The sequence below is a fragment of the Camellia sinensis genome, chromosome 5, assembly GCF_055761805.1.
Source record: "Camellia sinensis isolate YWXY chromosome 5, ASM5576180v1, whole genome shotgun sequence".
Classification (NCBI taxonomy): domain Eukaryota; kingdom Viridiplantae; phylum Streptophyta; class Magnoliopsida; order Ericales; family Theaceae; genus Camellia; species Camellia sinensis.
Window position 1 is genome coordinate 160,124,731 of NC_138965.1, and position 72,089 is coordinate 160,196,819.

At 34.4% G+C, this 72,089-nt stretch overlaps 3 protein-coding genes across 3 annotated transcripts; 2 read left to right on the top strand and 1 right to left on the bottom strand.

Annotated features, from left to right (window-relative positions):
* The first annotated feature begins 28,969 nt into the window (after positions 1 to 28,969).
* LOC114301958 (ethylene-responsive transcription factor WIN1) lies at positions 28,970 to 31,234 on the top strand. The gene is made up of 2 exons (XM_028246919.2): positions 28,970 to 29,199; positions 30,224 to 31,234. The coding sequence occupies exons 1-2, from the start codon at positions 29,012 to 29,014 to the stop codon at positions 30,711 to 30,713; spliced, it is 678 nt and encodes a 225-aa protein (XP_028102720.2). The 5' UTR covers positions 28,970 to 29,011; the 3' UTR covers positions 30,714 to 31,234.
* Positions 31,235 to 49,462: 18,228 nt separating this feature from the next.
* On the bottom strand, positions 49,463 to 49,936 carry LOC145791821 (uncharacterized). Its single transcript, XM_082872264.1, has one exon. It carries the CDS (start codon positions 49,934 to 49,936, stop codon positions 49,463 to 49,465), a length of 474 nt encoding a protein of 157 aa, XP_082728390.1.
* An 8,315-nt stretch (positions 49,937 to 58,251) lies between these two features.
* On the top strand, positions 58,252 to 60,665 carry LOC145791822 (uncharacterized). The gene is made up of 4 exons (XM_082872265.1): positions 58,252 to 59,362; positions 59,531 to 59,744; positions 59,865 to 59,927; positions 60,023 to 60,665. Exons 1-4 carry the CDS (start codon positions 58,252 to 58,254, stop codon positions 60,663 to 60,665), a joined length of 2,031 nt encoding a protein of 676 aa, XP_082728391.1.
* Positions 60,666 to 72,089: the final 11,424 nt, after the last annotated feature.

The following is a 72,089-nucleotide window of genomic DNA, read 5'->3' on the forward strand; positions in this document are numbered from 1 at the left end:
GAAATTATTTGTAATGATGAATGGATATTTTCATTTTGTTAATTCGTAAATGTGTTGATGACAGGTTAGGTTAAGTTGTGAATGGAATTGTTGTATTCAACAAGTTTCAACATGAACAGGGTTATATTTGTTCAACTAAAATTCAGATTTTGATAAAAATATGTATATAATGTGGGAAAAAATATTATGAAATTAGTGACAAAATTTTCCATCCCTAAAGAAGGTTTTTTCGTCTTTTATTTGTCTTAGGTGGAAAATTAATTTTGTCATGAATTCTTTATTTCGTCGTTAAATGAATTTGTCATGACGAAAAATATTGTCACATTTTGTCACTATTACTCTGAATGTGTGACGATTTTTTTTTTTGTTGACATTGTTTCATCATTTTTAATGATGAATTTGTTTTTGTCTCTATTGGTAGCTTATTTGACAAAAAAATTTCGTCTTCGTTTATATTAAACGTGATAAAATTATTTCGTCGCTAATTTCTTTCTTTAATGACAAAATATTTTGTCGCTAATTACTTACAAGTATGTTCCCAACAGAGTGTATTGGAGATAAAAAAAATTCATCACAAATTTATCATTTTTAATGATGAATTTGTTTTTTTCTCTATTGGTAGCTTCTTTGACAAAACTTTTTCGTCTTCGTTTACATTAAATGTGACAAAAATTATTTCGTCTCTATTTCTTATATTTATGACAAAATACTTTTATCTCTAATTTCTTCTTTTAATGACAAAATATTTTGTCGCTAATTACTTACAAGTATGTTCCCAACAGAGTGTATTGGAGACAAAAAAATTCGTCATAAATTTATCATTTTTAATGACGAATTTGTTTTTTCGTCTCTAAGACCCTTTAACGACGACGCTTTGGAGACAAAACGGGTGATGAAAAATTTTCGTCGTAATTAGTTTGAGTGACGAAATATACACATTTTGGGAAAAATTTGTTTCGTCTTTAAATCCCAAATTTGTTGTAGTGTCGACAAAACCTCATGTTTGGGCTTCACATTCAATTTGGTATGATGGTACATCTTTGTTTTAGTTGGGGATGCCATCAGCTCGCCGCCATATACCTGGAGTTAGAAACATTATGTTAGTTACATAGTTCCTTGTCTCACTATGTGAATGAACACATCATTTTTTATTGTACTTTTACCTCATTTAAACCAAGCTTTGTTAAAGATATGAACTTCATGTTGGTATGTAAGGCTGTGAGGTCTTACTTCACACACCGTGGAATGGCATTAGGTTTCCAGGGTTGTAAGATGGTTGTGTGCTCACACAATCAGTACTAAAACAAATAACAAACATTAGTAATGCGAATGTTCACATTAATAAACACTGATGTGAATGTTTACACTAGTGTCTACTAATGTGTGTTTTTCCATTATTGAACAGTAATGTGAATGTTCACATCATTGATGTCAACTGCTACACCATTGCCTAGAAATGTGTGTTCCACATTTGTTTTGGTGCTATCATGATGTAAAACACTGGTGTCAATGTTTACATCAATACACATTGATGTGAACAACAACATAATATGACTAATTGAGAAATTAACAGTAATGTAAACATTCACATTATTATACACTGATGTGAATGTTTACACTAGTGTCTACTAATGTGAGTTTATCCATTAATGAACAGTAATGTGAATATTCATATCATTGATGTCAATTTCTACACCATTGCCTAGTAATGTGTGTTCCATATTTGTTTTGGTGCTAACATGAGAAAAACACTGGTGTCAATATTTATATCAATACATATGGATGTGAATGTTCATAACATTCTACACTGTCGTGAACATTCACATCAGTGTGTACTTATGCCAACCTTGTCACTAGTACGTACCGATGTGTAAGTCATATTTGTTTTGTTGACAACATGAGTGGACAGACCCCGTGAATGTTCATATTAAATATAGAATAAGATTTATGAGATTTATCATTAACAACATAACACATCCAGTGACTCGTCCTGGTTTTTCCCAGTTTTGGCCCACTGACCCCATCAAGGTTGTCCAGATGCTCTCAGCCCAGTCATATTCGATCATATTGTCTAATGGGTCCATGTATGAATAGAATGCCCATTCAATTATTTCTCCGGACGTGGAAAAGAATAGTTTGACGCATGTATACATGTGCCCTTTAATGCTTCGTTCAGAATTTCACGTATTTTTGCTGCACTTAACCAACTGACATCCTTGCACATTCGGTGTATGATGTTGGTTGTTGGTTTTGCGCCATAAGAGAGGTCCATTGGCTTGGTGCTTCAGTCCATCCCAAAAATAAGTGGTACATCACTTTTAAAAATCTGAATGCTCTTGTCCCCGATGTAAAACCTCCCACTGGATGGCTTGAATGTCTGCATTATACGTACAATGACATCATCATATTTCACGTAATGGTTGAAGTCAACTTCATAACTAATTAAACAATCAAATAAGGGCCAAAATGGTGTTTTCCTAAGGCATTTCAATTGACCATTTATAAATTTTATAGCCTTCAATAGTTTCACCAATCTAGTGATATTTGACCGGTAGTTAACCTTTTTCATGTTCACTTGTTCGAAACTAGCTATTTGATCGGGTTTGCCTTTGGCACGCGATTCCTCTCTCTTTTCTTCGCCATCAAATCTATGAGAAAGACCTGTTTGTTCAAATACAAACAAATTTAATATTACTGTTCACAAATGAAAAGTGATAATAAGTGTAAATTATTATATGCCATGTGAATAATGGGATGGTGATGGTGAAATAGTATGTGAATAGCTGGTGCAAATGTTCACGTGAAGAGGTAATAGCACATGACAAACCAACATTCACATGAAGAGGTGAGAACAGTCACACATTACAACTATTAAACTAACACGAAATATATACGATGTTAATCTTCACATCATTACACTTATATGTTTGATTGTGAATGTTCACAACCAAATATATGGTGTGAATATTCAATGTGAATGTGACAATGTGAATATTAACATTATATTCACAATGTGAACATTAAAATTATGTTTAGAATGTTACAATGTGAATATTAACATTATGTTTAAAATATAATTATTGACATTATGGTCAGAATGTGCATATTGACATTGATGTTAATCAATAACAAGTGAAACAATATGATGTTATTATTTATAACATGCCTACAAGAGTTCACATGTAACCAAAACAGGGTTGGCAACCATCCATAATTTAAATTGTAATTATTTCATGACCATCAACAACCAGTAACACCAACAAGTCTGACATTGATGTCACAATTTAAATATTTACTCACTAACTGATCTAATGTGTATTTATCCATTATTAAACAGTAATGTGAATGTTCACATCATTGATGTCAACTTCCACCCCATTGCCTAGTAATGTGTGTTTTACATTTGTTTTGGTGCTAACATGAGCAAAACACTGGTGTCAATGTTTACGTTGATACACATTGATGTGAACAACAACATAATATGACTGATTGAGAAACTAACAGTAATGTGAACATTCACATTATTATACACTAATGTGAATGTTCACATCAGTGTCTACTAATGTGAGTTTATCCATTAATGAACAGTAATATGAATGTTCACATCATTGATGTTTACAAAATCAAATCCAAAAACAACAATAGTAATAGGGCAATGTGAATATATACATCGGTGATCACATTATGTTATCATTGATTGAAAAATAGAGGGTAAAACCAACAACACCCAACAACACCAACAAGTCTGACATTGATGTCACAATGTGAATATTTATATCATATTCCATCACATTTTTGGGTGAAGATTAGGGATTCTATGGACATCAACAATCAATAATACCAACATTGATAGTAATGTGAACATTCACATTATTATACATTGATGTCAATATTTACACCAGTGTGTACTAATGTGAGTTTATCAATTAATGAACAGTAATGTGAATGTTCACATCATTGATGTTTACAAAATCAAATCCAAAAACAACAATAATAATACGACAATGTAAATATATACATCGATGATCACATTATGACTGAAAAACAGAACGTGGAATGATGTTGTTTACTTTTGTTCCTCATTGTGGGTAGGTACGGAAATCGATGGACCAAACTCAGTCGACTGACGAAAAACACGGAACAACGAACCACCGTTATTCTGATATAAACCTTCGCAGAGGTGAGATGAAGTGGAATAGCAGTGGCCGACGACAGTGAACGGTGGACGACGACGGTGGTGAGGCGATGTGAATCTAGGGTTATGGTTTGAGAGTTTTTTAGGTTGACGATAAGATTTTCTTTGGGAAATCAATGTTTTGTGGATTGAATAGATGGAATGAGAATGGTTTGTTTTCAAAATGGAGTAGACGCGAGAGAAGTGGAGGAAGGGTAATTTCGTCCTATTACAATGAATGGACCTAATGGAATAATCAAAAACGATTTGGGTTTTATGGAATAAAACTGTTAGGAATAGGATTTATGAAAAAAAGAGCCTTAATGATAAGTATAAAAAGTTTTTCTTAAAAAGTCTAACACATATCATTATTACGAAAATATTAAACTTTAAAATAATATAATTTTCGATCTAAATACCAGTTTTTAATAAAATAGTATTTTTAGAATCCTCTTATTAAGATCAATCAAATAAAATTTATGTTGACTATTAAATTCTTAAAAAAAAAATTATTATTATTGAAATTGATGTAAATAGTAACATGTTACTGAATTTGACAATAACATGTTACTTTAGTTCATAATAACATATTATTTTGATTCACAGTAACATATTAATCTGACAATATTATCAAAAAAAAAAACAAAAAAAGAGAGAGAGAATATCTTACTTTAATCTTACTCAATTATGTGCCTCATCCTTAGAGGATTTATGAACCAAAATAAATTGAGTTATCCTTTTCACCAAATAAGGATCCAATGGAAGGGGTTTTGGCTAAATTTTCCCAAGAAAAAGGGAAACACTATAAAGGTGTGCACCATATGTACCCTATAACTAAAAAGAAAAATGACATAACTTCAATTTTTGGAGTCATAACTTAAAAAAAAATGTCATGACTAAACCTAATAAGGAAAATTAGTTTAAGGTCCCTCTCCCATTTTTGGTAATGGAAGAGATCCACAATATTTTTTTATGATGTTTAAGATTTCTTCCCATATATCATAGAGAAATTTAACTCTCTCTTATTTCTCTCTCTATACCTTCTCTATTTCATCTCTTTCTCTATCTCTAAATCCAAACCTCACTTCACTCCCTTATAGTCTGGCACATCAGCAAGGAAGACAGAATCTACGGCCTCCCTCGCCGCCACTTCACCGGCCACTCTCACTTCATCGAAGACGTTGTCCTTTCTTCCGATGGCCAGTTTTCTCTCTCTAGCAGTCGGGACTTTGAGGCGCTGTTTGGGATCGAAAGAAGAGCAGAGAAGAGCCTAAGTCCCCAACGCAGCGAGGGAGTCATCGAGGAGGAAGAAAAGGAACACAACAGCGAAGAAGGCGGCGGAGACTATATTTAGGAGGCACCACTGCCTAGGGTTGCGCTTTGATGAGGGGAGATTCAGGTGTCCTGCCATCTCTAGTTTTGAATGAATTCCCAATATTTGATGTTGATGATCATATAGATATAGATGGGTTGGGGGTCTCAACCAGGCTTTGTTGCTTCAGAGTTTTGGAAATGGTGGGTCTTTCTCTAGAGAAAAGGGAAATTTCTCTTGATTTTTGTGAATTTTTGTGAATTTCTCTCTGAGTTGGAAGGGAATTTTCTCTGAGTTTTTGTGAATTTCTCTAGATTAGAAGGGAATTTTTTTTGGATTTTTGTGAATTTCTCTGAGTTAAAAGTGAATTTTCTCTAGGTTTTTGTGAATTGCTCTAGGGTTAAAGTGAATTTCTTTAGACTGAGAGAATTTCTTTGGGTTAAAGTAAGTCTAGAGAAATTTTGGTAAGATTTCTCTGTGAAGTCAAATTTTCTCTAAATCAATTTTAGGGACCTTAGACATTATTAAAATATTGAATGTCCTTTATGCTATAAAGTCGTAATATCAAGGACCCTAAAAAAAAAGCCAACATAATATGAGACATAATTAAAGAATTCATGAGTTATAACTAAAGAAAAAAATGGCATAACTAATAGTGTATATGATACACCCTTTTTAGGTAGGGGTGAGTAGCAGATATTCCGATCTGGCCAAACAAACCGAACCGAACCGATCTACCGCATTTTGGACGGATGCATAATGATGAGCAGACAGTTGCGGATTGATTTTTTCCCAATTTGCCTAGTTTTGGACGAATAGCAGATTTGAGATTCCCTTGGCAACAACCGAACCGTTAAACCACTAGCACCCTTAGTAATTTGTAAGATTTTGTGTTTTTAATTTATTTAGCTATTCTATTTGTGTTTTCAATTGAAAAATAGTTTAGATATTCTTTTGTTTTTTTCATTTGAAATCCTTTTATCAAATGGTAAGTATTGATATTTGGTATTTTTGTGTGGAAAATATAAGGCTTAATTTTGTCATTTTTTTAAAAATCAAATTAAATAGTTTTTTAATAAAAAAAAAGTAATGAAATAGTTTTGATAATACATGGCTTCTTATATGTATTTATTATTAGTATTTGACAATTTACTTGATAATCTTTGGTTATGTTGAGTTGGATTGTTATAAAAAAAAAAAAAAAAATGTTGACAAGTTGTTACATTATATTCAAAATTTATAAAAGTTTAAACCGCTAAACCAATTCGCATCCATCCGCCAATTCTTTCAATCAGGTGGATGAATGCGGATTGATTTTTTTCAATCCACCAATCCGACGAACGGACGACAAATTAGAAATTTTCCGACCGCAACTGAACCACGAACACCCCTAATATTAGGATTTCCCTAAGAAAAAATGTTTAATTTTAACCGATTTCAATTATGCTCAAATATTAAAAACAAAATCTTAATTTTTCTTTTATTTATTTTCTTACCAGATTGACTAAAACAACCAGATTGACTGAACAAAAAGGTGAGGTTGGGGATTTTCTGAATACACTCACTTCGATTCTCTTTACACCCACCGTATGTTTTGTAAATATATTGTGTACTTTAAAGACAAACATCTCTACATATGGGTGTACAAAAACTTTGATGGGTGTATGCTCCCCTAGACTGGCCTCAAATGATAAACAATAAGTCTAGATTACTCCAAAATCATATTTTTACATACTTCTCTTTTTCCGAGCACAACAAAGTCAAAATAGAAATTTTACTTAAAACTTGAAAATACATTATATATGTATATATATAATAGAGTAAACTAATTCATTCTCATATACCTACCTAGTGTTGCACCTATCTTTATACTGTATTTGGTTGAAAAATTTGAGAAGAGATTTGAAAAGAGAAATGAAAAAGTTAGATAAAATATGAATAAAATATACCTACATTTCACCTAATTTCACATATATTTTCCCTTTTCTTTTTCAAATTTTTTTCCAAATTCTCCAACTAAACACAAGGGTAGGGTATGGTCACTTTGGACTCGCCCTACAAAACATAACCATGCACCTTCACTTTGAATCCACAAGTCATTGGCATCAAACAAGCCAGACAGTCATCAACAAGAGTCGAACATAAGACTTCCAAATTTACAATTAGTCTCAGTGATAACTTTTAAACCATTGAACTCTGTCTAAATAGGTTAAAAATATATGAATTATGTGTTGCTACCATTTCATGATCCTCATAACACAACCATGCACCTTGAAAACACTTTAACAATATCTTAGATCATGCCATTGTCTAAATGAAAGCAAAGGTTCAATGCACGTTCAATGCAAAGCAACTGCATGAATAGGAGTTAATGACCACATGGGAAGTGTTTCACTTGAATGGGAACATATTGCAGAACCTTGTCATTTAAAAACTTATGCCGTTAAAATTAACAATACTATATATTCAAAAAAATTATTTAAAATAATTTTTAAAAAACACATTTATAAACCATAGTCAATCATTCTAAATGTAACTTACATAACACTAACCTTAAATTTACACTATACACCTCATATTTAAAGTAGTTTTTAAAATAAAAATTAATGGTAGATAGAATTTTTCATTTAAGATCCATTGGTGTTCTCATCAAAGATATTTTACCATTAGAAGAGGGGAGGGGGGGGGGGGGGGGGGATAACAATTCAGTGGTATTTTCAGAAAATAATTAAAGAATCATGGAAAAATTTAAGACTTTATTTATTAATGTCTGTAAAGTTTATCACTAATCTCTAATAAAAAATGCTAGAGATTCAAAAAATTCTACCAAAATTTTTATCAAAGATCTCACATGGGTGTGAAACCTACACGATGTGGGTCCCACACTCGTATAAGACATTTAGTAGAATTTGTGAAATATCTAGTATTACTCATCTCTAATTTAAAACTAAAAAAATAAAATAAAAAAACTTACATTGAATTAATATTTTTCTATAATAAAAAGAGCAAATAACAAATCAGTGTATGATAAAAAATAATAATAAAGATTATACATATTTATAATTAAAATCATAATTTTTTTTATTAATGTGTAATAATTTTTAAACATTACCACTTAAGGATAATTTTCCCTAATAACAAAAGGTGTTTGTGTCCCTATTTGTTTCTTCACGCCCTTCATTTTTAACTTCATTAAGATGCTTGATTTTAACCATAGCTACTGTTAGATTCCCTTGAAACCATGTGCATGTCTCTTTCTTTGTTCTTTTTATTTATGTTTTTAGTACAAGTAGAAATATGGATTGTCATAGTGTACTATTGAACATGAAAGAAAAAGAAAAAATTGAACCAGACGAAAACTAGATCCACGAGACAATTCAACAATTAGGTTTGGTAGGATGTTAAAATTTTAGAGACAATTTATTAAAAAAATAACAATTAAAAATGAGTAAAGAAGTCTCAAGTTTCTCAATGGCTTCTTCAGCATTTCTTTGTTGGATTTTTTTTTTTTAATTTTATTTATTTAAAAAAAAACTTTAGATTTAAATTCTACTAGAGTAGGCGGACTTGAAAAATAATAAATAAATTTAAATGAAATCCAATAAAGATAAAAAAAGAAAAATCAATTTTTTTTATTCTTAAAAAATTAAGATTTTTTTTTTTTTTTTGTAAACTTTTTATATCATTTTTGACTATGTAGACCTAAAATGTAAAATATTTTAACACAAATCTTTACAAAAATACGTAAAAAAAATTTAAAATGTGACCTTTTAAACTAATCCCAAAGGCAAAGAGAGCATAAATTTAAATCAATTTGGGAATAGTTTCAAGTCTGCAACACAAAACCGCACAACTCCCCCCAACATGATGAATTGTTAGAAAATATCTCTTAGTTGATAATATTATTATTATGTGTGTATCTATATCTGTATTGTTAGAAATTCGGAGACTTCTAACTCAAATTCAATTGACAAAAGATAAATAAATTTGGAATGAAGACTTCTCTACTTGCCAAGACTACTCAGGATTTAATTATGATATTATGTTAAAATTTTTAAAACATGCCACACAAAGCCAATGGGTATTACATGGAGGATTTGGGCTGGCTGTTGTGTAGCTCGCACAACAGCTACTGTTGTGCAGCGAAATGGCTATTTCGGAGTCCATTTTGATAATTCAAACCGTTCACATTTTAGAATACAGTAAGTAGAACATGTTTGCAAAAAATCAAATTAATTGAATATCGTTTATCCATTCATCCACTCATATTTGTATCTACAAAAATAAATAATAATTGTAATTTAAAGTTTTTAATGAATATAAATGTGAGTGGATGAATGGGTAAACGATATCCGATTAACTTGACTTTTTTCAATCATATTTTAATTGATGTATTCTAAAATGTGAACGGCTCGAATTATCGAAATGGATCCCGAAATAAACCCATTTCACTGCACACCCCAAATTACAGTGGGAAAGGGCTTTAAGATTATACAATTAAATATGTGTGTTTTGCTAAGAAAATTGGATTCCTGATAGTCTACTCAAACACGGCATCCCCCATAATATGCAGAAAAAATTGACACCTTGTTTGGCAACTTAATTTTTTGATTGGAACAGTAAAAAAAAATCATTAAAAAAAAAAATTGGAGAGCCACTAAAAAAAAAATTCAAACATCTCAGTAGTTCATGGTTTTCAATAGAAACAGATTAGTAGACATCTCAGCAATAGGTAAACATAGACAACTACTTTACTAATATATATATATGTGGCATAACTTTTTTTTTATTTCTAATCATATAATCATGATCCAAAATTTTTATATTTCAAAAAAATTATCATATTAGGCTAATAAAACACACATTAAGAACAAAAAAAAAAAAAAAAACATAAATTTTAAAAACAAAAATCTGTATCGTGTGTATATGTCTACTACTGCAAGTAGTTGCAAACAGTACTAATAGAGAAATTTTTATATGGTAATAGGATTTTACGTAACACTATTTTTTACTAATCATAAATATATATCTATTATTTTTTAAACACCAAATATAAATGTTGTGAGCCTTACAATCAAAATTAATAATAATAAGAAGTATCACATGTTATATAATCCTAACTAATAATAATAATAAGAAGTATCACATGTTATATAATCCTATCTGCATATAAAAATTACTCAGACTAATGGGCGAATGGCTTTGTGGATCATTAATTTTGTATCTGCAATCATTAAGATGACGGAGGGTGTGTGATATTATTTGTGTCCATAAATTAAAGTAGCGTTCGATAAAATGTTTTTTAAAAAAATCAAGGAATGTATCAAACAAAATAGGTTTTTTAGTATTAATTTTTATAAGTTTATTTTTAGAGAAAATATCATTCTAACCTCCAAAATCACTCAAAAATCAATTTAACTCATATTCTTTTAATAATATCAATTTTATGTCTAAATTATTTTAATTGCATCAATTTTATCCAACTGACAATTGTCGTCTATAATCAAATAGAAGTTGCCAATGTAGGCCCCAAATTTCATTTGAAATTTCATTTTAGTCTCAAACTATTATCAAAATATCAATTAGACCTGAATAAAATGAAGTTTGAGAGTTTAATTGATATTTTAGAAATAGTTTAAGGGATAATTTCAAACGAAATTTTAGTATCAATTTAGGCCTCGTTTGGGAACTCTCTCTTTTAGCCAAAAAGTCAAAAAGTTACTAAGCCAAAAAGCCAACAACCCATACCCAAAAGTCAAAGATTCTCTTTTCTCTCTACTTTTTGCACATCTTTTCGTAAAAAGTCAAAAAGTTATCCCAAACACACTAGTTTTTTTTAGCTCATATTTTAGTCTAATAGCCAAAAAGTTACTAAATTAGCCTTTTTTCTCTAGTAACTTCCGTTTGATTATAAATGGAAGATTACAGTAGGGGCAAAATTAATCAAAAATCAAATAATTTATGTATAAAATTGATATTATTAAAAGAATAGGAATTTAATTGATTTTTGAGTGATAATTTTAGAAACAAAATGATATTTCTTCTTATATTTTATTTAATTTAATTAATTTTTTTTTTTGGCTGACTCTCAAGGAAGTCTTGGTCATGTTCCATTGTCTCCTAGCCGGATTTACTCCTCCTGTAACTATTGTGGTCAAATTCTACATTTTAATGAATTTTTGGACTTTAACCAATCGACGGAATGGCACGGGCCAAGCCTTTCTAAAAAATTAAAATCACATCCCACTCATAAATCCAAATGTTACGGATCAAAATCAACCCGAACCGGGCTACACATTTTTTCATTACACTTATATTATTAAGTTCTATACTTTTTTCATTCACATATATTTTTGATATTTTCATTAGTTATTTTTCATGTTTACCTTTCAACAAAATTTATGTATTTTGATTTTTTTTAAATTTTTTTTGACCTTTTTACATCTCATACAATTAAAAAACAGTCAAGTAAATATAATACCTACAAGTAGAGGGGGAAAAAATGGAAAGAAAAAAATAATAAAAACTTTAAACATAAGAAGAAAAAAAAAAAAAAACTAAACATTAGACAAAAAAATAATCAAACTAAATATTAGACAAAAAAAAAATAATCAAACTAAATATTAGATTTATCTATGCAGCTCTAACAAGCCAGATTTAAGGGCGAGCTCATATTACAAACCTTTTTCCAAAGTCCTAAATCATCTTTTATGGATTAGGACGAACGAATTAGGTTGGGTAATATAGGTTGGGTAATGTCGAATTTTTTATCCATGGGCCATTTGAGGATCCCTAATCTCACTAAATGGGAATAAGAGGTGAGGGGAGCAACTTGGCCCTACTTCAAAAATATATGTTATTTGATTGCGAGAGGACGAGGCATAAAAAGTAAGGGACAATTAAGTGTCCTTTTCAGAATTGATTATTTTAGTTGATTTTTTAATTTTTTGTAAAAAAAAGTGTAAAAATTTAAAAAAGTGATATAATAATTTACAGTGAGTTTTTAATTTTTTGACAACTTTATAATGATTTTATAATGGATTGGGCTTCTTTCTAATTCTTAATTGGACTAGAGAGGTGCTATTGGGCATATTGGGCCCACTTTTGGAGTACGTTTCAATAATCCGAATAGTTCACATTTTAAGATTTATTGAGTACATTATCCTGCAAAAAACCAAGTCGATTGGATAATAGAAACTATGTGTTTGAATTAATTTTATATGAACTATTTATTTTTAAACTGTTCATTTTTTTTATACAAAACTGATCTAAACATGTTTCCGTTATCTAATCGACTTAATTTTTTATAGGGATGATATACTCATGAATCCTAAAATATGAACAATTCGAATTATCGAAACGAAATCCAAAAATAAGCCCAATAAACCTAATAATACTTTCCTTGTCCGTTTTGGGACCAGAGAAAAGCGCATTCATTTTATAATAATGTTGTTCCTCATTAGTGTTTAGGAGGTGGATTGACTTCTCCAAATATATTTGTGAAGAATTTTTTTAAAAAAAGTCATCAAATACAAAAAAAAAATTAGTATATCTTGTATTTTTTGTATTTATAGAAATATTTTTATTTTTTAAGTTTATTTAGATGGAATTTTTTATTTAAGATCCCTAGTAATATTTTTTAGAAGGATAAGGACAATATAATTTTTATATTAGTATAGGTCTTCCAAAATACATGGTGACAAAAATAACACCACTGCACTGCTTCAGGTAGCACCCATTATTTTATTTTTTTTAATTTGAAAATTTGAAATTTCTATAATTGTTGGTCTAGATCTCTATTTTTTATCAAATTTTTATTTTTAGAATTGTTTTATCAAGATCTGTAAAACAAGATCTATGATGAATATAAAATTCTAAAAAAAAAATTGATGAAATTTTACTAACCTAAGACAGGTTAGTGAAATTTCGATTAGTCAGTAAAATTTGGACATCTAAGTCAGTGAAATTTTGATGACCAAGTCAATAAGTCAATGAAATTTCGATTGATCAATGAAATTTCGATGATCAAGTTAGTGAAAGTCAGTAAAATTTCATTAATTTTTTGTTTCAAAATTTCATATTACTCATGAATATTATTTGAAAGATCTTGTCAATAAAATTTTAAAATATAAATTTTACAAAAAAATTGAGATATAAATCAAAAGTTATTAAATTTTAAACTTTTGAAATCACTTAAATAATGTAAAATGTCACAACAGAGAGAAACGTCGTTATGAGAGAAACAATAAGAAATTTAGAGTTTTTAAGATTATGACCATATATGTTAAAGCTTGTCCTTATTATTTTAAGATTTTAAATTTCACAGACTTTAACTAGCTAACAAATTGTTGGTGTTATTAAACTTACACAAACTTGTAAAGGGATGTCTCCCTAATTTCTCTTATGTGGATTAGGTAAATTTTAAAAACTAAAAAATATTTTTATTAAAGACGGAAAAAATTAAATATTTAAAATATTTTTCAAAGTATTTAGTATTAATATGGACTTTTTTGTTTTTTGTTTTTATGTTTTGTTAATGTAGGGTCACAAGCATATTGTCACAGGATACCTAAAACCAACTACATTTGACCCCCCACTACACCTAACCCCATGTCTTTTTCAGGACTTGAACTCTCAATGGTGGTGATGTAAGGTCTATAAGATCCTCAATTTTGGACTAATTAAGGAACAGTAATTATTATTATTATTTTTTGGGGAAGAAATATCAAACTTTTTGGATATGTTTATTATTTTTGAATGGATTGAATATTAAAAAAAATTATTTATAGGATTGTGGATGATAAATTATCCTATAGAAATAAATGGAATGAAGAATTATATATATGATATAATTATGGAGAATTAGTTATGCTACATATAAATGTTTGAATAGAAGGAATGGATTATTATATTTGTAGGATGAGATAAAAAAAATAAATATTTTTATTGTTGAATGAAAGATAGAAATAATCCTAAGGCTTAATTTCCTTAATACCACAATTTCTATTGTATTACTTAATTCTGGATTTTTCACATTTAATCTTCTATACCAATATTAGAAAGAATCATAGGAATTAGTAATCGTTTATATGATTTTCTATATTTATTTATTTTATTTTTTTTGGGGATGAAAACAATTTTTTCAAATTATTATTATTATTAAGAAAAATTAGTGAAACATTACTCTCCAACTTTGTGTAGTAGGAGAGATCCAAGATATTTTTTTTATTAGCTAAGGTTCCTTGACATTTTTACAGAGAAATTCGACTCAGGAAAATTTTTCCAGCTTAGAGAAATTTCACCTGACTTAGAGAAATTTCGGCCCTGACTCAGAGAAATTTTGAAATTTTTCTAAGTCGAATTTTCTCTGTAGAAATGTTGAAGAACCTTAACTATTATAAAAATATTATATATCTTTTATTTTATAAAATTTTAATAAGAGATGGGATTGGAGTAATAATAAGCTGAGTCCCACTATGACTTTTTTGATAGCTTCCTTATTGAGGGGTATTGCTACTCCACTGTCACTCCCACCCTCCAATAGGATTAAGTTTTCCTCATATTAGCTGGGATTGAAAAAACAATGAGAGGATTAGGGTGCGCTTTTTAAAACCTAAGTACAACTTGTTATTTGTAATAAAAAAAATATATATATATATATATATATTTGTTTTAGATTTTTGGGTGAAGCATCAATAAATTTCAAAATACGATCTTGTGAAATGTTTAGTCCTCTCTTTTCTCTTATGAACCTAAAAGTCTCATTAAAAATGAAATTACACAAAAAAATAGTTACTTACATATTTGGCTTTAATTTTTAAGGGATAAAAGTGGATTTTTCTAAATGTGAAATTACACATTTAGAGAATCCACACTATAGAGGTTCTGGGTTTTTCCTCTTTTTGGAACAAATCTCACGTTACGAATAAGAATGTAACATTTTAATACAACACTCCAACAACACAACATTCCAATATAATACTAAGAAATTCTTTGGTGTACTTTTTCCATACGTAACAACGCAACACTTCAATTTTTTTTTTCAAATGTAACACTTCAGTGTAACAAAAAAAAAAAATCTTTAGCATACTTTTCCCAAACGTCATATTCTAATCAATGTAATCTCAAAGATAACACTACAATATAACACATATAAAAACACTAAAAAATTACTTAGTGTACTTTTTTCAAACGTAACATTTACAGTTTGAAATTATGTATTTACCCCAAAACTTACTAAGGAATTTGCGTACTCCTTTTGTAATAGTTTGAACAATCCCACACTTTTTTGGAATGATTTGAAGAATCCCACATCTTTTTTTTTGGAGTGTTACATTGAAATATTACGTTTAGAAAAAGTACATTAAAGAATTTTTTTGTGTATTATATTGGAGTGTTACAATAAAGAGTTTTTTTGGAGTATTATATTGAAGTGTTACGTTTAGAAAAAAGTATAATAAGAAGTTTTTTTTGAAGTGTTACATTGGAATGTTACGTTTGAGTGTTACATTGAAGTGTTACGGATTGAAATTATACATTTGCTAAAACTTTACTAAGGATTTTTTTGTACTCCTTTTGAAATATTTAAAAAATTTTACATCCTTTTGAAATGTTTGAATAATCTCATATTTCAAGTTATTCCAAATAAAAAATATTCTCATATAAAAATTCATCTCATCAAATTTGATTCTCATAAATTGTGTACCTTACATTTCTAGCATAAAAGAAATAATAAAAAAAGGGAAGAAAACATAATAGAAATAAAGGTATAACCGTAAATTTAATTTTCAAATAATATATTAAATCTACATTTCCAAAATCAGTGAGACTAATTGGTTTATAAGAAAACTATTGAGATTAATCGGATCATCATTCCTCAATATTGGATTTATAGGTAAATTTTCCTAGATTTATTTATTTATTTTGTATAAAAATAAGGGTAAATTACACTAATAGTCTCTATAGTTTGGGACTTGTGTCATTTTGGTCCCTGACTTTTCAATTGTAACATATTTGGCCCTGAATTTTGAATTTTGTTTCAAATAAGGACAATTCAAGATAGGGATTTTTATTGATAAGTCCAATTTAGAAGTGTTTTAACCCAAGAAATCCATGAAGGAATTTTTTAACCCATTTAGTCCCATGTATGTATAGTTTTATTCCATAAAGTCCATTTTCTTAATTTACACTATTTTCTTAGACATTTATGCCCTTATATTTAATTTTGATACCCTTATAAATATTTTTTCAACGATTAGCAATTTAATGATGTAAATATTCATATTTTAAAATTCACATTTATAGAAATGTAAATGGGCCCGTAGGCGGCCCAAAACCCGCCAGCGAGCCAGGGCGGGCCCGGCCCGTTGACAATGTGAATATTCACATTGACATGTTAAAATTCACATTAATAGGAGTGTGAAATTGGCTCCCGTCCCGTGGCGGCGCGAAACCCACCCGCGGCCCGGAGCGGGCCCGGTCCGGCCCGTTGACGATGTGAATATGCACATTGACATGTTAACATTCACATTGATAAGAGTTTAAAATTGGGCCGCGGCCCATGGGTGGCCAAAAGCCCGCCTGCAGCCCGAGGCGAACCCGGCCCGGCCCGTTGACAATGTGAATATTCACATTGACATGTTAACATTCACATTGATAAGAGTGTAAAATTAGCCCGCGCCTCGTACCTGCCCGAAACCCGCCCACAGCCCGTTGGCGGGCCCGGCCCGGCCTGTTGACAATGTGAATGTTCACACTGACATATTAACATTCACATTGATAAGAGTATAAAACTAGACAGCAGTCCAGGGCGGGCCCGACTCGGCCCGGCCCGGCCCGTTGACAATGTGAATATTCACATTGACATGTTAACATTCACATTAATAGGAGTGTAAAATTGGCGCCCGTCCCGTGGCGGCGCGAAACCCGCCCGTGGCCCATGGGCGGCCCGGGGCGGGACCAGTCCGGCCCGTTAACAATGTGAATATTCACATTGACATGTTAACATTCACATTGATATGAGTATAAAATTGGCCCGCGGCCCATGGACGGCCAAAAGCCCGCCCGTTGCCCGGGGCGGGCCCAGCCCGGTCCGTTGACAATGTGAATATTCACATTGACATGTTAACATTCACATTGATAAGAGTGTAAAATTGGCCCGCAGCCCGTGGGCGGCTCGAAGCCCGACCGCAGCTCGAGGCGGGCTTGGCCCGACCCGTGACAATGTGAATATTCACATTAACATGTTAACATGCACATTGATAGGAGTGTAAAATTAGCCCGGGCCCCGTGGCTGTCCGAAACCCGTCCACAGCCCGTGGGCGGCCCGGGGGCGGGCCCGGCTCGGCCTGTTGACAATGTGAATCTTAACATTGACATATTAACATTCACATTGATAGGAGTGTAAAATTGGCCCGCAGCCCGTGGGCGGCCCGAAGCCCGATCGCAGCCCGAGGCAGGCTTGGCCCGACCTGTGACAATGTGAATATTCACATTGACATGTTAACATTAACATTGATAGGAGTGTAAAACTTGTCCGCTGCCCGAAGCTCGCCCGCGGCCCGGGGTAGGCCCGGACCCAAACCCGGGCCACCCTGGGCCGCCCATGGGACACGAGTCAATTTTACACTCTTATCAATGTGAATGTTAACATGTCAATGTGAATATTCACATTGTCAACAGGCCGGGCCGGGCCGGTCCCGCCTCGGGCTGCCTACGTGCCGTGGGCGTGTTTCGGGCAGCCACGGGGCACGGGCTAATGTTACACTTTTATCAATGTGAATGTTAACATGTCAATGTGAATATTCACGTTGTCAACGGGCCGGGCCCACGTCGGCCTGGGGCCGGGCTTCGGGCTGCCCACGGGTCACGGGCTAATTTTACACTCTTATCAATGTTAATGTTAATATGTCAATGTGAATATTCACATTGTCAACGAGCTGTGCCGGGCCCGCCCTGGGCAGCGGGCGGGCTTCGGGCCGCCCACGGGCCACGGGCCAATTTTACACTCCTATCAATGTGAATGTTAATACGTCAATGTGAATGTTCACATTGTCAACGGGCCGGACCGGGCTCGCCCCGGGCCGCCCATGGGATGCGAGTCAATTTTACATTCTTATCAATGTGAATGTTAATATGTCAATGTGAATATTCACATTGTCAACAGGCCGGGTCGGGCCCGCCCCGGGTCGCCCACGGGCCGTGAGCTAGTTTCGGGCAGCCACGAGGCGCGGGCTAATTTTATACTCTTATCAATGTGAATGTTAACATGTCAATGTGAATATTTGCATTATCAACGGATAAGGCCGGGCCCGCCCAGGGTAGCCCACGAGCCGCAGGCGGGTTTCGGGCCGGCCACAGGCTGCGGGCTAATTTTACACTCCTATCAATGTGAATGTTAACATGTCAACGTGAATATTCACATTGTAAACGGGTCGGGCCGGGCCGGGCCCGCCCCGACCCGGGCCCGGGCTTCCGGCTGCCCACGGGTCATGGGCCAATTTTACACTCTTGTCAATGTTAATGTTAATGTTAATATGTCAATGTAAATATTCATATTATGAGCGGGCCGGCCCGGGCCCGCCCTGGGCGACGGGCTAGTTTCAGGCCGCCCACGGGCCGCAGGCCAATTTTACACTCCTATCAATGTGAATGTTAACTTGTCAATGTGAATATTCATATTATCAACGGGCCGGGTCGGGCCTATTTTTTTGGCTTGTGGGCCGGCCCGGCCTAACTCGAATTTTTCCCGACACCCACGAGGATCGACATGAGCCGGGCCCCTACACATTGACGATATAAACATTTATATTGACGGTGTGAACATTCACATTAAGGGTATTTTGGTAATTATGTCACCCATAAGACTTATTGAAACATAAGAAAATAATGTGAACTAAATGGAACATAAGTAGATGAAAAGGGTATTTTGGTCTTCTTATCTCAAATTGGACCTAATGGAATAGTCAAAAAGAATATGGGTTGGAAGGAATAAAGCTCTTAGAAAATGGATTTATCAAAAAAGCTCCCTTAAAGATATCGTTAGATTTTTCAAGGGTAAAATAGTCAATTTGATAAAATATAAACTAATTTGACAAAAATAAATATCAAACAAATATTTTTGAATTTTTAAAAATTATTTCTACCCACTAAAAATAAAATTATGTAAAATTGATAAATCTTTTAAACATTTATTTTTTTCTACCAAATTAGTTTTTGTTATGTGTTTGGATAATGATCATGTAAAATTAATTTAAAAAAATTAATCATGTAATTTTTATTAATTTTACATACTTTTATCATTGGTGGATAAAAATAAGTTTTAAAAAATTAAAAATATTTTTTTGACATTTATTTTTTCAAATTAGTTTATATTTTATTAAATTGACGATTTTGCCCTTGAAATTAAACAATGTTATCTTCGATTATCCTTATTTGGAATAAGATTCAAAATTCAGGATCAAATGTATCACAATTGAAAAGTCCAGGATCAAAGTGACACAAGTCTCAAACTATAGGGACTATTTGTGTAATTCGCCCTAAAAATAATTTAACAATCCCATCACTAACCATCTCTCACACTATCATCAAAACAAACACACTTTTACTTAATCCCTTTACTAACAATCCTCATATTAACAATCTTTTCACTAACCATTCCTTTACTAACAATTCTATCCAACCTAATCTGCCAAACAAACGCGACCTAAAAGTTTTTTTGCCTCAATGATGAGAATTTTAACAATCATTTAATGCCAATACAAATTACAAATAAAAAGAATGGACATTTACTAATCAGTCATATTAATTAAATTTATTTATTTACAGGTCATGACTAATAAACTTATTTATAAACATAAGAGAGATTAATAAATTTATCAATAAGACTTAGCCCTCATTTGGGATGGGGGCTTCAAGCTAAAATAGTCACAAAAAGACAAAATAGATTAAAAAGTTAATAAGAGAAAATGTCACATCCAAACCATAATTATTTCATTTTTTCTCTCACATAAGTTTAAATTTAAAAAAAAAATCAAAAAACCCAACTCAAAAGAGGATTTTTGGCTCCAGACTAAAATAGTCAAAAAATTAAAAAAAATAAAAAGTCAATCCACTTCTCAAACGAAGCCTTAATAGGTAAATCCTAAAAATAGAGCCTATTGATAATTTACCATAAAAAAGGTCATTCTTTGATAAATTCTCTTTCTATGTGTTTTATTCCATTTAACCTATATTCTTTTTGAGTATTTCATTAAGTCCTGCTTAATGTAATATCACCAAATCATCTTTTCTAATTTTTTGCATATGTTTCTATTTTGAAACTAATAAATAACAATAGTCTCTCATTTTATGGAGAAAATTGCTCATTCATTAAAATAAAATCTTTCACTTATTTCATGGAGAAAATCTCTCCCTTATTCTAATGAGAAAATCTCTTCGCATTCCATGGAGAAAATCTCAAATTATGAAGTTTAAACCTTTTTATAATTTGAAAATTTTAAAAATAACGCAACAAAAAAAATCTAAATGAAAATCAAAATACAATGTGAATGTTCACAGTAAACAACAAACATACAGCTAACTTTTAAAAAAATAAAACACATTTGATTGTTCATAATAAACTACAAACATCCAACTAACCTTTGAAAAAGTAAAATTCATGTCAAAATACAATGTGAATGTTCACAATTCATAATTAACATATAACTAGCCTTAAAAAAAATAACTCATACCAATGTAAACATTTACACTGCAACGTGAAAATATAAAATAAAATTGAAAGTGAAAATCGACTATTTCAATTGTTTCATGATAACAAAAATAATTGTTCAATTAACAAGTATAGTAACAAGAACAAGCATACAATTAACTTTCGAAAAAATAAAACTTATACCAAAATACAATGTAAATATTCACAATTTACAATTAATATACAACTAGTTTTTTTTATAATAATAATAAAAAAAAAAAAAACTCATACCATAATGAACATTCACATTGCAACATAAAAACATAAAATAAAATTTAAAAAAAAGTTAAAATTGACTATTTCAATGATTTAATGGTAACAAAAATGATTGTTTAACCAATAGTTATATTAAAAAGCATAGCAAAATACAATTAACTTTCGAAAAAATTGCCAAAAAAAAAAAAAAAAAAAAAATACAATGTGAATGTTTACAGTTTACAGTTTACAATTCACATACTACTAATCTTAGAAAAACTAAATTTATACAAATGTGAACATTCACACTGCAACATGAAACAAAATTGAAAGAAAAAAAAAAGACTATTTCAATTATTTAATGATAACAAAAAATGATTGTTCAAATAACAAGTATAGTAACAAATAACCAATAATATGTATTCATTCACATCTTGCAAAATATATAATTATGTCCATATCTATATTTCAACACTTATTTTTCAAACTTTCAAACAATGTGAAATGTGAACATTCACACTGATTGACCAAAAAAAAAGAAAGAAATAATGGCAGTAATGAAATTAGAAATTAAAAAAAAAAACTCAATCACTCTAAAAATAAAAAAATATCACCCACATCCACATCCTTATCTTCATCATCATCTTTATTATTATCACTGTCATTAACAATCTATGCAATTTCATCATTTTACCAATCTAATTCAAACTAAACCCGTCTTTGAAAAATATGTTTGTAACAAAATTGACTGGACATAAATAGAGTTTCGACTTACAATAATGGAGAAATATAGAGTTTCGAGCATAGAACAACAATGGACAAACACAGAACTTCGAACACAAAGTGACAATGGAGGAGTACAAAGTTTTACCACAACAATGGAGAAATATAATATTATTTCACCACTACGTGTAAACTAGAGTTTCTAAACCCTACTAAATAGAGAGTTTTGAAACCCTAATACAATGAAATAATATCACAAATGTGAATGGAATTGATCAAAAAGAAAAACGTGAATAATGGTAACTACCAAATAGAGGTAGCAACAAAAAAGAAATGTATATATCATTTTTTTATATAATATATATCAACAATAGACATAAGGATATAATAGTCCAATAAACAATATAAATTAGGAAAAAAAGGACCTCATAAAATAAAAATATAAATATATGGACTAACTAGGTTATAATTTTCTTTGGTGAACTTATTGGATTAGAGCACCTCTAAATGCTCTAAATGAGATTTATCGATAAAAAATGCATAAATAAAAAGATGGAGAAGTAACTAACTATTAACAATGTAGTTGGTAAAAAGAGTTACAATTGAATTGATTGAATGAACCATACAACTACAAGTAAATAAATAAATGAGATATTGCAATGGGTAATATTAAAGATCTCAAAAATTTTATTAAAATTTTTACTAAAGGTCTCACATGGGTGCGGGACCCACACCATATGGGTCACACACGCCATATGAGATGTTTGGTAGAAATTTTAATAAAAATTTTGCGATCTCTACTATTTTTCTATTGCAATTGTCTGGTCTTTGAAACTACCCCTACGACTATAGCAATGAACCAACTCTTACCTCTTGAAAGCTACTTGTAGAAAGTCTATAAGATATAGGTCTGGATTTCTAAATTCTTCTCTTTCAATCGATTTTGTACTAAAGGGGTGTAAATTTGGCTTGGTCTGGCCCGATTCATATCGGGCCTCACAGGCTCTCGCCAAAATTCGGACCAACCAAGGCCACGGGCCAAAAAAATTAGGCACAGCGGGTATTCGAGCCTTGGGCGGGCCAAGCCTAGGTCTAGACTCAAGCTTGGATGAGCCTGAACAATTTTTTTTTTTTTTTTGTATTTATTTTTTCTACAAAAATTTTATTATTTTTCACTAAAAAAATACTAGACCTTGGACGAGCCGAGCCTTAAGTGGGCTGAAGGGCCGGGTTAAGCTCGGGCCCAAGGTCTCAGGTTAGATTTGGGCCTGAGCCTAACCTAAATGGGTCGAGTCCACTCCAGGCCGCGAGCAAATTTTGGACCGCCACGAACCATAGGTCATTTTTACACTCCTAATAAGTACAACTCTTTTTAATTGCTTGACACATGTCTTTCTTTTATCCGATAGGACTAACAAATAAGCTGATAATAACAGGTCTAATTTCGCAATAAAAGAACTTTTTGTTGTCTTTTTTATTTTAAAATTACAGTGTTTTAATGGATGTTAAATGTTTTAAATTATCTTCTAGCCCTATAATTGCCCTTGTGACTATTCTAATTATTGACTTATCGACTTAGTAATGAATTAAACATATTTAAATACACAAAATTCATGTAAATTATCAAAATCTATTTGTCTATATTTTCCTCTGGGTCTCAATTGTTACCTATCATCTAATTATTGGTTAGTTGATAACAAAAAATTTTTGCTGAATCAATCATCTTAGTTTTTATTTAAGTCATTTACCAGGAAATGGATTATTTCTAGTCCATTAATTGGACTGGACAATACTATTTAGGCTCATGGGCTCATCACAGTTCTTGTTTCAATCATTTGAATTGTTCATATTTTATATCATTTTATGTACATCATTTATAAAAAAAAATTAGATCGATTCATATCCATAATTATATTATTTTTCACATTTATTTCCAAAACAATGTACAACCTATTTTCAAAATCATTTTTGTCCTTCAAATTTTTTTTAAAACTAATGTGTTAAAATTATGTAGCTATGAAGATCACATCAATCTTATTTTTTGTGTAAATGATCTACACAAAGTGATCTAAAAAATGAACGGCTCAGATGAACAAAACAGGCCTTGTTTTGGCCCTACAATCTCAAATAGTATTGTCCAGTTCGCTTAATGGACCGGAGACAACTCATTTCCCATTACCAAAAGAGAATATAGATAATGAGAAAATTACAATTCAGTGAAAGTTTGGAAAAAAAAAAAAAATAATGATATACTTTATCAATTTTAATAATTAAAGTCATAAACTTTTCCATTAATTTGTAAATATTTTGAGAAGACATTATTGATTTGCAATTTTCCTATGAATAATTCTATTCATAATAACAATCTTGCTAAAAATACACATGGTTAAATGTAATTGATTATTAAAGAAATAATAATATTTAAATCGTCAATATATTTGAACATGATTACTTTTAATAAGATTGTTAGGTAGCATTGCTCTTTCCCTGTAGACAAATCTAGTAATTAAACAAATTTGGAGGCTGGTCAACTCTCAATGTTTGCTTAATTAAAGAAAGATTATTATGACATGCTTCGTCTGCTGTCCCTTTCCTGTTTTCCTTTTTTTGTGCTAGGCACTAGACCTTTCCTTTTGATATATTAAGAAGGGTAAATTACATTTTGGGCCCTTACATTTTGAATTAAATCTCATTTTAATTCCTATATATGATATCGTAATAGCCAACCCCTTACACATCTGGTCAAATATCACTTTGGTCTCTGCATGTGAAATCGTGACAGCTAACCCCCTGCACTTATGAAATCGTAACACTCAACTCTCTACACTTTTGATCAAGTGTCAATATCCTATTATGGGAACATATTTTTTGGCCGAGGTTGTTAGCCTAGGGTCCACATGGATGGACCAAGTTACCGAGATATGATGTGATCATATCTAAACTCGAGATAATCAAATAGAGGATAAGAGTCCTACATGACGTCAAGCTATCTATTTGGATAGAAATGAGACTCTTGAAGAAGTTCATCTTAATCTAAATAGTATGAGTTGTGATAGATGTTATCCTTGTAAAGGATAGAGTCTTATCAAGTATGACTTCTAGGGGAAGTTGGACACTGATTATTATAAAAGTAAGGCACCCTCGTGGGTTTAATGTATGTTTTTATTTGTGATGCTCTTACTTATGCATTGAGTACTTGTTTAATACCTTTGAGAGATAAGTTGATTGACTTGATCGTTGGAGTACACCCGGGTGGACGAACTACCGCGATATTCTCGTCTTCTTGTTACAGGTTGTTGAGCTTAATCTATTCTGCCGGTGCTCTCCAGCTAAGTTCCCTGTTTGGTTGTATGGTTAAAAATCAACACCCACAATTTGGCACCGTCTGTGGGAACTCAGGCCCGACGTTGAGATTTCTAGGGCCCAAAGCCAATAATCAACTAATAAATTTTTGGGGCCCTTCACATTTTTTTTTTTATTGAATGAAAAAAAAAAAATTGAACGTAAAGGATAAAAGATTTGTGTCAAAATCACAAAAAATATTTATTACATTACAATAACTAATAAGTATCGCTTGATCCTCACTCTTTTGTATTTTTAGAAGCAAATAAATCAATCATACTTGCATAATCTAATTTTTTTGCAAAATCATTTTCAATAAATAATAATGCTAATTATTTTAAATGGACCTTTCATTTTTTTAATAGATTAATTTATTTTAAGTTAATTTGGGCCTTCCTTATTTTTTTTGGGACTTAAAATATACTTAATATATTAGACTAAACTATAATAAGAGTGATCCCTTTTTTGGGTTTATTTGGATAAAAATGCTAATTTTTTTGAATGGCCTTTCAATTTTTTAATGGGTTAATTTATTTTAGGTTACTTTGGATATTTTTTAATTTTTTTAGACTTAAAACCTACCTAATATATTATACTAAATTATAATAGGAGAGGGCCCTTTTTTTGAGTCTATTTTGAGGGGCCCTAGGCCATGGCCTTGTGGCCTATGCCCCAGGGCCGGCCCTACTTAGTAAGAATAGATGGCCAACATCTGGCAATGAGGACGAGAAGGATCATCTTGATTCTTGGTTCTTGGTTTTCGACAAGTGGACATTTAAGTCCTTGTTTCATGAAGCCGACGAGTCATGATCTAGGTCGGAAGAGTATCTCTAGCATATTGTTTAGTTGACGTGTTGGAAAATTAGACGATATATCTTCCATCGTCTCAGGTTGTTGAGATAATAGAACCTAGGGTTAGTTATGGGGACATATTTTTTAGGTTGTCCACGTGGCCGAGGTTGTTAGCCTAGAGTCCTCATGGATGGACCAAGTTGCCGAGATATGATGTGATCATATCTGAACTCGAGATATTCGAATAGATGATAAGAGTTATAGATAACATCAAGCTACCTATTTAGATATAGATGAGACTCTTGAAAAAATTCATCTTAATCTAAATAGTGTGAGTTGTGGTAGATGTTATCCTTCTAAAGGATAGAGTCTCATAAATTATGACTTCTAGGGGAAGTTGGACATTAATCATTATAAAAGTAAGGCACCTTTGTGGGTTTAAAATATGTTTTTATTTGTGATGCTCTTACTTATGCATTGAGTACTTGTTGAATATCTTTAAGAGATAAGTTGACTGACTTGATCGCCGGAGTACTCTCGAGTAGATGAATCAACGCGATATTCTCGTCTTTTTGATACAAGTTATTGGGTTTAATCTACTCTGCCGGTACTTTCCAGCTGAGTTTCCCGTTTGGTTGTGTAGTCAAAAATCAACACCTACACCCAATTTGTTACTCTATCATATAAGTTTTTAATAAAAATCAGTAATGTGACATGCAAACAACTACAAAATGAGGGCAAAAGAGGAAAGTCACCCAAATTTTTCGTCTATACATATTTCGTCCTAAAATTTACATCAAATTTTGTATTCAATTAAAACAAAATGCAAATTGTGGACGATTAAAGAGATGAACTAGGGTTTTGTAAAAATTAGAATCATGAAATTTTATTTTTTTACAGTAATATAGCATTCTGTTTATTCCTCTTCATTTCTCTTTGATTTTTTTGCTGCCTTTTTTTTATTATTATTTTAAAAGCTCTATTTTCTTGTCTCTTCGTCTCAATTTTCAACATATGAACATATATATATATATATATAACTCTCACATACTTATAACATGGGACAAAGTGTATATTGGTGAGAAGTGAGGATGATTTTCCTCTCTTGTCCTTACGTATATAATCACATGTTTGTCATATGACTAGATTCTATTAAAGGCTTGAACACTAAAGTAACAGAAGGGGCAAATTGACACTAGATCAGAAGTGCAGGAGGTTATATGTCACAATTTTGTGTATAGGAACCAAAGTGTAGGGGGTTAACTACCACAATTTCATGTGTAAGGACTAAAGTGAAATTTATTGCAAAGTGTAGGGATGCAAAGTGTAATTGACCCTATTAAGAACATCTTCTTTCATTAGGAAAAGGTAATTTTTCTATATCATCTCCTATGACATAATTATAAGGGTAAATTATCAATGGGTCATAATAATTAGATTTAATTCTCATCAAGTCCTATTGAAAGTAAATCTTAGTAAAATCACTGCTAAAACTAATTTTTTATAACCAATTTTTGCATGTCATTAAAAATTAACAATTAGTGACTTTTTTTGTCACGGTTTTTATAAATTGTCGCTAAAACTTACAACTAATGACGTTTTTCTGTGACACTGTCCGTGAAAATTGAAAATCAGTGATGCTTTTTTTAAATTGTGGCTAAAACATATAATTAGTGACATTATTTGTAGAAACATTTTCAAACAGTCGCTGAAAATTAACAATTAGTAACTTTTTTAATAGTATTTGATGAAAAATGATATTAATTTTCATAAAATCTATTGAACAATAAGTCCACCTAATTACAAGGAGAAATTAGGTGGACTTATTATTCAATATGTCCTGTAAAAATTAATGTCGTTTTTCATCAAACACTATTGAAAAATATCACTGATTGTTAATTTTCAACGACAATTGACTTGATAGAAATTAAATTCAATTATTAGAACCTATTGATAATTTAACGTAATTATAATCATTAGTAATGTAATTTATATAAAACCTATTATTCCTTCAATGGTTATGATTATACCGTATAAAATGATATACCTACAGGGAGGGTTGCATGTTTACATCCTAAATTGGGCTTGTGGAGCTCACTATAGATCTTCATGAAAATTTTCCTTAAACTACACATATAATAAAACACTATATACTAGTTAAATGATGAAAAATTTTCATCAAACATTTTATGATAATTTTTTCATAATTCCTAACATAACTCCCATAAAAAAGATCATGTTAATCAAATATCAATAGTTACTTGATGAAATCATATTTGAGTTAATAATTTATTTTTAAAATTATAGTTACTATTGACACAAATTTAATTTAATCAAGTGATTATCAATATTCAATCAATATGATTTTTGATAAAAATAAAATATTCGACGAGATTAAAATGTTAAACAATTCAAATTATCAATATAAAGTTCGTGATGAGCTTACGAAACCCAACAAAACGTTTTAATCCAATTTCAACCTAGAGAAAAGCCTAAGCCACTGCAAATAGGTTATGCCTTCCAAGGTCAAGTAAAGTTATAGTTTCCACATTCACATTGACTAAGGTTTAAACACTGCATATACGAGCCAAGTACATTAATTTATTGAGAAAGCTGTATCATAGGAAGTTGTAGGTGAAGTTGTTTAATACTCTATGCTGTACAAATTTTAGTTCACCGACAGTTTGTTTATTTATCTCTCTCTCTCTCTAAAAACCCGCCAATTATGGGGTTGCTTCATCATCTGACTTCTCTATCATCTTCTATAGGCTGCTCGTATCTTCATTCTCACTCTTCTCAACCATTCTCTCTCTCTCTCTCTCTCTGTGCAAACATGGTGCAATCAAAGAAGTTCAGAGGTGTCAGGCAGCGTCACTGGGGTTCTTGGGTATCAGAGATTCGCCACCCGTTATTGTAAGTAAGCGCACCAAACTCTATGAGTTTTTGGAAAGAAAATAAAAAGTCAATTTTTAATTTTTTATTTATTTTGAATTATATTACGTTTCATATTTTTTACTTATGAAAAGATAAGATAAATTAAAAAAGTTAAAAAAATTAACTTCTTGCTAATTTTCCAAAACACTCCTATATAACTACAAATGATAAACAAAAAATAAATAAATTAATAAAATAACCATAGCTACGCTACCATGACAAGACATCCTTCACAGGCAATCTATCTCTCTCTCTCTCAACATTTTATGCAACAGTAATGTTGTGTTTGGTTGAGAGATTTGGAGAGGGATTTAGAAAGGAAAATAGAAAAGGTAAGTAAAATGTGAATAAATCATGCATATATTTCACATAAGTTCACAAACTTTTTCTTTTTTCCTTTCCAAATCCTTCCCCAAATCCTCTAACCAAACACAGCATAAGGAAATTAGTGTAGTTTCATCTATTGGTTTTTGAAACTCATAAAAAATTAATTATAGAATTAGATATAATTTTTTATTTTTTATTTTTTATATAGGTGTGGACCTAACTCATTTGAGATTGTATCCAATTCTATGATCAATTTTTATATTATGTTAACTTTTTATTGACTTTAATCATTAGATGAAATGTATATAATTTTAGCCTCTCAATATACATTTTGTATAATGGTGGAAATAAAAATCCAATGTCTATCCATTCATAGTTTATTTATTTTTCCATTCGTGGATGACTCTTTTTTGAGGCCAACAATTTAAAAAATCCACAACTGTATTATTTATTTTCTGTTATGCATTGTTCAATACCCTCCATATTGTTATATTACAACTAATATCGATTCATTTTTTGATATTATTATTTAAAATATTAAAAACAAAACCATGATAGAAAGTTGATACACACATGATGTAGCATTTGGATTAAAAGAAAAAAAAAAAAAGAATAAGGTTGTAATAGATTATGTTTTTTTGGGGGGGATTAATGTTTATGTTGGTGTGTCACACAGAAAGAGGAGGGTATGGCTAGGTACATTTGACACAGCAGAAGAGGCAGCTAAAGCCTATGATCAAGCTTCCATTTTAATGAATGGAAGGAATGCAAAAACCAACTTCCCAATAGCCCAAAATTCAGAAGGAGATTTAATTGATACTACTACTATATCATTCACCGGTTTATCAGAAACCCTACGCGAGAAGCTTCAAAAGAGTAGCAAAGCACCATCCCCATCTCTCACATGTTTGAGGCTTGACACTGAGAACTCCCACATAGGAGTGTGGCAAAAACATGCCGGGGCATGCTCGGATTCGAATTGGGTTATGCGAGTTGAGCTTGATACGAAGAAGAAAGGGAAGACTGTTGAGGGAGGTGCACTGGCATTGCCTACATTGAACTCTTCCCCAACATTGGGAGGGCCAAAATTGAAAGAAGAGATGGATGAGGAAGAGAGGATTGGACTTGAAATGATACAGGAACTTCTTCAAATGCCTTGCATTTAGGTAGCATTTCCCAAATTCTATCCTAATTGTATCTAGATTAATTTGTTTAGGTTGATTGAAATTTGTGTTTTATTTTTCTGGTATATTGGAGGGCATACACTGATATAACGAGTTTTGTCTAGGACAAAACTTGAACCTTCGAGCCTATTGTGTTTGATTGGAAGATTTGATAAAGGATTTGAAAAGGAAAATTGAAAAGAAAACTGAAATGTGAATAAAATATATCAATATATTATCTAGTTTCACACATCTTTTTCATTTCCTTTTTCAAATCTCTTCTTAAATGTCCCAATCAAACACAACGTAAATGATAAAGACGAGAATTCTGATCAACTGAATTAGTCTCAGTTGGTTAGAATTGGGTTCTTTTGATTCATATGATTTTAAAGAAAAAAAAGAGGGAATTAGGTTGGGAAATTTTATAGAATATAGGGGATCAAATGTTGTTGATGTAATAACGGCACATTAATGGACATGTGCTAAGTAATATTCTACTCATTCTATGTTTTTTTTTTTTTTTTTTCATTTGATGTTAAGAAATTATTATTCATACAGACCTTGTAACAAGATTTAGTGGTGGTAGTATTTATGTAATTAAATATTATTAGCCGTTTGGTAACACTTACGTTTTTAATTTTTTGTTTATATTTACAAAAATTTTAAAAACTCAAATAAAAACTTGTTTGGTAAAATTTTTGATTTATAAATTAGTGGTCTCAGTTTATAAATTTGGCCAAAAAATGAAAACACAAAAAATGTATTTTCGTTTTGAGTTTTGAGTTTTTTTTTTTTTTTTTTCCACCCAACACTAGCCACTACCCGCCACCATTTTCCACCACCGTCTTCCGCCACCACCACCCACCCCCCCACCACTTGCCACCACCACCCACCTCTCGCCACCACCACCACCACCGCTACCCGCCACCCACCTGCCATCCACCCGTTACAACCCACTACGCGCTACTACCACCCGCCACCTACTTGCCACCACCACTCGCCACCCACCTGCCACCACCATCCACCACCTGCCACCACCAGCCACCCACCACCACCAACCACTTGCCACCCACTCGCCGCCACCACCACCCACCACCACCACTACCACCACCACCCACCTGCCACCATTACCCACCACTTACCTACCACCACCACCCACCACCCACTCGTTACCACTTACCACCCGCCACCGTCACCCACTCACTCACTTACCACCACCACCACCACCACCACCGGCCACCTACTTGCCACCACCTACCACCACGCGCCATCCGCCACCTACCTGCCGCCACCACCTACCACCCGCCATCAACACTACCACCACTCACCCACTCGCTACCACCTACCACCCGCCACCGTTACCCACTCACCCACCACCACCACCACCCACCACCTACCTCCCACCACCCGCCATCCACCACCCACCTGCCGCCACCACCCACCATCCGCCACCAACACTACCACCACCCACTTGCTACCACCCACCACCCGCGCACCGTCACCCACCCACCCACCATCACCACCCACCCGCCATCCGCCACCCACCTGCCACCTCCACCCACCACCGCCACCCACTCGCTACTACCCACCACCCGTCACCGTCACCCACCCACCCACCACCCGCCATCCGCCACCCACCTGCAGCCACCACCTACCACCCGCTACCAACACTACCACCACTCACCCACTCGCTACCACCTACCACCAACCACCGTCACCCACTCACCCACCACCACCACCACCACCCACCACCTACCTCCCACCACCCGCCATCCGCCACCCACCTGCCGCCACCACCCACCACCCGCCACCAACACTACCACCACCCATTTGCTACTATCCACCACCCGCCACCGTCACCCACCCACCCACCCGCCACCACCCGCCATGTGCCACCCACCTGCCACCGCCACCCACCACCGCCACTCACTCGCTACTACCCACCACCCGCCACCGTCACCCACCCACCTACCACCACCACCCGCCACCACCCACCATCACCCGCCATCCGCCACCCACCTGCCACCACCACCCGCCACCACTGCCCACAACCCGCCACCACCACTACCACCGCCCACTCGCTACCACCCACCACCGTCACCCACCCACCCACCACCACCACCACCCATACGCCACCACCCACCCACCACCCACCGTCAGCACTTTCCATCGCCGTCTTCCGCCGCCACTTGCCATTTTTCACTCTTTTTTATATTTTTAAATTTTTTTAAACATTTTGTCAATTACCAAACGCGTTTGTAGTTTATGTTTTTCTAAAAATAAATAAAAACTAGTTTATAAAATTTTTATAAATATAAACTGAAAACGTAAACGTTACCAAACACACCCTAAATAACACTATATTTTAAAATAATAAGTTTCGATATAATAACATTATGAGCAGTGATTGGTATTACTAATTTTGGAGTACTAACAGCTCTAATAAGCTGAAAAATAATTATAAAAAAAAAGAAAAGAAAGATACAAAGTCAAAACATCCCATCATGTGGGATCCACACCAATATTAGAGCTATTAGAGCTCTTGGATTAATGGTATAGAACATTTTCCTAACATTATTTTATATATCAGTCTTGATAGAGAACTCTAATAGAGCTGTTCTAAAAGTAGCTTTTGTGAGCTGACACTACATCAAAATATATATATATATATATATAAAGAGGAAAAAGACAATTTAATACTCTTTTAGATCTCTTTTTTTAGAGGTTTCAATCATTTTTCTTTATATATAAATTCTATAATAACTTTATTTATTATATATATATATATATATATCTTTTGTATCACTACTCTTTATTTGAACACAAGTTATTTAAATGTTGATATGATGAACAACTATGCTACAAATATAAATAATTTTTACAAAATGAGACATCAATATGAAATAAATGTATGAAACTCATATGAGTGGTTTCACATGTATGATTTACCTATTATTTCACATCTTGATACACTTGTAGATAAATCTTTTAGGCATTTAGATTTGCTTTATGATTGAGTGAATAAAATTGTGTTAAACAATATGTATGTGCATATATATATAAATATATATATTTCTTCTCGTTTTTGTTATTTTCATTTTCAATTCTAGATGGAGACCTGTATTACTCTTTTGCCTGAAAATTAGGTTATCAAAGATATTCACTTCTAGAAACTTTTTTTTGTACTATGTTGTAAAGGATATATATTTTTTTTTTATCGGCAAAAGAAGAAAAGTTTTATTGATAAAAAAACATATAAACATGCAGCGATTACATTAATAAAGGCAAGAAAATGCAAAAGGTATCACAATATAACTAATACGATCCCAACTAAGTTAGTACCAAAGAGCATACCCAATTATTTGCTAGCAAACACATTAAAGTTGGAAAGAAATACTACAACATTTTCTTAGTTTAGTGACATTTGAAAGTGCCACAAAACTATTCTTTTAATGATATTTTTTGGTCTTGTGGCATTTTGAACAAGTGCCACTTCTATCGGTGCCACGGTAGATACGAGTGCCACGGTAGATACTTGCAAGTGCCACTGCATCATCATGGCTGAAAACTTTCAATGACATTTTAATGTCATGGTAGATATTATTTGTGGCACTATCAAGCGCCATTAAAAAAAGAGTTAGTGACACTTGTAAGTGTCATTACACCATCAAGACTAAAACCTTTCAGTGACACTTTAATGTCATGGTAGGCACTATTCGTGACGCTATCAAGTGCCATTTATGACGATAATTCGTTGTAGAACAATTTGATCCGCTCTTGCGGAGACTCGAACCGCCAACCTTCCGCACCATAAACCTTATACACCACACTCTTCCCACTGCACCTCTATACCACCACATGATTATATATGCAACATATATTATTTATATAGTACATACATCCATATTAATATAAAAGTATATGTATAAACATAATTATTTTATTGAACATAATTTATGTAAAATAAACTATTTACTACCAAAATAAAAAAAAAAAGACCACTTTTGGCGGCTAAAAAATATTCTATACTTTGGGCTACTAATTATTTTCTAGTTGTTAAAAAACTTAACTTTTGTCGACTAAAATCGGATTTGGTAGCCGATGATGCACTTTCAGCTACCAAAATTTTGGTCATCAAAAAATGTTATTCCCGCCTTAGGATTTTAGTTCTCCCGCGCTAAAAATGACCACTTTTGGCGACTAAATTTATTTTTTAATCGCTAATTGTAGACTTTTGGCTACTAAAATTTTTTTTGGCACCAAAAAGCTTTACTTTTGGCTACTAAAATTTTTTTAGTCGGTAAAACCCATATAATCAACGACCAAACTTATTTTTAGTCGCCAATTGTAGACTTTTGGCTACTAAATTTTTTTAGTCGCCAAAAAGCTTTACTTTGGGCTACTAAAAATTTTTGTCACTAAAACTCATATAATCAGCGACCAAACTTAGTTTTAGTCGCCAATTGTAGACTTTTGGCTACTAAAATTGTTTGGTTGCCAAAAAGCTTTACTTTTGGCAACTAATGTTGTTTTGGTCACTGAAAGCTATACTTTCAGCAACCAAATTTTTTTGGTCAGGAAATTTAGTCGCCGAATATGCTTTTTCCTGTAGTGTATATTGAGTTTAATTCATTTATTTTTAATCATTTACTGCTTTTTAAAAATTTAGAAAATATATTGGCACTTTTATTTTTTCAAAAATGTCATTGTAAGCTTAGAAAGTTTTTGGCTTAGTAGCATTTATCAAAATGCTATAAAATATTTGTTTATGACACTTTTCACCTAAGTGCCATAAAAAGTAATTTGCACCTACCTAGTGTCCTGACATTTTTTAAAAAATGCCATTGCAACTAAAGTTTAGTGGCATCTGTTGGTAAATGTCACGAACATAATTTTTTGTGTCATTATTTTATAAAATGTCATAAAATTGATGTGACATTTCTTTATTGAAATGCCACTGGAGCCTTATATGTTTTGTGGTTCTATGGCATTTTTCTAAAACATTTAATGCCAATTTTTATTTTTGTGCAATTTTCTAAAAACATGCTACTAGTGTAGTGTCACTAAAGCGTAAATTTGTTGTAGTGACATTTTTGTTGTAGTGAAGTGACACTTTTTTTAATTGAAATGCCACTAGAGTCTTGTATGTTTGTGGCTCTATGACATTTTTCTAAAAAATGTCACCAAATATTCTTTTTGTGACATTTTTTAAGAACATGCCACTAGTATGGTGTCACTAAAATATGTTTTTGTTGTAGTGTTGTGACACTTGTTCATTAAAATGTCACTAGAGCCTTTTATGTTTGTCATTTTGTGGCATTTTTCAAAAACGTGCCACTAAATATCATTTTTGTGGCATTTTCTAAAAATATGCCACTAGTGTAGTGCCACTAAAGTATGTTTTTGTTGTACTTTTGTGACACTTCTTCATTGAAATGTCACTAGAGCCTTTTATGTTTGTCGTTTTGTGGTATTTTTTAAAAACGTGCCACTAAATATCATTTTTTGTGGTATTTTCTAAAAATATGCCACTAGTGTAGTGCCACTAAAGTATGTTTTTGTTGTAGTGAAATCAACAACAAAAGAAGAAAAAACAAAACACAAAAAGACAGCAAAAAATATATGCCTCCAACTGCTGCTTTCCATAATAGTGGCAATGCCCCCCCAGCACCTACAATCCATATGGATATATATATATATATATATAGATATAGATATAAATATATTCACAGTTTAAAAATTATGGATGTGAATTCAATTATAAAACTGTACACAATCTTTTTTATGGGTGAAACCCGTACATTTAGTAGAATCCATTTTATATGAAAAAATTGTATTTGATTTTGTGATTGAATTACGTTTAAAATTTTTAGAACTTGGGTCAAGAGATAGTGATAGTTTATAATTTATGTGAAATTATTCTTATAAAGTTATGAACATGTAGCCTTTCAATAATGTATATCAAACTATTCAGCACTCCACATGCTATCATGTCGACTGTTATTTCTTGCCCATTACTCAATCTAGCCAATGTGATATTCTTCACCACTTTCTCTATTCATTTTCTTTTTCTTTTTCTCTGTTCACCTCATTCTTTTTCTTTCTCTCGTACATTTTCTCACTATGGATTGCACAAAACGGACATGAGGCAATCCTATCCCTCTCCTCTTTCCTCTTTAACCAGATCACATTTAGGCCCGTTTGTTTTGGGTGTAATGGATGGGATGAGATTAGGATGAAGGTCGGGTCATTTAGTATTGTGTTTGTTTGTAGAATTTGGGAAGGGATTAGGATGGAGGAATGGATTAAGATGGAAGTTAGAAGGGGATTAGGATGAAGGAGGTAGAGGTGATAATAGAAAAATAGTGAGGGGATTAGAAATTTTTTTTATTTTGTACATATTGAGAATTTTTTTTTTTTTAACATTAATGTTTAATGTTTTGTATTTTTTATTTGTTTTATTATTTTATATAAAAATAATTTAACAATTTCTACATTAACAACTATCATCAAAACAAACACAATTTTACTTATTCCTCTCACTATCAATCCCCTCGCCAATCCCCTCATTATAAATCCTCTTCATTTTATCTTTGAAAACAAACGGGACCTTAGAGGTAAAGTTTTTAAATACCAAATTAGGATTGAACATTTTTTGACATAAAATTCAATTATAACACAACATGATAACATAATAAATAAATATGTCAAATTAGTATCCAACATATATAATACAAAATTGATAGTATGAATAACCTCTTTAATGAAAAATCAGCTTATCTATTTTAATAGCACCATGACAAGTTAAAATCCCTTTTAAATAAATCCACTAAGAGGTGAAAATAATGTAAGATCCACCACACATCGTGTATACATGATATTTTTGTCCTCTGCATGTTATGTGTCAAAGAAAGAAAAAGAATCCAATTAAAATTATACGGAATAAGACTCATATATAGATAGGAAAATTTGACCTACTAACTTTCTAGTGAGTTGCAAGAGTTTACAAGGTAATCTCATCCATTTTGGAGTTGATTTTAATAATTAGAACCGTTTATTTTTTAAAATTTGTTGAGTAAAATATTATTATAATAAAAATAATAATGTGACAATGATTAATTTTTTTGTATTAAATTTATTTATTATTTGACATGTAAAATATCACGTCAAATGATAAGTAAATTTAATTTAATTTTTATAATTTAATTATCACATCATTATTAAAAAATAATTTTAGTCCAAAGTAGGAGTTATTGGACAAGCGATGTTGTCGGTTATCATCAATATTTCATTTTCATATGATGGGTTTTTTGTCTAAGCTTATTAACCATGAACCATGTAAGTTGTTGGTAACCATCAATATTCTATTTTAGTGCCCAAGCGTCAGAGGTCCCCATTACAAATGGGTCACAAAAATAGGTATAACTAATATTTAATTATATTCGAGACACTACACATCATAGATTATTAAATTTAATGTGCAATTATTCATCATAAAATGATTTTATTTTATTTATTTATTTTTTTTTATTTTTTTTTTATACAACGAAATAACATAGAGGAGAAATTAAATAAGGCTTTCCCTTTGGTGTCATTCATTTTTTTTTCCCCCAAAAAAAACCCTACAATTTTGACAATTTATTGTTTCATTTTATCTCCATTTTTTTTTTCTTTTCAAATCTCCAAATTAAACTTGCTTATATTCATGTGATTTTTATTCCAATTAGTATACCGGAATGTATCAATATAGGAAAAATAAAATCACATTCCAACTGATATACCGAAGCATATCAATATAGAAAAAATAAAAATTTAACACGTATCAATAGATCTAGGAAGCTCTAGATGGATAAGTGGATATCTGTTAGTGAACTAATTGAGATACAAAGTCAATTTCACCCCATTTCATTTGGGGCTTTTTGTTGATTAATGGGTAAATTATAAATATACTCTTTGAAATTTATTTAAAATACAAATTGTCCTCTGTTATTTTAGAAGTTACATTTCGCTTCTTCAAGTTTTTTATTGCATAATAAATGAGCCCTTTTATTAATAAATTATCAATTTAATTAATAGTTTTTAATGATGTCAAAAATATATTTCAATTAACAATTTAAATAATTTTATTGTTGTATAGAAAAGTACTTAGAAATTTTATTTTTTCTGTTAATTCTATTAAATAAAAAATTCTGACAATAACGTATTTGTAATTTTTATAACCAAAGAGGACAATCTGTATTTTAAACAAATCTCAAGCGGTGCATTTGTAATTTACCCTTGATTAATACATCACAATTACAAACAATATTTAAGCACTATTTGACATAAACTAAAAGATATTACCTCTCTATTTTTCTGCACATCTTTTCATAAAAAATCAAAAAGTATATCACCTCCCTATTTGGGTCTTGATCTTTTCAACCGATGCTGAGGTATTCCATTTTTTTTTCCCTTACGCTTTGAGAATTTGAGGAGCTATAGAAGATCAAGACCTAGACAACACATGAAGTTATGACTACGTACAAAAGCATTTTGGGTTAGCATATGATAAAAGATGGAGAGGATCTGTATCGGACAGAGAAATATCATATGTGTGAATACCAGATGACATTGTCATAGAAAAGGACCTCTTTAAGAAGGAAAGAGATGGTGTTGGTTGTATTATCACTTTGCATGGTTTCATTTTTTTCAAAAACACTTTCAGAAAATTTTACTTTCTAGTTTTTCTTTTTTTTCTGAATTTTTAAAAATATTTTAAGTAATTTTTTTTTACTTTTTAGAAATACTTAACATAAATATACTTAAAAAGTAAAAAAATTGTGAATTTTTTTTTTTTAAAATTCACTAAATACCAAAATACAAAAATAAATAAATAAATAAATAAGAGAATTCAATACATTTTTTATATTTTTATGTATTTATTAATTTTTTAAAATATTTTTTCATAATTTTTTTTTATTTTTTAGATACATCTAAGTAAAGTACATCTAAAAATTTTTTTAAAAAAATGTTTAAAATTTTAAAAATTTGCACTAAAAACAAAAAACACGAAAACTAAAAAATTCAATTTTCAAAAACTTTAATCCAAAAAACTTAAACCAAACACACTGATTAGGTTTTTGAGTTTCACTTATCATTGATTTCGACATTCCGCTAATAATTTTGGTAATGTAATTTATTAATTATTTGATAATGATGCAAGGTAGCGTGTAGAGCAAACATGAACTCATTAGCAACAACAAATAATATTCCTCGAATATTTCCTAAAATTGAAAAATGATGAATTTTGAGGACCAAACGAAGGAATTTGCCGAAGACCACCTTAGTTCACAACAAAATAGTGAATTTCACTGGTTGGGCTTCTGATCAAATATGGATCTTTCGGGCCTAATTTGACAAGTTGGGCGGAAGCCATATTTATGGGTCCAATTGTTCTGAATAATTTTATGGAAGCACAAGGCCCAGACCAAAGGTGAGTCTGAAGTCTCTATAAAATGAAAATGAGAAATGTGATCCAAAAATATTATTATAAGCACCAAAAAAATAAATAAATAAATAAATAATTATTATCAAAAAACGGAAGCACTAAAAGATATTTTGTTAAAAAACTTAAACAAAATAATATAAAAGTTGTAGAATGATTTTATGGAAAAATTACTGGTAAATCCCAAATTATGGAATGTTACTCCATTTAAGGTTGGTTTGGTATCTTTCAAAAAAGTTAAAAAGTCAACAAATTAATAAAAAATTAAAAAGTTATCATTATTTACAAAAAAAATATTAAAAAATTAATTTTACACAAAAAAAAGACAACTCACTTCTCATGCGAGTTGTACTTTAGTTGACTTCGGTTGGACAAAGGGAATAGGCGGGTGCACAAATAAGACGGTGTTGTTCAGCCCGTGGGGGCCCATCACGGATCCCGTTTTGATAATCTGAACCGTTTAATGTGTAGAACTCGTCGAGTACTATATGTTTGGAAAAAATCACATTGATCGAATATTGCTAATTACATGATCAAATTAGTTTTGTATAAAAAAATGGATGGTGTTATAGCTAACGGTTGATAAAAAACTAATCCGATCGGATAGTTATCGATATCCGATCAACGTGATTTTTTATAAGTCTATAGTACTCGACAAGTTCTACACATTCAACGGATTCAATTAGTAAAATCGAACCCATGGTGGGCCCCCACGGGCCGAACAACACCGTTCAATTCAATGCCCGAAAAGAAAGCAAGCATCTCCTATACACTACTCTGCACAATGTTGCCATTGTACTGCCTACTCGCCAAAAAGCTTCTCTTATACACTAATTTATACAATTTTTTAATACACATTTTTTTGTAAAAAGACAAAAGGGCAAATTACACAAATAGTCCCTATAGTTTGGGGCTTGTGTCACTTTGGTCCCTGATTTTTCAATTATGACATATTTGATCCTGAATTTTGAATCTTGTTCCAAATAAGGACAATTGAATATATAATTAGACTTTTCAAGGGTAAAATTGTCAATTTGATAAAATATAAACTAATTTGACAAAAATAAATGTCAAACAAATATTTTTGAATTTTTAAAAATTATTTCTACCAATTAAAAATAAAATTATGTAAAATTGATAAATCTTTTAGACATTTATTTTTTTTTTGCCAAATTAATTTTTATTATGTGTTTGGATGGTGATCATGTAAAATTAATTTTAAAAAATTAATCATGTAATTTTTATTAATTTTACATAATTTTATCATTGGTGGATAAAAATAATTTTAAAAAAATTAAAAATATTTTTTTGACATTTATTTTTGTCAAATTAGTTTATATTTTTTCAAATTGACGATTTTACCCTTGAAAAATCTAATGGTATTTTCAATTGTCCTTATTTGAAACAAGATTCAAAATTCATGATCATATGTGTCACAATTGAAAAGTCAGGGACTAAAGTGACACAAGTCTCAAGCTATATGGACTATTAGTGTAATTAACCCAAGACAAAAAGTTATCCCAACCATCCATCTTTTTTTTCTCAACTTTTTAGTTTAAAAAGTCAAAAAGTGCACTTATTTAAGACATCCCAAACAACCTCTAGTGTTGTGTTTTTTCTTATGCACCATTTGGTCTTATTTTGTTAGTAAGGAATATTTTAAATTGGTAAGGTGTGGATAGAGTTTATATTTTTACCCATTGTGGCAGATTTTGGAAGATTTCGTTAAATGATGTTTGGGTATCAAAGTGGAAGGCAAGTTTTAACATTTCCATTTCGTATTGTTGTAGGCTAATTTTGGAGAATTTTGTTAACTGATGTTTGGGTATCAATGTGGAAGGCAATTTTTAACATTTCCATTTGGTATTGTTGACGTTAGGGTTTATGTAAAGTGTGGAATCAGTTGTGCGTTAATAGGAGCTTGTTGGTTACACGTTGATTTTCCGACGTTGGTGTTGCATTGCGCGGTTGTATGTCAAGATATTCTCTTCGTTTTATGGGTTTTTTTTTTTTTTTTTTTGGTTTGTTGAGGTGATGTTATGTATTATTTTTTTATATTTTTTTTATGGGAGGTTGTTATGTATTTTGTTTTTGTTTTGTGGTAGGTGTTTATGCAATTGTTTGATATGTCCTTCTCCTAATTCCAATTCCAGCACAGTGTTTATCACTCCCCTGACATTGGACCGATACATCAACATTGATGGATCAATCACATGTTTTCGCACACTTCCTCCGACTACTTTACTCTTCTTGAACGACAATTGTGACTGTCTCTTCACTGTTATTCTTGTAGACGTCTGCACTGATACGTTTGACCTGGCCTTTCTACCTTCCATTATTACGTTTCTCGGAATGTCGTCCAACACTACCTGCAACATTTGCCACATAAACACATCAGTCCACAAACCACGATAATTTTGCAACAACAATGTACATGCCATCACGCAAATGTCATTACATGAAATGTTATTTTCCACACAAAAAATAGGACCATTTGCGTATTTAGGAGCCAAGTAATAAAATTAGTCCACCAACAATGGCATTACCCATGTCACCTCGTAAAATTTCGTCAATGTTTCATTCCGTGAAACGATGATAACATTATAACAACAAACAATGCCTAGTGGGTTATTATAACTTCACATCCAAAACTAATTCCAACAACGAGTACACAACAATTTCACACACTCACATGACTAAATATCATACTCACATACGCGACGCCTACCAACGTCTTGTCCCAAACGCATTTTTACCACTTACTCACCCCAGACATCAACACACGCACACGCTACCCGACACCATAACAACATTAATAGAGCATCCTACCCAATGGGACCAAAACACACATGTAGCTACTAACACTACACTCATTCACACTACGAGAATTCCATTCACACTTACCAAATTACAAAGTCCAACATTTGCATATTGCACCACTGAAATCAAACAAACCAAATTACAAAACCAACACTTACGGAAGCCCGAACATCTCTGTTTAACTAACGTTTGATGTTACAACTACTTACATTAACATCGACCATAAAGCATGCCATTCAACAACTTACCAACCACAACATACTTCCCATTATCAACACCCCACCCATTGCTTACCCTCAAACCTTTCTCACATTGCACTCAAACAACAAAATACACACACACACACAAAAAAAAAAAAAAAAAAAAAGAGGACAAACCACACATTTTTAATAGAACACAAAATTTATTCAAACCCCCAGCACACAACCACTTCAACATGCTCACGACACACTCCAAGATATTCTACACAACACTAGTTGCACGGTCAAACACTTGCATATTACACTACTGAACTTAGAAAAACAAAATTATAGGAACCAACCCTTATAGAAGCCCAGATACACCTCTGTAACCGACGTATGATGTTACAACCACTTACTTACATTAACATCGACCACAGAGCACGCCAATCAACAACTAATTACCAACCACAACATACTTCCCATTATCAATACCCCACCCATTACTTACCCTCAAACCTTTATCACATTGCACTCGAACACCAACATACACACACACACACACACACAAAAAAAGGGGACACACCACGCATTTTTAATGCAACACAAAATTTATTTAATCCCCCAACACAAAACCACTACAATTTGTTCATGACACACTCCAACATATTCTACACAACACCACCCCCCATTACACCATCATTCAACATTTCGTATACATTACTATATACACAAACTCAAACCCTATCATCATCGTAGACTACCCTACCCAACCTCAACCGAACATCGCAGCCTATCCTATATCAATATCATGCTGCAATCATACATTTCCACTCCAAAATATATGCAAACATAAATGTTTACCCATACTAACAACATCGGCACAGATACTGTACGAGCACGAAATAATGTTCTCGTATAATCCTATTAACCAAGTCTGCGCTCCTCCAAACATCGTCGCTTTACTCCCTGAAAACACAAACGTGAGCTAGCCGGCGGGTGTGTGCCGGATATCTCTCCGATGCCTAAGTCAACAAAATAGACAAATAGACAAAAGCTCTGTGTATTCGAGAATCAAAGTTGTGGTACCTCTACATAGGTGATGTTGTGAGCTTTTATAGGTTCCACATAACACAATCCTAGTAGGACTCTTATTCCTCCATGTAGAGTCCTCCTAGGAATCACACTCCTGAAAGATAATGCTTATCCTTTCATACCCCCCTCACTGCATAAATCAAGTGAGATGGTTCTAGCTCGGTGGTATGACCAAACGACCGAGCTAGTACTGCCACGCTCAAGTGGCAGGTTAGACTGAGCTCTGCCTAGCTCGGGTCTTTCCTTCACCGCTCGTACCTCGGTTGGGCATACTGCAACTGAGCTATTTACTTTAGACTGATCGAACCGTGCCCAGTGACGGCCTTAGCTCGGCGCTACTATGTGCGATGTTTAGCTCGGTCCAACTTCGCCTGGGTCCAACTTGTTAGCTCAAAGACCGAGCTATGTCATCCCTTTACCTCGGCCCATTTATGCGGCCCAACTTACAAAGAGGCCTTTAGCTCGGCCCAATTATAAATTTCTTTCTCAATTGCCCCTTAATTCCATCTGCGCAGCATGATTGAGATTACTCTTCTACCTGCCGAGCTAAAAAGTGGCCTTCAACCGAGCTAAATTCATATCGGGCTAATAATCTGTCCGGTCAAAACGTCTTTTCAGTCACTGTAACTGAATCGCTTTCTATTCCATGGACACGTGGCAGGCCCTTATTGGTTGAGTATAGCTGTCGACGCCGACTTCGTACCTCGCGAATTTTGAACAGTCCTGCATTTTTCACTCTCTTTACACAAAACAAAACCCTATTCTTCAAACAAAACATATCGCTATTCATTATCTCTCTCTCTTCTGCTTGAGCCTCCATTTTTGTAACCTCAGTACTTGCGAAGCTTGCGTTTTCATCACCATTTGCGTGGTTTTAGATCTGCATCCTTCCATCTTCAATCCGTAAGTAGCTTAATCCTCTATTTCTTTTCATTCATTCTGCATTTGTACTGTAATACATAGGATAATATATATGTTTCTCAAAACACTTTGTAGTCTTCATGGAAAATGACCACTTTATTCCAAGAACCATGTAATAGATCCACTGGATTCATAACCAATCTGAAAAAATGACGCTTTTGATCCAAAATAACACTTTAACCGAACTAGGAACCTATTTATACTTAAGGTGTGCACCCAGCCGAACTAGATTAAGTTTCAATAGGTCTAAGGACCTTCTATTTCACTTAGCCGAGCTAGGGAACTATTAGGTGGGCACACTACCGAACTAGGAAGCCTTAGCTAATGACCGGGCTAACACTTAGGACCAAACCAGCTCTTTGACTTAATCAAAACCGAACCAAGAATGCTGTACCCTAGGCTTTTACCAGGTTACGTACCTCTCGTTCCACTTAACCGAGCTAAAGTCCTCCGCTCCAACCGGGCTAAGAACAAATAGTATCCCACGTAGCCGAGCTAAGATTCCATTTATTTTGCCTTTGTTATTTTTAGCACGGCCCAACCATCTGTGCTTAACACTTTTCCTTTTCACTTTGCAAACTGACTTAGGTTGGCCAGGCACACTTTTGCACGCTCAAACGAGATACCGAAGGTCATCTCAAACGCTGAGCTAAATTATACATAATTTAAGGTCACATGGGGAAGTATCGATTTTTAGTGAACTCTCCAGGGGCCATAGCCGAATTCCGAAAGGATTACCAAATTCCTGATGATGTCCACCTCTCACTAGCCGAACTAGACACCATTCCCTGGGGAAAACCAAGCTTCGTCCCTTTCAACGTCATTTCCATTGTAGAGGCTGGCCTTCGTTTTCCCGTTCAGCCTCTGCTTTGTGAATTCCTTCGACAAACAAGACTTTGCCCAACCCAGCTCAGTATCAATTCATACAGAATAATAAATGGCATCGCCGAGCTAAACCGTCGGCTTGGCCTTAATCTCGGTTTAACAGAGTTATTCCACCAATACTCATTAGGCCAAAACGAAGATGGTTGGGTATACTATGTAAGAATAAGACGTCGCCGAGAGAAAATAATGAAGAAGACACCGGACAAAGACATAAATGATGATGACTTTTTCTGGGTCTCAGGCAACTTCGAAGACCAGGAAGCCCAGATCCCGGGCGACCAAATTAACTGGAATAAAGGAGTAGCCAGTATAAATACCTCGACTTAGTTTGTGCTTTCTTTTCTTGACCGAGATAATTTTTGTGTCGTGCTAACCGTTGGCCTTTTTCTTTTATGCAGACTTGAACCATATGAAGTCGCAGTACAGTTACTTCAATCTCGACGCACTCCGTGCAGCGCTTCGATATCGTGATAGAAATTGGGCCGATCTACTCAATTTCGAAGTGACATACAGATACAGCAACACGAGGAAGACCAGGTGACAAATTTCTTTCTAAAGCCATCACTAGAACCTGATCCAACCCTTCCACAAATCAACCTCATTCCATTAACAGAAGAGCAAGAAATGGCCAAGAAGAGGGCAGTTAGAGCACTTATCACCGAAACAAACCAACCCGAGGTATCACAAGCCGGCCAAACACAAGAGGCCATGGTAGCGCTTCCAACTGCCCAGTTATCATCATCTCGGCCCAGCAAGCGCACTCGGACTTCCATAACGAGCCACGCCTTGTTGACGAGGATGAAACTGTGCTTCCGCAAATCACTTCGCCCAGCCCAGTGCCCGAACGTTCCGACCGGGCTAAATCTTCTAATTGGGCCCCAAAACTCACTTTTAAGAACCGAGCTATCAGAGCACTTATCACCGAAACTCACAAAAGAGCAAGAAATGGCCAAGAAGAGGGCAGTTAGAGCACTTATCACCGAAATAAATCAACCCGAGATACCACAAGTCGGCCAAACACAAGAGGCCGTAGTAGCGTTTTTAACTGCCCAGTCGTCATCATCTCGGCCCAGCAAGCGCGCTCGAACTTCCACAACCGAGCCACGCTTTGTTGACGAGGATGAAATCATGCTTCCGCAAATCACTTCGCCAGCCCAGAGCCCGAACGTTCCGACCAGGCTAAATCTTCTGATTGGGCCCCAAAACTCACTTTTAAGAACTAAGCTATACAGAACACAGATTCGGTTGTAGCAGACAAAGATCATACACTTGCCTTTAACCTAGCCAAAAATGTGTGCTTGCTCCTTGACATGGAACATCATGACCATTTGACCGAGCTAAAGGCCATCCGGTCGGCGACGAAGTCAATGGTCCTGGTAAGTAATCCTAATCGTCTTTCATTTTACACTATCTGTTTGCTCGGTTTTTACTCATTCGCTTTCTCTTCTTTCGCAGGCCATGCAGAATTTTCACATTGCGCATAAGCGTGTGCTGGAACTGCACAAGACGACAAGGCTGGCCGTAGCTGAGGCCGATAACAAGATGGCCGAGCTAAACGAAGCTAAGCAAAAAATGACCGAGCTGCAATCAGAGGTCGCCAGACTCACTAGGCTAGTAGATTCGGCGGAGGCGGACAAACAAAAGGCCTTGACCAAGCTGAAGGACCATTATCTGCACGAGCTTGCTAAAGTAGAGAAAAAGAAGAACGCCGAGATAACGGAGCTTGAGAAGAAGATGGAGGACGCAGAAAACCGCGGTTATAAAGAAGGTGAAGCCACCTATATCCTGTAGTGCAAAGCTACTAAGGGTATATTATTCAAATATGGGTGGAAGGCAGCGATCTTGAAGCTCGGTCAAGGGGATGAGACCAAGGTTTTCCAGAATCCCCCTCATTACTTTATCTCGAGCTACATGGTGGAGTATGCTAACGCCATTCAACAAAAATTTCTTCAAGTTGAGAAAGAAGAAGAAGCATCAGAGCCCAACAATGCCCTGGCCGTCGTCAATGATCCCGCTGTTCAGTCAGCTCGAGTGGAGCCTCCAATGGAAGACTTGGTTGAAAATGTGACCGAGCTACCTGCTGAAATCGGGCTTCGAGTTGATTTGGATGCGGATCTTGACGACCTTTTTGCTTGATCCCATATTTTCTTCTTTTTACTTCATTGCAAAGAATATGTAACCGGGCTGAGGCCCCATCTTTTGTACCTTTGATTTTGAATTTTCAATGAAATCTTCTTTTGTTCAACTGTTTGTTCGGTTAACTATATGCTTGTTTCTCTTACCATAAATGCATGAAGTATAACATTTTCTGGCCGAGATACCTATCTCGGTCTTAACCTTGTAATCTGTTTTGCCATTCTAGCCAACCACTCTTTAACCTAGATCCTTATCTCAGCTGAAGAGTACTAAAAGTTGGTTATTCCAGCCAACCACTCTTTAGCCTAGATCCTTATCTCGGCTGAAGAGTACTAAAAGTTGGTTATTCCAACCAACCTCTTCAGCCTGGATCCTAATCTTGGCTGAAGAGAGCTCAAAGTTGGTTATCCCGGCCAACTCTGAGTAAAGTGTTTGGTTTATTCCGGCCAAACCTCCTGCAGCCCAGATCCTTATCTCGGCTTAGAAGAAGTAAGTGTTGGTTTTTCCAGCCAACCTCTTCAGCCTAGATCCTGATCTTGGCTGAAGAGAGCTCAAAGTTGGTTATTCCTGCCAACCTTGAGTAAAGTGTTTGGTTATTCCTGTCAAACGTCCTGCAGCCTAGATCCTTATCTTGGCTTAAGAGAAGTGTTGGTTTTTCCAGCCAACCTCTTCAGCCTAGATTCTGATCTTGGCTGAAGAGAGCTCAAAGTTGGTTATTCCTACCAACCTAGAGCGAAGTGTTTGGTTATTCCGGCCAAACTTCCAGCAGCCCAGATCCTTATCTCGGCTTAGGAGAAGTAAGTGTTAGTTTTTCCAGCCAACGTCTTCAGCCTAGATCCTGATCTTGGCTGAAGAGAGCTCAAAGTTAGTTATTCCTACCAACCTTGAGTGAAGTATTTGGTTATTCATGTCAAACGTCCTGCAGCCCAGATCCTTATCTTAGCTTAGGAGAAGTAACTGTTGGTTTTTCCAGCCAACCTCTTCAGCCTAAATCTTGATCTTGGCTTAAGAGAGCTCAAAGTTGGTTATTCCTGCCAACCTTCTTCAGCGTAGATCCTAATCTCGGCTGTAGAAAAGCTAAATACTGGCCAATCTTGCCAAGCTTCTTGATTGCCCCCTAGTCGGGCAAAGACTTGTTAGAAAGAGTTGGCCAATCCTGTTAACCTTCCTAATTGCCCCCCAGTCGGGCAAAGACTTTTGCACAATCAATTCTACTTGTCAATCGTGTTAACTCAGGCCAAAAACTTTTTGTCTGGTATCACTGTTGTGCCAGACTCTTCCTCGGTGCGCGCCCTATCTTTATCTACCCGGATGTGTTGGTGCACTCTCTTCATTAGGGCTTCTATAGTAAGGGGCCGCGTCATTGTCATTAAATCCCTCAACTTATTGTCAGCTGGCAAACCTCGTTTGTACTGTGCGATAGCTAGGTTTGTAGGGCAATCTCCAATCTGATTAAAAGTCTCCCAATACCAGTTATTATAAGACCTTAATGTTTCTTTCTCGTCCATGTCTATAGAGAGAAGCTGGTCAATCTTCACTGGTGTCTTGGTGTTCGCTCTGAATCTGGTCACAAATGCCTCTGCTAGTTGCGCCCATGAAGCTATGCTATCTTCTGGCAACCTTTCAAACCACGCTAAACCCAGGTCACCAAGGCTGGAAGGAAAGATGATACACATTAGAGCCTCGTTTCGCCAATACACGGCCATAACCTGGTAAAAATGGCTCAAGTGTATGTAGGGGTCCTACTTCCCCTCATAAGTAGTGAATTGGGGCTGGTGGAAATCTAAGGGTAATGGTGCATTCTCTATTGTTGGAATGAACGGTGAGCTCTGCAACCTTGCTACTGCTTTGTCCGTTGGTTCGTAAACAAGGCACGGTATTGGCATTCCTACCTCGACGCTCCCATGCATCCGAGGGGCCAACCGCTGAAGGGCTGAAACTCTGCGCGGGTCGCGTGCCCTGGTATCTTTCTTCCATCGTGCCCTTTCTTCAAGCACAGTTCGCAAGTCAAATGATCTGGGCAACTCTGTGTGCCTAGATGACGTCTGGTGCTTGTGCGAGGGGCAATAGGTGCTTCCCTCAGTATATGACCTCTCTGTTCTCATTCTCTCAGACCTGGAGTAACGAGTCCTGGAAGTCCTTGATTGAGTGTCGCATGTTCTGAGGCTCCTACTCTCTGCTTACGATGGTGCGGTATGCCTACCACGATCTTCCGAGTGGCGAGAGGCGTGTTGCCTTTGCGTCCCTCTCTTGTCGCTACCTATTTTCCTTTTATTTGGCGCTTCATTGACTCCATGTCTGCCGTCATCTTCTTTATTAACTCGTCCTGTTTCTTTATGCGATCCTCCAGGACTTGAGGGTCCAATCTCCGCCTGTATCGTTCAGGACTTTAAGAGCGACGGGGGCTGTTAGCCCGCCTCCCCCTTGCATCCCTCCGGGGGTTCTGTCGTTGGGGCTCTAAATTCGCCATGGAAGGGATAGAGGGCAGACCTTCGCGCCTCCCACCCCCCTTCGGGGTTTGCCCATCAATGGCAGATTGCGGCAAGTCTTCATTGTGCGCTGTTACTTCCAACTAGAGAAGAAAACTCGATCAAGAGGTTTTGTTCTTTTTGGAATTCCCACAGACGGCGCCAATTGTACGAGCACGAAATAATGTTTTCGTATAATCCTGTTGACCAAGTCTGCGCTCCTCCAAACGTTGTCGTTTTACTCCCTGAAAACACAAATGTGAGCTAGCCGGCGAGTGTGTGCCGGATACCTCTCCGATGCTTAAGTTAGCAAAATAGACAAATAGACAAAAGCTCTGTGTATTCGAGAATCAAAGTTGTGATACCTCTACATAAGTGATATTGTGAGCTTTTGTAGGTTCCGCATAGTATAATCCTAGTAGGACTCTTATTCCTCCATGTAGAGTCCTCCTAGGAATTACACTCCTAAAAGATAATGCTTATCCTTTCACACCCCCTCACTGCATAAACCAAGTGAGATGGTTCTAGCTCGGTGGTATGACCAAACGACTAAGCTAGTACTGCCACGCTCAAGTGGCAGGTTAGACCGAGCTCTGCCTAGCTCGGGTCTTTCCTTCACCGCTCGTACCTCGGTTGGGCATACTCCAACTGAGCTATTTACTTCAGACTTATCGAACCGTGCCCAGTGACAGCCTTAGCTCGGTGCTACTATGCGCGATGTTTAGCTCGGTCCAACTTCGCCTGGGTCCAACTCGTTAGCTCAAAGACCGAGCTATGTCATCCCTTTACCCTGGCCCATTTATGCGGCCCAACTTACAAAGAGGCCTTTAGCTTGGCCCAATTACAAATTTCCCTCTCAGATACCATTTACCCCAAAAACACAAATAATAATAATAACACACAGACAAACACATTCTGAAAAAAAAAAAAAAAAAAAATGCCTTGTAAATCAAAAGAACCTCATACCTAATGCCATTACGGAACAAATCCAACGCTGCCTTTCAAACACTGAGGAACTACACTCATCGAAAACCCATCGCCAATGTCAATCAATTCAATTACACCAATTTAATTAAACCAAAACACGATTCGTATTCCTAGGGTTTCAACCACCCATAATGACGAGATAACATTACCAAATCCAACAACATCATAGAAACCCCATTTCTCTGTATTAACATTGGGAATATACTTTTTCCCATATTCATCTCTTCCCTGAAGATCGTAAAAGCTGGAAAACTAAAACAAGCTATAGTAAGGTCTTGGGGTACTAATGTAATTACAGCATTGTTCAATTCCTAAATTACCCACATATTACACATATCACGCTCTAACATCACGGTCAAATATGTAATTTTATATAAAACGAGACTTATTAGTCTACAAGATAAAATATAGGACTAAATAGTGCACAAGTTACTATTTTAAAATTTATTGGCGTATTACCCTAATTTTATCCTCCATTAAAATATTAATGCTACACAAGATGTATTAAAAACTGTGCATTTCTAGGTATATACATTTGGGATTAATTATCCACTAGTCCCATTATGTGAATTTAAATACTTATAATTTTTATGTTGCCCCATTATGTGAATTTAAATACTTATAAGTTTTATATTGATTTTTTAAATGGGCCATGCTACAAAACCCAGTGGGGTGACTCCCATTGACAACTCCCAGTGAGGTGTCACCCCCCATTGGCTGAAAACAAAAAAAAAAAAAGAAAAACAATTTTTGGGCCAATGAAAAACAATCCCCAGTGACCCCCACTGGGGGTGTTAGGCATTTTTCTTTTTAAATACATCAATAAATCTTACAATATTTATATAGGATTACTATTGGTCAAAATCACGACGGGTGACCCTTTTGACAATGGGTTGCTTCTTGTTACCATTTTTGTTTTTTATGTTTTTTTTGTTTTTGCTGCTGCCATTTAAACGGTTGCATTCTTTCCTTTTACAAACCCTTGACAAGGCCAAACTATGTATATATTTAGTGATGATATATACTAGTTTCTTATAACTAAACATTAGTGTGTGCTAATCAATCTCAAATAGTAATTTTATAAATTATTTGGTTTTTTCTTTTTTCTTATAGACTCAAATGTCACATTTTAGTATGAATTACATAAACGATTAAACATAAACGCGTATGTTATGTATTGAGAGATAAATGTAAATTTGTTGAAAACTTCTTAGTATACTTTTTCTAAACGTAGCACTCTAATGTAATGCTCCAATATAACGTACTAAAAAACTTCTTAATATAAAATGTTCGGTGACAAAAAAAAAAAAAATCATCTATACTATCTATCTATACTATTATATTAAGTGAATCTTAAATTTGATCTCTTGAAACTCTTGCCACTTAGAATTTAGGTGATTTACCAACAAAAAAAATAAAATAAAAAAACACACCCACGTTTGCTCATTTTCCTAAACAGCTACTTAATACTCAGCTTCAAGAAGAATTTAAAGAAAAAAAAAAACAAAAAAAACTATCCATTTTCTCACCACGTTCCTACAGTTTCTCTGCCACCCAAGCAACGGAATTTAGGTGATTTACCCTTCCCACCCTCTAAAAAAAAAAAAAAAGCCACTTTTGCTCATTTTCATAAGTAGCTACTTAATACTCAACTTCAAGAAGAATTAAAGAAAAAAAAAAAAAAACCCATTTCCTCACCACGTTCCTACAGTTTCTCTGCCACCCAAGCAATAATCAACCAACCATCTCTCAATCTCTCCATTAGTTTGACAATTTTTAAAAAAAAAACTTTTTGGTTTCTTTCTCTCTACTTTTTAGTTTCTTCTCTCTTTTTATAATTTTCTCTTTCAAAGAAAGTACAAAACAAAATTGTTATCTATGCTATTATGACAAAGAAAATTCAAACAATATTATTATTCCTCTTTGAAAGTAAATGATCTAAAACTCATTAATTTTTATATTCTCAATGATTGAAATTTTGTTTAGTTACTTTTTTTTTTCCATATAAATTCTTTAAGTGTTTAAGAGTCTTTAATTTATAATTATAGTTTAATTTTGTTCATTATTAGTATAAATTTATTTTTTCCAGATTGCTTTGATCTCACACAATGTCTAACATATGCAATCACCTCTAAGTGACTTCAGATTTAACTTACAAAAGACCATAATTGGGTTCAGTCTGTGCCAACACATGTACATCATGCAAAATATCTAAAAGACATGTATTGGGATGACCTGTTGTCGGGCTATTATTTTTTTTTGCAGATTACTTTATAACTTTATACTATTTAGAACTAATAAATTTTTGAAGGGTTGTTTAGCACCATCAACCTTCTTCTACGGTAAGTGTTCTTTGTTTGTTTATTTATTTTTTTAAAGTATAAACTTTGTAATTGTTTAGTAAAAAAAATGGTATTTATTTATTATTTATTATTTATATTATTAAGCAATTTAGAACTTATACTTTCCGAATGGAAAATTCACATTTCCATTTTGTTGATCATGTTGATTAAAAAAAATAACAAATAAAAAATATATATATATATATATAAATGTATGCATTATAATGTGAACTTTAAGCTCATAATTTCATGAATTTTTTTCATTTTTTTCTACCATATAAAAGTTCAATCTAAATTATAAATAATAATAATAAAAAAAAAAATTGTATGCATTATGATGTGGATTTCACGCTCATATTTTTATGATTTTTTTTTTCATTTTTCCCACCATTTAAAAGTTCAATCTAAATTACAAAAAATAAAAAAAAAATAAAAATATGTATACAGTATTGTTTCATTATGATCTGGATTTTAGACCCATATTTTTATGAATTTGCTTTTTCCATTTTCCCCACCATATAAAAGTTCAACCTAAGTGATAATTAATGCCCCATCACCATGTGAGAATTTTGTAGGTCCTATTTTTTTTTGGGGGGGGGGGGATGACTGTTGTCGGATTATTATATTTTTTGTAGGTTGCTTTGCAATTTTGTGCTATTTAAAACTAATAACTTTTCAAGGGATTGTTTAACACCATCAATTTTCTTCTCCTGTAAGTGTTCTATTAGTGTTTCTTTTTTGTTTTTTTGTTTTTTTTTTAAAGTATAAATTTTGTAATTGTTTAGTAAAAAAATTGTATTTATTTATTATTTATTTTTTTATGTTCATTAATTAGCTGTTTAGAACTAATAAAAAACCACATTTCCATTTTGTTGATCTTGTTGATTAAAAAAATAACAAATAAAAAAAAAGAAAAAAAAAAGAAATGTATATAAATTATACATTATAATGTGGATTGTATGCTCATATTTTAATGATTTTTTTCTTCATTTTTTCCACTATATAAAAGTTCAATCTAAATTACAAATAAAACAACAAAAAAATGTATACATTATGATGTGGATTTTACGCTCATATTTTTATTATTTTTTTAAAAAAAAAATCAACCATATAAAAGTTCAATCTAAATTTTAAAAAATAAAACATGTAATATGTTTTGTTTGGGATGACCTAAATAAGTGCACTTTTTGTCTTTTTACGAAAAGATGTGCAGAAAAGTAGAGAGATGATGTGATGGAAAAAAGATAAAAAAATAAAAAGTGTGTACTTATTTAAAATAGCTAAACTTGGCAATGTGGATTTTAGGCTTATATTTTTATGAAAAACTTTTTTCATTTTTCTCACCAAATAAAGTTCAATCTAAATTACAAATAGAATATATATATATATATATACATCATGATGTGGATTTTAGACTCATATTTTTATGGCAAATTTATTTATAAAAACCACCATATGAAAGTTCAATCTAAATTACAAATAATAATAATAATAATAATAATAATAATAATAAAAAACATATATACATTATGATATGGGTTTTAGTCTCATGTTTTTTGAATTTTTTATTTTTTCGACCATATAAAAGTTCAATCTAAGTGATAATTGATGCCCTCATCATCATGTGAGAGGTACAGACTTCTTTTTTGGTTTAGGATTCACAATATTTTTCTTTTATTTTTACCAACCAAACATATTGTAACATAAAAGATTTTTCACTTGATTAACCCCATTATATAAAAAATTAAAATACACTAACGATGCAACCCCACTATGTAAAAATCTTATCGCATATATTATAAAAATAAAAAATAGAAATAGTATCTTTATATAATTGCTTTCATTATGGTTCACTAATTTGTTTTTTTTTTTAATAAATTTTTTATTCTGCCAGTTGCTTTACAATTTTGTATTGTTCAACGCTAATAACTTCTCCAGGGATTATCTAACAACACTACCCTTCTTTTACAATAAATGTTCTATCAGTGATTGTTTGTTTTTCTTTATATAATTGCTTTCTTTATGGTTCACTAATTTGTTTTTTTTTTTAATAAATTTTTTATTTTGCCAGTTGCTTTACAATTTTGTACTGTTCAAAACTAATAACTTCTCCAGGGATTATCTAACAACACTACCCTTCTTTTACTATAAATGTTCTATCAGTGATTGTTTGTTTTTTTAATATAAATTCTATATTTGTTTAGTTAAAAAAATGGTGTTTATTTTTATTTATTTTTTACTATCAAAATACATCTTAGTCTTTTTTTTTTTTTCAAAAAATTTGTAATTTTTGAATAAATTCTGTAATTATGTAAGGAAAAAAGAAAAAGAAAAATTGGTAGCACATGTCATCTGCTTTGATCGTACATGTTTTATAACTGTTTGGTTTACTTTTAACTAGTGGGGCACACGCAATATGTGCACAACTCAAAAAAAATTATAATATAAAAATAATGGTTGCTCCTTAATTATTCAATCCAAATAATATTGTGATAAAGATTATAAAAAATTTAAATAATATCGTTTACATTCATTTTGTTGATTACACTCAATTTATTATTATTTCGGGTATAAATTCTGTAATTCTTGAGAAAATGAAAAATCCTATAATTCCATTTTGTTTCTCATGTTGATTGAAAAAATAACAAACAAAACCAAAAAAAAAAAAAAATGTATACATTATGATCAGGATTTTAGGCTCATATTTTCATGAAAAACTTTTTTATTTTTCCCACCATATAAAAGTTCAATCTAAACTACAAATAATCATTTTTAGCAATTTTTTTGGGTATAAATTCTGTTTTAAAAAAAAATTAGAATTCATAGGTTCATTATTATTATAAAAATAAAAACAATGTCGTAATTAAGCAATTGCTTTCTTTATGGTTAACCAAATTAAATGTCTTAAAATCACAATACTCCAACTAAATCATACAATATTTTATTGTTGTTATTTTTTACAAATTACTTTACAACTTTGTGTTGTTCAGAACTAATAAATTCTCAAAGGGTTGTCTAAAAACACCAACCTTTATTTACTGTAAGTGTAACGACCCCATCACGTATAATAATTAGCATTTAATTAATTAAAGAAATTTGAATTTAATTGCCCATTACTTTGATTTAATCTGGGATTTATGAAAATTATGGAGACTGATTCGTATATGATTCTATTGAGGATTTATTTTGGAATTATAAATTGAAAACCTAAATGGCTCAAGAGAGTATAAATGGTGAATTAAATTATTTTAATTTGGAGTATCGGACCATATGAGAGTTTAATTAAATATTCGATTTAAATTTATAAATTGAGATTTGATTAATTGGGTCTAAATTGGAGTTAATTAAGTTAAGAGGATTGGGAATTAAGATTATTATGAATTAAATTAATTTATGTGGTGCCTAATTTGAATATGTAATTTATTGACAAAATTTTGAGTCTAATCAGAAATTGAAGGCTTAAATTATTTAAGAAACCAAAATTGAGGATATAAATAAGTTTAATTTAATATTTGGAGCCTTTAGGGAGTTCGATTAAAAATCTGATTCAGATTGATAAATTTAAGGGAAATTTATCGGAAAGTCCTTTATGGGTGAATTGTGTTCCAGTTGGTCCTGCTGATTTTTTCTTTGATTGAAAACTCCATATTAGGTGGGATTCCTTACCCATAAGTCCTTTTTTAAATTTTTTTGTCTGGCCTGGACGGATATGGCCTCAGCTAATATATGGGATGTTCTGTTTTTCCATATTGGTATGCGCAATCCCAGCAATTGTGGAACCTGACAGTGGGTCAAAATTCATTTAAGAGGTATTATAATTAGGGTTTACATTCTGGGTTCATGATCGTCTCTGCGCCTTAGAAATTCAGCCGCTTATGTTCACACCGTCATATCATACAGGTTATCTCTTCATTTTCCGTTATGGATCCCTCACTCACCATACCCACACTTCAGTAATCCCCCCCTCACCTATGCATAACTTCGTAGATGTTGTGGAACACACTGGCACGTTAATGTTTACAGATAAACATTAGACTTCACCAACACAATAGCCAATTCCATGTATTCCCGTTCGCTACGCACTTGCAACCACACATTGACAACGATGCACAATTCCCATTGTAGTTGCAATTCTGTCGCAATTTTTTTCATCTTCGAGTTATGGGTCTTTCTCACATACTTAGTCGTGTGTTATTTCTTACTCATACCTGTGCCGTTATGCAGATGGACGCCCTTTTGATGCTTCTTTGTTCTTACCGGTCCACGAATGTCGCATATAATCTGCAATCGTCAAACACATTTGCTGAGATTGTCGATTATGTTTGTTCGAAGTTTTCCGGACTCCTGCCGGGAAATTTCCAGTTGTTCTATAAGATTCCCGGCTATAACAACTTCTCCTTACAGAACGATGTCGACCTGAAGAATATGGTTTGCCTTGCGCGCTCGTTCCAGTTGCAGTTAATTGACGTGGTCATTGAACAGCATCCTCGTCGGGATGATAACATTCCTGCCATTGACCCAATGATAATCCAAGATCAAGGCACAACGGGGGATGCACTACTTAATGATTTCGGAATGGATGATGAAACCGACCTGCTGCAATCATTTTGTCCCCACAAGGAGAAAGTCTTCCTTTCCGCTCCATGGGCAAAAGGTTTTACCCACATTGGACAACATTTCGAAGGTGGGGCTTCTGAATTTCGCAATGTACTACGGAAATACGCCGTTGAATGTGGGTTCCAGATCAAATTTCTGAAGAACGACTCCGTTCGGGTAACGGCTATATGTGCTATGAACGAATCGAAGTCTTGCACGTGGTCTGTGCACGGACGAAAATTGGAGGCAAACGGATTTTTCTACTTACGAAAATGGAACAGTGAACACATTTGTGGCGTGGCTGTGCGTACGTCCACACACCCACTTGTTGGGTCTGATCTTGTGGCCAACATTGTATCTGAACGTGTGCGTGATAGACCTTTAACCCGTCCGACCGAAGTGATATTGGACTTGAAACAAGATTACAGGCTCGATATAAGTTATCGGGTGGCCTGGCTCGGTGTTGAAAAAGCGAGGGGAGAATTGTTCGGTGCACATTCCATTTCGTTTGACCAGTTACGTTGGTATAGCAACGCAGTATTGGAACACAACCCCGGGACCTACATTAACATCGAATACGATGATCACACCCAACAGTTCAGACGCTATTTCATTTCATTCAAAGCATGCATCGACGGGTTCCACCATTGCCGCCCTTTGCTTTTCCTAGACGCCACGTTCCTCAAAGGCCGCTTCAAAGGTTTTCTACTTGCGGCCACTGCAAAAGACGGCAACCAAGGTTAGTTCCTTCAATTTACACAATCACAATACCCCATTCACATGACAACCAACCACACCACCTGTAAACTACATTTTAACGTGGTCATTAACCCCAGGCGCTATGTTTCTGTCACAACCTTTGCATGCAGTACATACTTAGTTCTACAAAAAATTTCCAAATCTACAGGTTTGTTCCCGCTATCATATGCGGTGGTGGATTCCGAAAACACCTCAAACTGGTCTTGGTTTCTTCATCATCTCGCGCAGGTGGTTCATGGTGACAGACCTCTAACATTCGTATCGGATCGGAACCTTGGTTTGCTTGAGGCAATGCCCACCGTATTTCCGAATGCAGAACATGCATTCTGTCTACAACATTTGCAGAGGAACTTAAGGGACAGGTTGCGTTACACAAACAGTATGCATCGGGCAGGTTTGGTTAGCAAATTATGACATTGCGCATACGTACCAACTGTTACCGCTTTTAACCACAGAGTAGAACAATTCCAAAAATCGGGCAGGTCTGTTGCATCTGAATTCCTAGCAAATGCACATCCACAACATTGGGCAAATGCATTTTTCAGGTCCGTTCCACATGTTACTCATAAAAACCACATGCACAACACATTTCCTCATAATGTTCATAATTATTTACCTACATGTTCTACTCATTCTGCAGGGGGCGACGTTATGGCGAAATGTGCTCAAATGCTGCAAAATCATTCAACTCATGGGTCCGTGAGGCCCGTAACCTCCCAATCACAAGAATGGTTGACAGCATACGGACCAAATTGATGCGACAAATGGCGAAACGTAGAGACGCTTCCCAACTGTGGACCGGCACCATATGTCCCAAAATAGAAGATCGTTTAGAAAAAGCATTCAACGAAGGTAGATCATGGAAAGTGAGCCAATCAAACGCTGATGTGCACGAGGTGCACTCTTTCCCATCGGTCACTGTTGACATCGGACGACGAACTTGCTCATGTTTCAAGTCGCAACTCAATGGGTTCCCTTGCGCACATGCGATGGTTGCCGTCCGTAAGAGTGGGCGGGATTTGAACACTTTGGTCGAACCATACTTCCACGTGTCCGAGTTTTGGGCCACTTACGCATCAAGCATTTTCCCAATTCCCACTGTCGAGCAACCACCTTTCAACCCAAATGATTACATCATAAAGCCCCCTGCCGTGAAACGTCCACCCGGTAGACCAAAGAAGAAGAGGATACTGTCAAAGGGGGAACATGTTCAGCAAATAAGATGCGGCAGATGTGGGCGCATGGGGAATCATAACCGGAAGACATGCAACGAACCCATTTAACCACATCCTTCCACCCGGCCACACCAGCACTAAACTATTACTACTATTCAAGTTTTTTCCTCGCCATATTCGATACAATACTTTCTTATTACTGTTCCAGTTTTTTCCTCGATGCAATTTTTTTGTTTCAATTGTTTTTCGATTTCAATAATTGTGTGCGACGCCACACGACAATGTCATAACCAATTTACTATCATTGGCACACTCAGTTATTAATAATAGGTTTCCTTCATTTAATTTCAAACGTGTTATCTCCACAGCAGATAACGTAGTTCCGTCACAAACTTTTACATCCGCGTATTGAACCAATATGTCAGCTTATACCTTCCACAACATTTTTTCACGTGTCTTTACGTGCATCCTGAACTGCAGTATTTTTACAACTACAACAGAACATGCAAATAATCTGCATTCGTGTTTGGTATGACAACATGCAGGGTAACCAACCCAAGCGTGTGGACGTCATGTGGTGAATATCACACCAGCCTTTGCACATCAACAACATATTACTTCCTCTGTCATTAATTCATACAAGCTTAACAGTGCGAACATCACGCCACAAACACACATTTACGATGCAAACATCAACCAAAACTTGCAACTCACACCATCACCACACACCTAAATTCCCAACTCCAACTAACAGTCGCACCCTACCCGAAACGATGCACTTTAAACACCGCCAGCAAGACGAACAGAACAGCAACCAGTAAGTTAGATTTCCATATCGATGCAACTACAGTAAATCAGTATTTCAAACGGGCGTATTGATCACTATAATTCAACACAGTTGCGAAACGGAGTAACATAATAGTTTTTATTTGTTTATAATCTAGGCATAATTTAATTTCAACGTAACCAAAAATATCCACGACAAAACCCACATTATATACCACAAACCAATGCGAAAACCAAAAAACCAACACACAAAAATATCCACTTTAAACACCGCTAGCAAGACGAACAGAACAACAACCAGTAAGTTAGATTTCCATATCGATGCAACTACAGTAAATCAGTATTTCAAACGGGCGTATTGATCACTATAATTCAACACAGTTGCAGAACGGAGTAACGTAATAGGTCTTATTTGTTTATAATCTAGGCATAATTTAATTTCAACGTAACCAAAAATATCCACGACGATACCCACATTATATACCACAAACCAATGCGAAAACCAAAAAACCAACACACAAAATATAAACAGTATGTACTGCAACTGCCAACCAAAAAACTTTTTCCAAATTGTAATCTACGCAGCAAAATATAAAGTACTTCTAGTACGTAGTAACGTAACGGTAATTGAACTTCATTCACCCAACCATTCGGCCCATGTTGCTCATCACCCCACGTATAAGATCTCTAATGAATCTTTTCACCATGTCCGCACGTAACACGCTACAGTTGCCTCCTTCCAACGACCGCCCCACATCAACATGATTCACATACTGTCTCATTACTGCGCAAACAATAATTGCACAGTCCATGCTGCAACAAAACACACATTAGAAACGGTCAGACAACAAAACACATCAGAAATCTTCTACAGGAACAACCTTTTGTTAAGAAGAATAAATAAATAAAAACACGTCGCACTTACGTTTCCGCACGCTGCTGGGGGCATTCCGAAACTGATTCAACCATCATATCAAAGTCCTGCGTACCAACCAGCTGCTCCAATCCATTTGCAGCCATCGCTTGCCGCTGAATGTTCGTTACAATTTTTTTCTGCGCCATAAAAACAAACCCAATGAGAATGTATAACATGTACCTCCAATACACGTAAATTAGTCCAATACTCGTCAACTATATCATTATTCATATCAACACACCAATTTTACAGCCTCCGCATAGTGCACACCGCCTGTACCCGTCCTGCTCCGCATCGAATTGTAGTGCTTCCAGGTTCCGTCCTCAGTATCATAAACCACTAACGTCCAATGACCAAGGTGGCAAACCGGGAAATGGATGTAACGTGCATCCCTACCAGCATGTAAATTGCTCGTCACATACTTGAATTTTGCCTCCACATTGTCACCTTTCATCACGTCCTGCACACATCAAAAACACACGACAAACCAAAAAAACAAGATCAGTCAACACCACCCACAAACAATGACACACAATGGATACCTGAAAAACACTTACCCAGCATATGCTGCTGAAGAAATAGGAGTTCTCCGGAAAATCTTTTCCCGCATTCAACCTTTCCTGCTCATCAGACAGCACCTCTGCGAAGGCGTCAATAACCTGCGACAAATAGTGCCAGAATCCAAATAAAACCAATATTCACAGAGTCACACACTTTCACAAAAGAGTTATTTCGGTAAACTAGTATGACCCATAACGGAATTGGTAACACTTACATTCCCCCGCACACCTAATTGCCTCACCAGTGATCTAACGTCCGAAAAATATACTGCATTGCCATCAATTCGACCAACCCACATTACAGCCTTACACACGTGTCAACATATAACATTTCAATCACATAAACAACACTAACATTGTGTACTACAGTACAAAAAACTACCACTGCAATTAGTAGTGCACTCCTTAAAAATTAAACCCACAAACACACACAGGACTGACCTATCACCGTATGTATCATACGCATTGCTTATCACATCTTTTTCTATCTCAGTCATCATCTTCCACACTGTGTTACGATTCGTGATTCCAAAACCTGTGAAAATTTTCTTCCCGTCACCAACCCCGTCCACATCAATCACACTTTGGCTTTTCACCACATCGACACTACATCCAACCACCCCGGTCTTTGAAACGTTCACTTCGTTGTTCATCACCCGTTCCTTACGCCTCAACTCTGGGTACTCAAACCCCGATAACTTCAGATTCTTCCTCACTTTACCTTTGATGTTACGTACAAAGGAGTTCATACCACCCACAGCACTGCCACCTTCCGTCAACAACGGACTCACAACAACAACGTCACTGTCATCTGCTAGGATGGGATCGTGCATTTCGTTGTTGTCAACTATGGGAACATATGCGACGGGAGAGGCGTCCACCATGATACCACCTTCAACAGTGGGGCAGTGGTCCTGTACATTACCAACACCAACCCCATTACGAACAACATATCTGTCAACATTAGGGTCCGTGACATTCACACTGGTAAAATGTTGCGTCACACTATGCACTGCTTGCTCAGCAACTTGTTCCTCAAGGGCTGCAAGGCTCCGTCGTAACTCGGCATTCTCAGCTATAAGTTTCTTGCATTCTTCATCTTTCACCTTAAAAATGCTCTCGAATCCTGCCACCAAATTAACTGATTGCATCTCATTCTTCCTTTTCAATCTTTCAACTTCGTTCTTCAATTTCATTACAACTCTGCTGTCTCCTGCGTCCACAGTTATAAAATCAGGACTTCTTGAACCAACATGTCCACAATTGCTCTTCCCGGTCGGACTACTGAACGGGGGTAAGAACTTACCATCCCCACCCTCTACCACCACGCTGGATACACCCCCACGTTCCACACTACGCACGCCAAACGGCACATTAACGTCTTCCTTATGTATGTTCCCACTACACTGCTTACCATAGCTCCTGCCCTCCACTGTAACAGCCACTTCTGCAGTCCCACTAACAGCCAGCCCTGTCACTTTACCACCCTCTTTTTCAACCAGACCCACATTACCTTCCCCCAACATACCCTCCCCCTCCAACATTGCCACTTCGTGCACCTGTACGCTCAACTCGTCCGTGATCACCTAGCCAAAACAGCATATTTTACAACCCAACATCAGTGCAACCACACATAACAACAACAGCATGGGAACACAATATAACCTGACAAAAAACTCAACGATTCATAAATAATTACCTCAAACTTATTTGTCTCGGACAGCTTCAGACCTTGTGAAGTAGATAACAGCTCACCAACGTCCCATCTCAGGAATCTGGGGAACATGTGACCATATTTCGGCTTCACAATGTTTGTATGTTCACACAACCAAAACTGCACCACAAACAAGCATGAAACAACCAAACCATAATAAAAACCACTCCAAAACCTTAACAAAAACCATAAACTTATTTTAGCCAAGAAATTAACTACCCACAGACAGGTTGTACACGTACCGTTAAAACAACTACGCATCCGGTAACTTTCTCCGGTGTCCGATGGAAGTCCCTTACCGAACACATGAGCATATTACGTACAGCTGCACCCCAATCATATAATTTCATGGCGTCAAAGTTGTCCACGTACCGTATCAGGGTCCAACTAATGGTCTCTCCGGACGTGGCAAACAAAAGCTTCCCACACACATACAGACAAATAAACTTGGCCGTATCCTCATGATCGTTCGGGGTGTCCCCTACCGAGGCCTCCATCAGCAAATCCTTCACAAGTTTGGCCGTTATCCTGCTTGTCCCTGGACACCTACGCTGGACAAAATCAGACACGAGCCTTGGTCGTGGCGTCAAATCAAGGAATGCATTACCACCTTGCAACCCAAACAACAGCTTCATATCCTCATCCGTCAAGTCAACTCCACGGCCACCCAGAACAAACTTGCCTTCCCGTACACTGTATGACCTTAGGATACGCACGATCAGATCGTCGCCTTTTCGGAACTCTGTGTGATCAATCTGGTTCATTAATATAGCTTCAATCATAATCCAAAACGGTGTCCTTCTCAAGTATGCCAGGTGCACTTCCCGCAAATTGACTGCGTAAACCAATTTAATGATCCCAGCAACGTTAGACCGGAAATTGAGCCGTGGTTTGACACCTTTCCTAGCACCAACGGACCGGCTGACAATATTGGGCTGCTTAAATAGGACTCGTCCAGGCATGTTCACCCCGACTTTTCTTCTCAATGACAAGCCCAATGCCTCTTGCCTTTTACGTTCACATGACTGTGTCCACCGAGACCCAGCAGAATTAACACCTACAGTTCCACAACTCACATAAGCAACAAATACAACTTCACCACAAACTGACAAATTTCAGAAATTCACATAAACATACATTACCCAACCCACTCACAACAACACAATCTGAAAAAAAAAACATGTCACTTAACAAAATTACTTACAACTCCAACAAAAAATTGTTCACAACACATTCACATAACGCCCGCGTACACCACACACATCAACAAACCCTTTGACCAACAATGTTAGTGATAAAGCAACATAATACATACCATTTGACACTAGCATACACATTCCACGTCCACACAACTTCCACACACATGAAAAAAATAATTCCATCCCCACACCCAAGTGCATGTGGTCCCCTCACACAAAGCACTTTTCCCTCGACAGTAAAAAACCCCACACCATAACTAATCCTTTTCACAAAAAACTTCAAACACATACCCCACACTGGCACTACAAGTACAATTTTGCCTACGTTTCAAAACCAACCAAAACTTTATTCAAACAACACAACAAACAAATACTCAGAAACACGCCATTACTGAACAAATTACAACGACAATCATACCTACATATCATATTTGACTGTGCGGAGTAACACATACCATTATCGACTCAAACCAAAATCCCTAACCACGCCAATATATAATGCTAAACGTAAAATAATAACCCAATCCATTACCAACTTACCAGTGTCAGGCATTTCAAATACTTTTCCGTACCCCCAGCCAAACAAACCTCAGACTAATCTGCAATGTTCGCAGAGCGACAACCAGTTCCACGGAATGTATTAGGGTTCTTGGCCACCACGAATAAAGGATTTCGAACCCTAAAGATTCTATTATGCACAAAACGAATGCGTCAGATATTTCCAAAATCAGGGTCGTTGGTTCCGCAATCAACGAAATTTGAATTTCAAATGACACAAGGGGATGATCGTATCAGATTCTGCGTTTCACGTCGAAACCCAAAAACGAAATCTTAGAAACCCCCAAATACATCGAACAAAGAATTTAGAACGGTTTCGTGGGTCGGGTTACACAGTGTCACGTGAACTCAGAACTGACCCACATCACTGGCAGCAACTAAAAAAAAAGATTATTACATTTTGTAATTGTTACGAGACACACAATCACACCCCCATTCCACAAACCCACGCGCGTCCCACGAACCCACCCCTAAATTTAAGGCGTCAATGGCAAAATGGTCCACATACACTCAACGGGACTAAACGGTAACAAAAAAAACAATTAGGATCATATGGTCTATAAGATGGGAATATAGGATTTACTGGTCAATTCCCCTAAATTTAATTATAATTAATTGGGCATTAATTGAAGTCAATTAGACTAATTAAATTATGTGGGACTTGTGATTAGTTATGATTAATTAAATTTTGATTAATCAAGATTAATTAAAATTAAGAAGTGATAAATTAAACTAATGGATAATTAGTGACTAATCTACTCCTATTCTAGAACCTTTAAGCCTACATTTTGTTTTGTTCAACCATTCATTTGGTAAGAGAACCATTCTGGACGTGGAGAGAAAGAAAAGGGAGAGGGAGAAAGAGACTTTGTGCTGGAAATTAATCCAAAGAGCCAAGGAAAGAAGAATAAAAGAAGAGAAGTAAAGAAAGAAAGGAAAAAGCTCAAAGATTTCAACAAATTAAAGCCCTAGGTATGAAATTTAAGCTAAAATCTTGTAGGAAACTCATCTAAAGGTTGAGTTCATGAAATAATTGGGATTAATTACATGGAATTTGTTAGGAAATGTCAAGAAGATGATGACAAGCAAACTAAGTTCACATCTATGGTTGCATGTCTCATGTTACATCATTTTGCACTTGGTTTTGAAGATCTTGCATAATATAAGAGAATACATATATCTTGCATGTTTTCAAGAACAAAAATTATGGCTCATATGTTTAATTTCTTGTTTTGAAAATCAAAAAGAAATAGAATCCACTTGTATGTAATTTACATATAATGAAAAGAAAAGAATTAAGGTCAAGAACTAAGAGATTAATTTAGAAAATTTATCAAGTGAGTTTAATTTGTGTTATTCCTCATGAATTTGGATTTCATCTTTACATGAATCAATGAATTTTTAAGAGATTTGAAGAATTAATTTCATGTTTGGGTATAAGAAGAACAAGTTTTGGTAAATTATAAATTCATGAATATTTTGAGCTTAATTTTGAATTAAAGGGATTTTTGTGTAGATGGTTTGATTTTGATTATAATTTCATACATGCAAAGTTTCATGACTCCAATTTCATGATTTAAAGGAAAATACTAAGAGCTTGAAGTTAATTTTATGTAATTAAAAAGAAAATGAGAAATTGAATCTATGTTCAAATTTATGAAAATTAATTTAGAAATTAATTATTTTGGGTTTGATTTTGGAATATCATACATAAATTAGGTCTAATTTCTACATGCATGGACAAGTTCTATAAGTTTTAATATTCTGATTGTACATACATCATGGATTTCTAATAATTGATTTCATATTTTGATGAAATAAGAATTAAGCTTTGGAAATTTATGCGTTTATGAACAATGAACTTAATTTATAAATTAAAGGAGTTTTGATGTAAATGATTTAAAATGGATCATATTTTCTTGATTATTTAAGAGTTTGTATGTTTTTAGACAAGACATGTATGAACCTAAGTCTTGAAATTATTTTGAAAGCTCAATTCAAGTTTTAGAATTTGTGAGTTATGAAGTTTAAGGAAATGAATTAGAAGTAATTTGGGCTTGTATGATGAACCCTTGGAGATATGAACTTCAAATCTTGTAAAATTGGCCCTTATATTCATGCTAAAAGTTATATGGTGGAAATATGAGTTTTATGATATTAATTACATTGGTTGGAACCAAGTTTTGAAGCTCAAACATAATCTAGAAAAACTCAGAATTCGACATGTCCGCTCGAGCGTGGAGAGTCTCGCTCGAGCGTACCCTGTATTACTAGACTCCTCGCTTGAGCATCAAAAGTCTCGCTTGATCGTAATTTGCAAGCAACCAGTACTTTTGCAGACCAAAAGGGTCCACTCGAACGGCTGAAGCTATGCTCGAGCGGAGGGCCCTGTTTCAGAAATTTTGAAAAGATATTTTATGCTTCATTTTCCGTTCTCCTTCATTTGAAAGCACTCTTAGGCATGCATTAAACATTGTAGATGAATTAAAGAACATGAAAGGAGCCTAAGAATGTTAAACAAGTTAAAGAATGAAATGAATTGTAAAATGACCCAATATGTTATGAATTATGTAGGGTCAAACGCAGGGACGAATTAAGCACTAGAACACTGTAAATAATAACTCTGTAAAGTTATGTTTAATTACAAGTATTTTCTGATTGGTATGATACGATCTATTTTTTGAAATGCTATTTTACGAATTATGAACAAATGTCCATTTTTCTGAAATGTATTTGTACCATCCTTAGCTCACGTGGCCCTCGCCCGGGGGTAACAATACTATGGCCAATATGCACGTAGCCCTCGTCCAAGGGTAACAGTACTGTGGCTTATATTCACGTGGCCCTTGTCCGGGGGTAACAATACCGAGGCCTATATTCACGTAGCCTTTACTTGGGGGTAACAATACTATGGCTACTTGCGCGCAAGATATGGACCTTTATGGTCGTCGATTCTAACTATACATGTGGGTCTCAGGACCAAGTTAATATGACAGCTAATGAGTGTGCCACGTATGATCTTATGCAAAATCTGAATATGAATATGAACATGTATTTGAATCTATTTCTGATTTGAAGTCTGAATATGCATAAGACTCTGTTTCCGATAAGAATATGTTTATGATTTCTAACTCTGTGATAGATATCATTCATTAAAACCCTTTACTCTGTTATTATTCACTGGGCTCTAGCTCACTGCATTATTTATGTATGTAGGTGATCAAGCATGTGACCAGGCTTAGAGGCATCTACCTGGAATCTGTTTTTGTCAGCCAACCTATGTGCCTCCCGTGGAGGTTCCGGATATGTCAAATGGCTATGGCTATGTAATTTAAAGTTTAAGTCTTGTTTGGTTAAGCAAATCTTGTGTATTTTGTAAATAGGGCTAAGTCCCTTTTTGTCTAATATGTATATATATAATAACGTAAGGATGATGTGTATATATGTATATAAAAAGTTTAAAATTTTTCTATCTCATATAAGTCGGCACAGCTCAATGGACGTTATATATTTGTTATTTGCTTCTGCTAGCCCCTAATAGTATGTTAATTGTCTCAGAGGCCTTTGGTAATCCTAGGATTACTGGCCGGTTACGATGTTAAACCTATAGGGGCGGGTTTGGATCGTGACAGTAAGTGTTCTATTAATAGTTGTATGTTTATTTGTTTTATTTGTTATTTTTTTTGGTAAGTATAAATTCTGTAATTGTGAATTAAAAAATATGGTATTTATTTATTATTTATTTTTTTTAGTATAAAAGGTTTATTTTTAATTTTTTTATTATTATATAAATAATGTAATTGTTTAAGAAAAAAAACAAAGAGAATTTATTTTTTGTCACCATATAAAAGTTCAATCTTCTGAACAATAAATTATTTTTCTTAGTAATTTTGTTTAACATTATTAGAATTTATTATTGTAAGGTGTGAGTTTGCTAACAATCCCTGGAAAAATGAATCTCGATTGCCCTAATACATAAAATGTGAGGCATGTCCAACAACAAAATCGTGAACGACGACGTTTATACCTACAACAGAGGGGGCAACGCTCAATTTTGGAATCAGTTGCTCAAACTGAAGACCAAAAAAGAGAGTTAGAACAACGTAATGCGAGATTGGAGCAACGCCGTCTTACTCAGCATAGACGAAAATTGCTCATTCGCGAACAAAGTGAGGGCTCTAATGTTCACCAAAGAGAAAGTGATAGGGAAAGATGGTGCAATTATGCAAGACGAAGGACGACTTCATTAACTATTGAACAATGCGAACAACAACTTGCAAGGCGACAAACAAATTATCGACAAAGAAGGCAAATGGGTGAAAATCTCAAACAAATCTCCCATCCAGAGCAAGTACATAATACGACAAATGCACAAACTAGTGGTAAGTATTGAAATTTTATCTAAGGATATTATGATTTAGCCAACTACACTTCTAAGTTTTCCACTAACATTCATTTAATTCAATTTATATTTATTTTTATTTATTAGAATGCATGTTAAACTTTTGCAATGCAATCCCAAGAAGAAATCGAACAGGATGGCGTAGGCCACAACCAAGACTTTTGCCAACCATTCATGAAGAAGGCAATTTAGCTGCACCTAATGCTTTTAATCGGGAAGCCAGAATGACTCTACTCGCACGTAAAGACTTGCCCCGATATGCACCTACTCATTCAATTTATGAGCGTGGAAGCACAAATGGCAGTAGAAAAGATAGTCCTCATCAAATTCAAATGGAAGGTAAACAAAAAAACCTTCAATCCATATACTTTTACTAATTTAACAGCCTCTTCAATACATATTCAAATAAATGCCCATACAAATATGATATATAATATAATTACATTTAATATTGGAAATGTAATTTTTCCTGGGCTTTTAAATACAAAACAAAACACTTCCAAACAAATATTATTATATTAATAACAAAACAGTACGTCATAAATATAATATTTTTATAGGAAATATCCCTCATGTCGACCACGATCATAATGATTTTGGTGATGAAGATGTTCCAGATAATTGATCATTTACCCGTAGGAGATATCACAATTGTGCAAGAAACTTTCATGAAAGTGAATGCTATTAAAGAATGCAGTTCCTCGCTCCGACTACATGTATACATTGCAATGCAAGATTATTTCACCATGAAACATCTACCATGTGTTGTAAAAATGGAAAATTTGTTTTGCCACCAGTAACAGCTCCAAATGAGATGCTTGACATCTTCTCTGACCAAACAATGGAGGGTCGTCATTTCAGACAAAATGTTCAAGCCTACAATCATGTTTTCTCCTTTACTTCGATGAGGGTTCACATTGATGAAAACCTAACAACAAGAAGTCGAGGTGTGTACACATTTCGTGCACAAGGAGCCATATATCATAAGATTGGAAGTCTCTTACCAAACTCTAGAGATAGGCCAAGATATTTGCAGCTGTATGTTTATGACACTGACCACGAGAATGAGAATCAAATGTTTGAAAATGAAAGCTTGCACTTGGATTTGCTTAAGAAGATAAAAAATATCTTAAATGCTTTTAATCCATTTCTCCACACATTTCGCCAGTTGAGTCAACGCCTTGATATACCTGAATGCAGACTTTAGATCAAAGAGCAGCCATGTAATAAGGCCCAATATAACCTTCCGACTACTCCTGAAGTTGTTGTAGTTTTAGTAGGCGAAGAAGAAGCTGGAAATTTAAGACCAAGAGATATCATTGTTCAATCAACCAGTGGTCACCTCCTAAATATTCCAGATATTGCTGGATACTATGATCCATTACAGTATCCTCCGT

Excerpts from the sequence above, each read along its gene's own strand:
- LOC114301958 (XM_028246919.2), top strand. The coding sequence starts at position 29,012 with ATGGGGTTGCTTCATCATCTGACTTCTCTATCATCTTCTATAGGCTGC. Across the intron at positions 29,200-30,223 it reads GAGATTCGCCACCCGTTATT|AAAGAGGAGGGTATGGCTAG; the intron begins GTAAGTAAGCGC and ends TGTGTCACACAG.
- LOC145791821 (XM_082872264.1), bottom strand. The coding sequence starts at position 49,936 with ATGGCCGTGTATTGGCGAAACGAGGCTCTAATGTGTATCATCTTTCCT.
- LOC145791822 (XM_082872265.1), top strand. The coding sequence starts at position 58,252 with ATGGACGCCCTTTTGATGCTTCTTTGTTCTTACCGGTCCACGAATGTC. Across the intron at positions 59,363-59,530 it reads TGCAAAAGACGGCAACCAAG|GTTTGTTCCCGCTATCATAT; the intron begins GTTAGTTCCTTC and ends CCAAATCTACAG. Across the intron at positions 59,928-60,022 it reads TGGGCAAATGCATTTTTCAG|GGGGCGACGTTATGGCGAAA; the intron begins GTCCGTTCCACA and ends CTCATTCTGCAG.